The sequence below is a fragment of the Heptranchias perlo genome, chromosome 6 (genome assembly GCF_035084215.1).
Source record: "Heptranchias perlo isolate sHepPer1 chromosome 6, sHepPer1.hap1, whole genome shotgun sequence".
Lineage (NCBI taxonomy): Eukaryota > Metazoa > Chordata > Chondrichthyes > Hexanchiformes > Hexanchidae > Heptranchias > Heptranchias perlo.
In genome coordinates, this window is record NC_090330.1 from 102,210,517 (window position 1) to 102,282,605 (window position 72,089).

The following is a 72,089-nucleotide window of genomic DNA, read 5'->3' on the forward strand; positions in this document are numbered from 1 at the left end:
GAGAACCAGGTTAACTCGGGCTCCCGGCCCACTTCTGATTCACAAGACGTAAGGGTGGGGGGAGGTTTAAACCCCAAAGAATGGATGGGTTGGGAGGCGGGTGGCTAGTTAAAACATTTTGATTTTTGGAGCATGACCGCAACCCGGCTCCAATGCGCCAACTTTCGGGTTTAACCCAGGTGGGTTTGGATGCGTGCGAGTAACCTACTCGTCGGAGGCGGGACCTTAATTAGTTCAGGCGGGCGGGTAGTTATAGCATCAATTAATGTCCTTGTGAGATGTTAAGTAGGTATTTTTAAATTAAATTTGACTTGACTTTAAATTTAACACCACCAGTGCGTGTTTCCTGGGGCTCGTGAATCTCGCCAGTGAAAAGGCCCTGAGAGGGTCGGATTATGAGGTTGAGGGCCTTTATTGCACTGCTTGTGGGCCCAGAGGTTCAGGAGTGTCTCCTCTAGACCCAACAAGCTTACCTGCTGCGATCGGACTCCCACAATTGGCCGGTACCCCTCCCAATGTCCAACGACCCCCCAACCCCCACCTCCGATGTCCAATTCGTCTCCCGACCTGCGATGTCCAGCTCTTCTCCCGACCTGCGATATCCAACTCCCCCATCCCTGAATCTCCTCCTGGCTTCAGGACCCCACCCCCATCTCCACCTCCTGGCCCGCGATCTCCTCCCAACCTTCCCCCGATATCCTCCACTGCCTCCCCATCCCAATGTCCTTCATGAACCACAATCTTTCCCTCCCTCCTTCCCTCCTTTCTTCCCTCCCTCCCTCCTTTCCTCCCTCCCTCCCTCCCTCCTCTCCTCCCTCCCTCCCTCCTCTCCTCCCTCCCTCCCTCCTCTCCTTCCTCCCTCCCTCCTCTCTGATCCCGGGCTCTGGCCTGCTACCGCAGGCCTTCCCACCCGACAGACAGCCTCTCGATTTGGCTGGCTACCTGGCGCGGAACCTGAAAGTAACATTTTTACCCTTCAATTAAGTTGCGATCGCAGATTTCGACCCGCCAACATCACTACCGGGTTTCACGTCTGATAAATATCCCCCCCCACCGACCAGCTCCAAGTTAAAATCCAGGCCACGGAGTTTGAAAACCAGCTGCAGTCAGAATCGTGCCTCCAGCCTAACGCAATAGAAATGTTGAGGAAATTTATTGGTTTGAGGGAGAAACCAAGTCAGATTTGAACAAATATGTACTGTGTGATTTTCTCAGTTATCTGAATGACTGGCAGCTATTTTTGAATGTAATGGATAGCTATTCAAATCCAGAAAGCCCCAACAACTGTCTTCAGGGGTATTTAACAAGCTGAAGCGGTTCAACAATCTGAGTTGAGTTAGTTGGAACCCTTAAAGCAGTTAGAAAGATTACGTGAAGAAACGAGCACTGTCTGGCACAGGGGGCTTGGACGTACATGGCATAACCATTGAGTGGGCCAACACATGACTAAAAATCCAAGCCCAACACATCCAATAAACATAAAAGTACAAGCCCATATGGTACGAATTGAAGCCTGTCTATACTAAAAATCCATGCCCACCGTATCTTAAAAATCCATGGCCACCACACCCTAAAAACCCAAGCTTATACACTAAAACTCCTAGCTTCCTTACTCTAAAAATCCACGCGCACCTTATACTAATGGGGCAATGTTGACTATTGGAATGCATGAGCCAGCTGACCAATCTTTCCGGTGGGAGGTCCGGTCCATTTTGAGGGCCGGGCCTCATACAGAAGCCACTGGCATGCTGCACATTCCGTTCAGGCCTCCCGCTGCCACTCCAGGCTGGACCAATATCAGGTGGCCCAGAGATCGACCTGTGACATTCCCGTTCCTGCTCCTCCTGGCCCTACAAAATTAACTTCAGACTTACCTTTTTAGGGGCCACTTCCTCTTGACCGCCAGGTTTTGCTGAGCGAAGTGTCTGTGGCACACGCTCCATCCAGTAGGCCCTCAAAATTGTGCACTGTAAGTTCCTGATTTGCATAGACTAATGCAGCTTCTGGCTAATTCAGGTGGGCGCCTAGGCTGCCCAGCAGAAGGCCCGTGTTAAAATGGTAGCAGAGCGGGAATGGGTGGGAAGTTGACCACCTCGATTTTAATTCTGCTACTGCCCTGTTTCCGGTTGGAGGGAGTTAAAATGGTTCCGTAAAAATCCATGACCAGATTTCTCGTGCATCTCCAAGGACTCAGCTTCCTGAAGAACAGGGTCACATCCAAGAGGATCATGTGTTCACTGACTGACTGGAAGAGGTGCTTCTAATAAGCCACTGCCACAATTTCAAAAATCAGTTCAGGGATTGCAAAGTTACAGGTAATTGTTTTGGGACACCCAGAATTCTGTCAAAAACTTATTTTCCACCTTGATGCCCTGCAGCAATCACTCGTTTCTGCTTTGCACAAACGCGAGTTGAGTTGAAGGCAGTCCCAGCAAAAAGGACGGAATTTTTGATGAGCGATGTAATTGCATCAGTATCCCGAAATTTTCATAAAGTTGGGGGTTGGATATTTTTTACTTCCACTGGAAATTACTGTGGACACGAATAGGGGCAGGACTTCAATGGATCCAAGTCCTGCCCCATTCCCCCTTTTTTATTGCCATTCCCCCTTCACCCCTACTCCAAATTGCATGATTTCTCTACCATTTTACAGGTGGAATTTCTAAGGTCTATTCTTTAACATTATTCCAATGTACTGCTGAACAAGAACACTTTAAATAGTAAGATAAACTAAATAGCCATTAATAAAGTAGGGGGCACAGACATGACTTTACAACGACACAGTGGTAAAGGAAGCTACCAAAGTTGAAGAAGGATAAACCCAGTAAGATAATGTCTCGTTCCTAAGGAAGTTTGGAATGAAAGGACAGAGTGATGGTGCAGCATGTTGTCGTATCAGCGCACAAAGCCACAGAGTGAGGGGATGCAGGTTGAAAGTCCCACCACACTTTATCGCTGACAAAGAGGCATTTCAATACTGGAAGAGAAATTCAAAGTGAGAGCTGACCCTGACTTGGCTCCTCGCAATTCAACTTGACAGAGGCCTAGTAGTAGTTCATCCCTCTGTCCTCTTGATCATGATTGATGCATAGTCTGGGGGATTGAAGGAGAAAATGGGGAATAAAATAAAAGGCGTTTATACTGTAATTTTAAAAAAAACAAAGAGCCAATTGGGGCATCAATTTGTTCCTTCCAATAGGCCTTGTGCAATCGTGGACTCTTCCCAATTTATTTATTCTTCCAAGGGAAGTAAACAAATACCTTGGCAGAGAGGCTGCAATTAGGGCATGCTTCACCCCAAAATTCCAAGTTCAGTGGTGCAAGAAAGAAACCAGCAGCCAGAAGGGGTTTTAAAAAAAATTGAACAAAGTTTATTTACAACCACCTAGGCCACTTTTTCCCCTAATATCAGTCCAGGTATAGACAGGAATGCTGAACTCTACCTATCATAAGGTTTTATTGTACAGCAGGCCTGGCTATCAGGCTGCTTAATAAATTTGCTTCTGTGGAGCCTAGGGGAGGTTTAGATTGGTCTACCCTGCCCATGCCAGTAACCTATCCAATTATAAGAGAAAGGGTCAACATATCCTTCCTCACTGCCATTCTAAGCTAATGGAACAACAGGATTACCTTAAACCTAGGACCCATTCCTAGGGTTAAGGAACCAAGATGGGTAGATGGAGTTAAGATACAAATCAGTCACGATCTAATTGAATGGCGGAACAGGCTCAAGGGGCTGAACGGCCTACTTCTGTTCCTATGTTCCATCCCTTAGAGCCTGTCTTCCTTGGGGTCTTTTTAAAGCAGCACTTCCTTCCTATTGCTTCATTCCCAGTTTGCACTGCTCACAAACATTAGTCCAAAAATAACTATCAATAACAGAGAATAAACTATTCAACCCTCAGCACTACTTTTGTGTTATACTATTTAAAAATGTACACTCCTGAACCTTCCACAGAAACAGGGAGATAAACTATCCCACCATACAACAGGCAACAATTCCTTCCAAGGAGAAAAAAAATATAAAATTCATTAGACCTGATGGTAATCGAGCAAAGCAATGGCAGGATATCTATGTAACATTGTTCAGCCCTGACCAGTAGTATGATACTCTACTAGTCAGAATAAGGTTGGAACCGTATTGATCCATATAATTTTTAATCATCTATGCCTATATTTGTTTATCTTGGAATTCAAATTCATAATCTTAACCTCATGCTTTCAATACCAGATGTTTGCCCAGTTTTGATTTAAAAAAAAAATTAATTGACATAGAATTTACTGCTTTTGAAACAACCTTATAAGGCACACTGCCCTCCATGTCCAAATGTCTATTATTCTGTGGGGACATTCTTCTGAACTGATCTTGCATGAAGCTTGCCAATGTTTACTCAAGTCCTACAATCACAATGTATTAAATAACCTGCTTACGCCTACGCTTTTCATGCCTTTAAGAAGTATTTTTAACATCCAGATCATGTGCCAATTTAATCAACCTATCTTCATAATCTAACATTTTGAGTTTCCGATTTTGACCGTTTCCAACTCATCATTCTCATTTTCAAGATATGGTGACCAACACTGTACAGAATCAGATAGAAAGGAAGCATTGCACGATGGGAGTGTATTTCAGTAATTTGGGTGCAGAAGTCAGCACACCCCACAAGTTTCTCCGTCTACTAATTTCAATGAATGGAAAATAATACAGGGCCTGCTGGCCTCTGCCCCTGAATCTGAATGTGCACTCCCATTCTCCCATTGCACAAAGCTCTGTGCTGGGAGCACCAATTCATAAAATCTATGGAAATGTTCCAAATAGGTCCTTCTGAATAATTTATAAAACTTCAAATAATTTTTTTCGTCTTACAGTCACATGTCCTCCAGGTACATCTGAAGACTTCTTATGCGATAAATTCCATCATCCATTCCTTATTCAATTGGCTGTTAAATGCTATAGGTCATCCTGGGGTCATGAAAGGCGCTATATAAATGCAAGTCTTTCTTTCTTTGTTTAATTTTTCCAGATCCCTTTGAATAGTATTCACCTTCACTGCACTGGTCGTGTTACATAGAGTCTACAGCACAGAAACAGGCCATTCGGCCCAACTTGTCTATGCCGGTGTTTATGCTCCACACGATACTTCTCCCACCCTTTGCATCTAACCCTATCAGCAAATCCTTCTATTCCTTTCTCCCTTCAGTGTTTATCCAGCTCCCTCTTAAATGCATCTATGCTATTTGCCTGAACTACTCCATATGGTAGCGTGTTCCACATTCTTACCACTCTTTGGGTAAAGACGTTTCTCCTGAATTCCCTATTGGATTTATTAGTGACTATCTTATTATTGATGACCTCTAGTTTTGGACTCCCCACAAGTGGAAACATTTTCTCTGCCTATCCTATCAAACCCTTTCATTATGTTAAAGACCTCTATCAGGTCATCCCTCAGCCTTCCCTTTTCTAGAGAAAGTAGCCAAAGTCTGTTCAGCCTTTCCTGTCAAGAATATCCTCTCAGTTCTGGTATCATCCTTGTGAATCATTTTTGCACCTTCTCCAATACCTCTATATCCTTTTTAGAATATGGAGACCAGAACTGTGCACAATACTCCAAGTGTGGTCTAACCAAGGTTCTATACAAGTTTAACATAACTTCTCTGCTTTTCAATTCTATCCCTCTAGAAATTAACCCTAGTGCTTGATTTGCATTTTTTATGGCCTTATTAACTTTTGTCACTACTTTTAGTGGTTTGTGTATCTGTACCCTAACCCTAACCTCAACGTGGTCAAGTATCTTGTTATCAATGGATAATGTTGATGAAAGTGTCCTTCTCCGTATAATATACAAATAAAACAAACATAGCGAGATCCAAAGCACCCATCACTGAGGGCCAGAGAGATATTAGAATTCCATTGCCTAGCCAACTTCAAATCCAGCTTGCTACTTTGCTAATAATATCTTCCAACAAACCAGATGTGGAATATTTATAAACATCTGCTCAAAATCCAAATGGTATCAACTGGAAAGCTTACATTCACTAATTTTATTTATCTCCTCAAAAGAAATTCATTGGACTTATGCAACATGACCAATTGCTTCTAAAATCTGGCCTCCCCTTATGGTCTCCATAAATTTTAGATCAACATTGATGTGGTCCACAAAAATACTTGAGCACCTGCCCCCTTCACTAGTTAGATTAACTGGTTCATAGTTCCCTGATTCACATCTCACTCCTTTGTTTAACAATTAAAATTGTGTTAACTATCCTGTATATAAGTCTGTGCTGGATTCCCTCTCAAACCTGTTGCTGGAGAGATTACAACAACAAATCTTGCATCAGTGGGGGATTTAGCTGGCTGCTGAACTACCTTCGTACAATGACTGAAAGTGATAGCTAACTAAACACCATTAGACAAAAGTACATCGGGCTGAATTTATTTGGCCATTCCAACAGATTCCCACTGTAATACCAGTGGAACGGCCCTGAAATAGGCCAAGACCTGGATATGCTTGGTACTCATTATTCTGGGAGGTCCTGGTCAGCCTTGTAAGTGGTGAAACCTCTGATCGTCCCTTACAAACCTAGTGATGTAAAGGGGGAGGAACTGTGGTAGGGGGAGGGGCGGCAGGGACTCCCTATTCTGGGAATTCCCATTTCCCCAACCTCAGTGGGACCCGATGAAAGTTTGGACGCTGGTACGCCCAATGACACGAGGGGTACTGGTCTCCAGAAGGGTGCAGGTGGGAGGTGGTGGGTTCCAGCCAGGGAAACAGCCTGGACCCCTGAAGATGAAGGTAAGTTTTTTTTTCTTAAATTGTTAGTAATGGTCACCTTGGTAAGGGGGCTGAAGGGGTTGGGAAAAATGCTTCCCCGGAGGCACTAGAGTTTCTTGCAGCGGTGATGGCGGACACAAGATGTAGCACTACTGGTGGAGGTGCCTACTGGCCCCATGCAGAGTACGTGCCCTCTCACTGACTCCGCATACCTCAGGAGGGCCATTGCTGGAGGGCACCAGTGGGTGTGATCTCGGCATAACTGTTGGGACCATGGCCCAAGGACTTTCCGGCCCATCATTTTAATCAGAGTCGTAGAACAGCCACTGAATTGAAGGACCTCCTGAAAATATCAATCAGAATCTCATCTATTTTCTTGCTTATTTGCTTGAGATTTCTGGGGTATATCATAGCTGATCCAAGTGTCTTGAAGACACTTAATGCTTTGAGCTACTTCATAACACATGCTTTACTGACATCCACATATGTTATAGATTCCCAATGTAGTTTGACTGCTTCTTGATTTTGTCCAGTGTTCATTACTGAAGACTGATGTAAGGAATTAATTTAACACATCTGGCTTTTGCTTATCTTCTATAATATTTCTACATAACATCCGTAAAAGGATTAATTTGATTTTCAACAGTGTCCATTTCGCACAGTGCTAAAAAGAAACTTAACCCTTACCAGTTACTACTTTCTTCTCACTTTTTCTGTAATATTAGCAGCCACTTTAAGAGAATGAGACTTGACCTCCCTGTGAACTCAGGAAGTAGAAGTGTTTGTGTCATGGGGGTTGAAGCAGAATGTCTATGTGATCTACTGCAGGTACTGTAAACAGATCTTAGTATGTCTTTCTGGTTCATAATAAACCTCTCACTGAACATAAAAGCTCTCTAAGTGTTTATATGCTTTCACTTACTAATTTTAGTTATCCTCAATTAACTTGCAATATTCCTGACTGCTGTTTCATTTAAAAATAAATCTAAGGTTTTACATTACTTGTGATCTCCTTATTCAGTCACTGTGATTTGGGTCTTGCTAACTTTGCCATTTCTTTAATCTTTACTATAATGTGAAATGTTACCCTTAGATTGTTGAGAGTCCAAGTTCTCACTGGCTTCTTGGCTGGGATGGTTTTGTAACTTTTCAGCTCATGTATTGTGATCTTGAAATATTGCACTGTACTGAAGCTAGTCCAATATTAGCTGGTGGTCTGTCATTTGCCTTCACTCAGTTTAAGGTTATCAATTGGCCTTTTTGATGGACTGGCCTCATGTGCTTGATGTGCCACTCCAGTTATATGTTAACACTGGTGTGGCTGCTTGGTGTGTGTGCACTCCACCTGAAACACTGCTCTGAGCTGGTCATGCTGCTTGGATCTTTTCTTTTAAAAGATGTAAATATGTTTCTTTTTAACTTAAATTTTGTTACATTAACTTGTCTTTCAACCATTTCTTTTCTTCTTGAATTGCTTTTTCTCATAGCAAATATGTTGTGATAGTCAAAAAATGTCTAATCAAGATGTGACATAGAAATTGCAACATGGAAACAGGCCCTTTGGCCTAACCAGTTCATGTTATGTTTATCTTCCACATGAGCAGTAGTCCTAATCCCAGATGTCTGCCCTGTTCCCATATCCCTTTACCCCCCTTCCCTTCAACCACCTATCTCACCTATTCTTAAATGTTGACATAGTCTCTGCTTCAATCACTAACTGAAGTGCATTCCACAACTTCACAACCCTCTTGTGTACAAAAAAAGTTTCTCCTGCTATCTGACCCAATTCTCTTGCATTTAATCTTGAATCTCTGTTCCCTGATCATTCTGGATCCTCAATTGCTGGAAACAATGGTTTCTATACTGTCCCATCCCTTCATAATTTTAAACACCTCAACAAATCACCTTTTAATCTCATCTGTTACAAAACAGACCCAAATTTTTAAGCCTCCCTTGGTATTTGTATTTCCTCATACCAGGCAGCATCCTAGTGAATCTGTGCTGTACCCTCTAGCACCTCAACACATTCTTATAGTGCGGAGCCCAAAACTGCACACAGTGTTGCAATTGTGGTCTCACTAAGGTTTTATATACATTCACTATTACATCTCAACTTTCATATTCTATATGTCTTGCCATAAAACACAGTATTCCATTATTTATTTTTATGGCCTTATCCATTTGAGGTGTGACTTTTAGTGTCTTATGAACCTGAAACTCCAAATCCCTTCCATATCACCCAACCTTCACTGTGCAAAGTATAATTAATAATTTTTTAAACCAAAATATACCACCTCACGCTTATTAACATTGAATTCCATCTGCTACTTTTTTTGCCCAACCCACCATCTTATCAATATCGTTTGCAGCTTCCCTTTCTCCTCAGTTATTCACTATGCCTTCTATTGCAGTATTATCTTTAAATTTAGACACCGCTCCCTCGAGCCCTATATCAAAATCCATAATCCAAAATACATAGTGAGGAGAACCCTGTGGGACATTGCTGTCCACTTTCAACCACTCTAGGGAACTGCCTTTAAACCCTACTCTACCCTTCCCCTAATCCATACCCCTTAATCTTCTCCAGTGGCCTCCTGTGTGGTACTTTATCAAAGGCCTTCAGAAAGTCCATGCACAATACAGCCACTACATTTCCACCATATCTATCACCTCAAAGAACTCTTATCAGGTCTGTCAAGGAAGATCTTCCTTTCTGAAAACAGCGTTGGCTGATTGTAATTGTTTTCTTTTTGTCTAGATATTTAGTTCTAGCAGACACCTTTATTGCGGTGCACAGTACTTGTAATTTCTGTCGAGTCTTGTCCATACATTGAACCTTTTTCTCTGGGGTCTTCATGTACTCGCAACATATCTGCAGGTCGTGGCGCATATTATGTTTGAGAACCGATCAGTTAGAGTTGTGGTGTTGTCGCTAACTTCAAACTATTTAGAGGATTTGTCAAATTTAAGGCCATCAGATACAATAATATCCCCCCATTACAGAAAATTTAAATTGTATAAATATCATAACATCACCTTTGCCATTGCTTATTATTTAGATGAACAATCCTGCTCACCTAGATACAGCTCCTGCTATGAGAAATTTATCTTTTTACCATTCTAAAAAGAGTTCAAAATGCCGACAGTAGAAATGGAGATTGAAACTGCTAATTAACATTCAAGGTGTCTTATTTAGTTATTTCTTGACAATTTCAGGGATAACCACTACGATTTGTGTGCAGCCAGTTATTCTGCCCAAAGCTGATGTTCAGTTTTCTCACTGGTGGTAAATTTGTCCAAATATGAACACTGTAAATTAGTTTTAGTTTACTTCATTTCAACCGTGTACATTAATTAAGTTCCCTTAAACAGCTGGGTTCAACGAATGTCACCAAGACACACGGGGTCAATTTTGAACTTATGTCCAAAATGGGCGCCAAGTTGACGGTACATTCATGGCACCCGCCCAATGTATTGAGAGGGAGACTCGGACCGTTTTCTGCTTCAGGCCTCATTAGCATACAGTTGGCAAGCTGCCTAACACTGAAAGGTTCGTGCTGGCGCTCAAACAAATTGGGGCGGGGGGGAATGGGGGGTTGAAAATCTGGCGACTCTATGGTTGGGAGTGGTGGGGGGGGGTTGCCTACGCAGCAGGTGGCAGTATTTTTGTGGGGCCAGGAGGACCACTGGTTAGACTACTCACCACCTGATACAAATGGGTGGAGGGTGGAGGGTGGAGGGTGTACTGCAGTGTGGGAGCGCTGAGTGCCCATTTACAGGCCCGCCTGAAAATTGTAGCAAGATGGCCTTGGCCATCCAAGGGTTGGCCGCTGTTTCCTTGCCCTTTTCAACTGTCAAAGGGGCTCCCAGCAGTTTAAACTCACCCACCACCATCTCCTTTCTATGCAGAAGTTCAAATATAGAGTTAACCGTGACATGCTGAAGCAGGATTACTACACCATGCATTAGGCTATGGGAAGTTTCTGGTTTGGTCACTGGGATTGCAGCACAGGGTCCTTCAATGGTTTCAGCAGCCACTGGGGTGATTTTTGTGAAACATCTGTTCTTGTTAATGTTGACTCCAGTTGCACCAATGCTTTGCCTCTTAATGCACCAAAAGACAAAAATAAAAATTAACTCCCTTTTTAAGGGTTGTGTACCTTAATGGGATTTACATTTTGGAATTACTTTCCAGTTCTGTAGGTACTGCCTGGTTGTTCTTGATAGCATTACATCACCTTTGCCATTGCTTATTATTTAGATGAATGAATCCAAGAACAATTCTGCTCACCTATATACAGCTCCTGCTATGAGAAATTTGTCTGTTTTTATTACTTACTATTCTAAAAAGAGTTCAAAATACCTACAGTAGAAATGGAGATTGAAACTACTAACTGATTTTCAAGGTGTCTTACTTCCTTATTGATTTAGTTATTTCTTGACAATTTCAGGGATAACCATTAATGGCCACTACAATATGTGTACAGCCAGTTATTCTACTATTATTCGTGGTACATAGATTTTAGTAAAAGAGTTGTGTTCTGGCTCCAGTCAGTAACTGGAACACGGGCATTGACGCAAACCAACCTGTTCTCATCAAATTTAATGCGTACCTGGTTCATGAGGATGGAAAATGGTAGACCTATGCAGTAGAGTTATTCGAGTTACAAGGCTATGCTAATACATTGCAACAAAAGCAAAATACTGCAGATGCTGGAAATCTGAAATAAAAACTGAAAATGCTGGAAACACTCAGCAGGTAATGCAGCATCTGTGGAGAGAGAAATAGAGTTGTGCTAGTTCAGGGATCACAGAGTAGGGATGGCTGTCTCTTCAGACAACAGGGAGTTAGAAGCAGATAGGCATTGAGCTTCTCGGGTGTGGAATGTTCTCATCTTTGTCTTATTAAAACTAATTTGTTGTGCCATGTCTGAGTCACATCAAAAGAACCCATAGCACCATTAAAACAGGTTCATTCACCACACAATATTTCCAATTCTTTATAAGCAGGAGCCAAAACCACTCTCGCCCCTCTTTTGACTCCCCCTCTCTGAGGGAAACATTGTTAGTCGCAAATACTGTTCGAAGATTCCTCTTTCATATCCACAAAGAAAAGAACTTGTATTTATATGGAACCTTAACATATCCTCGCAACATCCCATGACTTGGTTCAACAAATTGTGATTAACTTTATATTGGAACTTTTGCATAGAAGGGAAACGCTGTACAACTAATGGATTACTTTTGAATTGTAGTCACAGTTATACAGGCAAATGCAGCAGCCAATTTGCACACCTCAAGATCCCATAAGCAGCCAATGAATGAATGATCAGTTAATCTGTTTTTCAGAAGATGCCATTTGCTTCTGTAAATAATTGGTTGCCATCAAGAAGAAACTTGTTGATTTGGGTAAAGAATTTTTTTCCCTGCATCATTTGTCCCTGCAGCTCTTGCTACTTTGTGTTAGCAGTAAATTTGACCACAAAAATAGTACCACCATCAGACGGATTCTGAACATTTTGTTCAGTAGAAACTTAACCTCTTTTTTCAAGAGGAGGCGACATCACATTTTGGAGTGTAATAAACTGATCTGGGAAGGTGACAATTCCCAGAAGTTTAAAGATAGGCCCCTATGAATATTTGGCGTTCAGTTCCTGGAACACATAAAGAACCTGAGCAGTTATTTAAAAGCAAATAATTTCAATAAGGCTAGATGCTTCTTTGTGTTCTTGTGTGGAATGAGGAGTTATTTCCAATTTTTACAACCTACTTTTGGTTGGAAAACGCACCCTGCATTTGAAGAGTATAAATGGGAATTGATACACAATTGGAGAATTTCCCAGGGTACTTTTGAGACAGCACAATCTGCCAGAGAGTAAAGCTGACTCTGAATCTACTGCAAGTAAACCACTGATATTCACTCCACACATTAATGATAAAATTGATGATTACATAAACCTTCTGAAATGTTCTATCGTTAGGTACTCACCCTTTGTTTGATTAATGTTAATCCTGTCCCACTTATGTCTAACAAAGCATACGAGTATTTTTTTCTTTCTTCATTTGTGTCTATTAGCCACCATTACTGAGCATGGGAATTGCATTTATCTCAACTTTAAGACTCAGTCTAATCTAAAGGTTACAGGTGTACAGGAAGAACAAAAACCGCTGATGGTCAATTATAGATTTTAATCTACTGTGCTGTATTACCCATTAATGAACACCTTTCAGCTGATTACATTTTATGAAACCAACCATATCGCTATATAATTTAAAGGATATTTGCACTAGACTCAATTAAAAATTTTAATCAGTTGTGTGATATAACCCATTAATGCACAGCTTTCAACGCACTACATTTTGTCAAATCAACCGTGATGTTACACAATTTATTTGTACAGTACTGTGTAACCATTTTAATCAGAGAGCAAAGTAATGTTATGATTCTAAAAAGTACAATAATTAATGCCAAGGTTACAGTTAGCTTACTAAACTGAACAGAATGACATTACACAGAGACTGAGGTATCTTAGCTCAGCAGTTTTGTGTCCACGTTATGGTTGAGTGTTTTTAACACTCCTGTCATACCGTGTAAGAGTCAGAAGGAAATAAACCTTGTTTATTCCCTTTGAATTGGTATACAAAGCACTTTGCTGCACACAAGACCCTCTTCCTCTTACTGCAGTGTCTATTAAGGGGATCAAGTGATTCCAAATATTGACTAAAGTGGGATGGAACATCTCATCACAATTCGCTGCGTCTTGCATTATATCCTGAATACACAATGTGCCAATGGCTCTCGGTCTTCCTGAGTCTTCAGCAGTGTACAAGTATAAAGGAGAAGAGAATTTATAACTGCAGAATATCAATGAGTGAAGTTAAAGGGATACTTTCTGTTTGACAATAATGTATATAACAGGTTGAATGGCGTATGCATTCGACCACTCACTGCTCTAATAATTAAATTACCTTTCCATCAATATGTTGTCACCTGCAATTTCATGTTAAAACTTGTGATGAAAAAGGAACAGCAAATACTCTACTATTGACATAGCTGAAGATGCATTAAAAATACATGATTCAACTTATTTTTTCAATGCTATATAAATTTTAAATTAATACCTTGCAGCCAGAACTAAAAACTGAGGTTTGCGTTGGATGCATCCAGTATTACATTTAAACAGATAAAGATTTTTGACTTAATAGCAAATTATTATTTGAGATAAAGACGTGAAACCAGAATGAGAATAAATAGTATAATTGACCATTTAGAATAGCAAGTGCATTAAAAAAAACCTAAATTGTTTTGTTTTCTTTAACATTTTTGAGCTAGTTGATAGTTTTTGCTATTAATTCCCTATCTGTTAATATAATTGTCAAATGTATCTCTTCTATTCAGATTCTGGGAATCATGCCTTTTGATTTCAGGATCTATTTCAAGACACTCAATAATTTACATTTATATAGCATCTGTTGCATCCAAAGAGACATCCCAGAACACTTTGCAGGGTGATGCAATGTGAGTGGGCAGTCCTAACCCCAGGACTGGTGGGGTTACTGGGTTAACAAAACGATAAAGGGAGAAAGTAGAGTTGAAGAGGAGGATGTTAAAGAGGTTTTTGAAAGCAGGGTGGGAGTTTGCAAGGCAGGGATACTGGAGGCAGGAGGTGGCAAGTAAAGGATGCCGAGGGAGGGAATTTCAGAGGGCAAGGAGGTCAAAGAAAGTGGTGAATTATTTAAATATCAGATTATTTCTAAAGTTCTGGTCAAGTATAGTCTGCAACGTGATGTACATTTATTTATGTACAAACTTAATAGTGCAGAAAGTCAAGTCCATATTGACCTTTCAAGGCTATGCAGTGGGATTATAAAACAAAATATTCTTTTAGAGAATTTTCTATTTACAGACTGGAATTTAAGGACAAATTAACATCCCAAACTGGACACTGAATTGAGGCATGTTCGGGAGAATTTACGGTTTCTTATTCTAAAGATTGGGGGAGAATCATTTTTTGCTCATCCACCAACTCAAAAAAAAAAATTGAAGAATCTGGGAATTTATGTTGGAATATGGTAAAAACTGACTTTAACGATCCTGTGAGTTCTTGTATAAAGTCACCACCTGTCCTCACCAGCAAATTCTGATATTTTCTGATTATTCTGTGGGTGTGACAATTTTACAGGGTTTTGTGTAAGATATTCTCTAGTTTAGCATCTCTGGTTGTTGCCGTAAGTGGACCTCATGTCCTGTGTGTTCTGAAGTGCACCTTTTTTTTCTGCCCATTATCTAGTTAGATGATAGTGTGATTCAGGGATCATAACAGAATCCTTGTTTTATTACTGTAATCTTGTTTGTTGCGCTACATGCTTTCTTCTGTTTTTGCGGAAGACAGACTGAAAAACACTTTAGTGAGATGAGTGCAAATCAACAAACTAGTTTATTTTAAATAAAATGCATGAATAAACAGAATAATCTTCACAGTGAAATTCATCAGATTCCTACCATTCTACACGCCCATGAAAACCAACAGAAATGCATCACTGCTTCCATTCTAGGTGAGCACTGACTTTCAGACTAGCTGTTCCTAAGCCAACTGGCTTCTTCTGTTACAGGCACAATGGGCCATAAATTCGGCCGCGTAGCGCCCATTTTGTAGGCGCTACGCAGCCTCCTAAGGTCTCAAAATGGCGTCCAGCATGCACGCGCGCACTTCTAGCGTGATGTGCGCCAGACGCCATCTTGGTCAAAGCGTTTGCACACGTGCAGCTAACCAACGCCGGTACCATGTAAAGTAAAGAGAATGTGCATTAGATCACTATGCAACACCGATTTAAAGGGAGAGATTCTATTTTGGCACTCAATGCTCCAGCCAATGCACTGTCTTAACCACGAATAGCTGAACATGTCGTAGACAGCCTGGAGGACCCCCCACCATCACTATTTAAAGGGACCATACAGGATTTACAGGTTAGTTGCTGGATTATTGCTTCTGGATGCTGATGCATTTGTATCTGTTTTTGGAGGTCTCCTATACTTGAACACTAGGACTAGGGGACATAGCATAAAATTTAGAGCCAGGACTTGCAGGAGTGAAATTAGGAAATGCTTCTACACGCAAAAGGTGGTAGAGGTTTGGAAAGCTCTTCTGCAAACGGCAGTTGATGCTAGCTCAATTGTTAATTTTAAATCTGAGATTGATAGATTTTTGTTAACCAAGGGCATTAAGGGATATGGGGTTAAGGCGGGTATATGGAGTTAGGTCACAGACCACCCATGATCTCACTGAATGGCGGAACAGCCACTGCCACTTGCTGCCTCCTGTTATGCACCACTTTCTCCTGCAAGAAAGCGAGACGTGTGTTGGTCAGTGTCCTGCAGGAAGTTTGCGTGATGTGCCGGTCATGGTTGAATAGCTGCCAGTGTGTGTGATCTGTGAGTTGTGGATGTGCAGCTTGCAACAGTGGTAATGTGTGAGGTTGAGAGGAAGCATCTGATTGGAAGAGTTTGTTGGTAGTGGGTGATGGGGGTGGAGTGCGTGGAGCAGTGGATGTGGCTAGTGGTGCAGTTGGTTGGAGTTGACAGTTGACCTCACTCACCTTGACCACTCAGTGTCAAAGCATTGAACTTTTTCCTGCACTGCATCCATGTTCGTGATGCTATGCGCCTGGCATTGACTTCGTCCCCTACTGCCTCCCACTGCCTCTTGAGCATATGTCTGGAGGGCCTCTTGCCCTCCTGCAGATATAGGATGCCCCTTCTTCTGTCCACCTCTTGCACCAAGGTCTCGAATACATCAGCAGAGAACCTTGGTGCACGCTCTATCGCAGGCCTGGTACAAACTCAGATCGGCAGATTTGCGAGGTCTGGTGTGCAGATTGGAGGATGTGGGATTTAATAGTATTTACAAAGGACGAGGGCTGGATAATAGAGGGTGCCCAGGAGAGCACTGGAGCAGTAAGATTCTCAAAATTCACAGATCCCCCAAAACTCGGAGAAAAACCCTAAAGAAATTCACCTTTTCCCTGGGTATGGAAAACTTTGGCCATTGACCAAAATCTTAAGATGGAAGGATAGATGAGAGGTCACCAGACAAAATCAACAACACACACACAGTGGAATGTGGGAGAATTACTGCTTCAGACATGTCTCTGTTTTAATGCAAAACCTACAGCAGGTGGTCAACACTCACTGCCATTGAAAGAGGCAATTGCCCCAGACATGGTGGGGCCATGTCTTTGTTTAAAAGCAAAACCGATTAACACCTAGGACGTTGGATACAAAAGGAAGCCTTGTGATACAAGCTCTAAAAATCGGAATTAACAATGACCCATCGGGAGAAGCAATTGCAACATGATGAGGGACCATCAAAAAGCCATCAAAGATTCTTAAGGACTTTGTAAGAACTGTTTAAACAGACATGAAGTGTTTTTTTTTAAAGTGACGAAGACCATTGTCAGAGAGGGATATAGAAGTGGAAACTCGAAACCTCTCCCTCTCTCTCTCTCTGGCTCTTGCTTGCGCTGATGTTCTGCTTGTCTTGTTCTGCCTGTCTCTGGAAGGAAGAGCAGCTTTCAGCAAACAACAAGGCGAGGGGGCAACAGGAAAGCCGTTCGACAGGGAAGGTCAGCAGCTCTAGAAGCAGGCCGACACAAGAAGAAACCAGAGCAACAGCCCCAGTGACCATCAGACACCTCGCGGCAACAAGGGCCTTACGAAACAACCAACCGAATATTGCCACCAACCAACCGGGTAATATTGGGCCACCGCGACCAAAGAAAACCAACACGGGAGAAAAACGAAGATCCGCAAAGTTTCCACTCTACAATCTATTTCTGACTTACCTCTGGGTGAATTACTGTCAAGGATTTGTTTGGTGAGCATTATCTCTGGCCCTTTAAAATCCAACTTAGCTAGTACAGTGGGATTGGGAGGGGTGAGGTATCTTTCTATCGTAATTTCCTTTGTGTGGACCGAAGTGTTCCCCATTTTATTAGTGTTAAGATTGTTGTGTTGTATTTTCTCTCTTGAATAAAGATCAACGTTTCTTGCACCAAAACCAGTTGTCTGCTACACTTTGTCACAACCCCCAAATAAGTCCAAGGTCTAGAACCCAGGGAGTGGGAGCAATTCGAACCGCTCAGAAGTCAGAGGTGAAGCTGACACACACCACCACCCCCTACAGATACATATCAATTCGCATGAATGAAACATTCAATTGAACCAGAAGGGTGAAATTTTTAAAATTTTGAAATTGAGACACTGGGAGATTGGAAGCCATTTTAGTGAGAACAAGAGTGATGAGTGAGTGGGACTTGATGCAGCATAGGATAGAGGCAGAAGAGTTTTGGATGGAGCTGAAGTTTACAAAGGACGAGGGCTGGATAATAGAGGGCGACCAGGAGAGCACTGGAGCAATCAAGTCTGGCAGTGACAAAGACATGAATTAAGGGTTAAGCAGCAAGTGGGCTGAGATAGCAGCAGACAGAAATACTTCCTTTTGATGCTGGAGCTCGCATCACCGGTGTGTCTGTTTAGCTAAGTCCCCTGATGGGTGCATTGAATACAAACCATTCTATAACAATGGTGAAAAATGCTTAGAATTATACATAACAATTCCCATTATCTCAAAACTACAATAGCATAGGATTATTGGAATAGGTGTGGGCAATTCAGCCCCTTGAGCCTGTTCCACCATTCAATCAGATCATGGCTGATCTGTACCTTAACTTCATTTACCCGCCTATGATCGACATTGCTTGATATCCTTACCTAACAGGACTCTATCGATCTCAGTCTTGAAAATTTCAATAGACCTGGCATCCAAAGATTATTGGGGGAGCGAGTTCCAGATTTCCACTACTGTTTGTGTGAAACAGTGCCTCCTGATTTCACACCTAAATGGCCTAGCTCTAATTTTAAGATTGTGCCCTGGATTCTGGGTTCTGGATTCTCCCACCAGAGGAAGTGGCTTCATTGCATACACCCTATCAAATCCTTCTGTTATTTTAAACACCCTGATTACATCACTGTTCAATCTTCAGTCTTCCATAAGGGATTACAACATAAGTTTATGCGACCTGTCTTCATAATTTAACCCTTTAGGCCCAGGTACCATTCTGGTGAATCTGCGCTGTACCCCTCCAAGGTCAATATATCCTTCCTGAGGTGCAGTTCCCAGAACCAAACACAGCACTCCAGATAGGGTCTGACCAAGGCTCTACGCAACTGAAGCTTAGCTTCCTCCCCTTTTGTATTCCAGCCTCCTTGAGATAAAGGCCAAAATTCATTACCTTTTGTGCCTGTCTACTAGCTTTAAGTGATTTTTGTTCATGGACACCCAAATCTCTTTGCTAAGTTAAAAATGGGAAGACAGAATCCATTATCTTTGACCACTGTACAAATTATGTACCCTCACCATTGACACCATCCACTTCCCTAGCCACTGTCTCAAGCTGAATCAGATTGTTGGCGACCTTGCCATGCTGTTCGACTCTGAACTAAGTGCCCAACCCGATACAAAGGCCACCATCATAAGCACCTCCTACTTCCACCTCCATAACATCACCCCTGTATGCTTCTATCTCAACCCACTTGCTGCTTAAACCTTAATTATTGTCTTTGTCACTGGCAGACTTGATTACTCCAGTGCTCTCCTAGTCGGCCTTCATTATCCAGCCCTCGTCCTTTGTAAACTTCAGCTCCATCCAAAACTCTGCTGCCTATATCCTATGCCGCATCAAGTCCCAATCACTCATCACTCTTGTTCTCAGTGTCTCAATTTCAAAATTTAAAAAATTTCACCCTTCTGGTTAAATTGAATGTTTCATTCATGCGAATTGATATGTATCTGAGAGAGTACATGAAAGCAACCACAGCAGAGAAAAGGCTAACTTAAAGGAGGGAAATCCTGGAGGGACTATACTACTATTCAAGTAAAGAGAGGAGATCTGTATAAAAAGTCTTGCTCTTTGACATGGTACATAAACAGGAGCTCTTTCGTACCAATGCCCTGTTGCACAAATGCTGGCAAAGGAGAAAAGCTGTCAGATAAATATTTTCTTTTTGGAGTATTCTTTTTTAGTAGAAAAAACAGTTCTCTATCAGTTTGTTCATTATCTCTAAAAGTCATCAGATGTTATTAATTTTGTTCAGAACATTGTATTTTGTACTTCTAAATGTTGGAAGCAGGGAAATGATTTTAAGTCAGGTTATTTAATCTGTGACTTATGGTTTGAGGAGAAAATATCTATTTTCAATGATTCCTGCAAAATAAAAATAGTTTTTAACCACCCTCGGTAACTTCTGTGACCAGTTCTGTGAGCGATAGGAAGTAATGAGTGCCAACGTAATGCAGAATGTCCAGTTATAACTGACCAGATAAGTTTGGTTCCATGTGTTCCATCTGGTTCGGTAACTTTGTGAACACAGTGTTCTCCATTGGGAAAGATGTACAAAAGTTGGGCCGCTGAATTTTTGAAATGTCTTAATGTTAGGTAGGCGAGTTTGGCAACAGCCCATAAAGTGGGATTGGCAATTTTGTCCTGTGACAACCTCCTCTAGCCCTTGAGGTGACTTGGTGCAACTACAAAAGCAGCTGAGGCAAAGGATCAAATTGAGGAAAGAAGGCAGTCAGAATGATTCATGTTGGTGGATCTCCCTTGGCATTGCTCATGGTGAGTCAGAGGATGTGGCAAAAGTTTGGGGCGGGTTTGGTGAGCCTGAAGTAAATGGATAGGAGTGAAATTTTTTTTTGGAATTTGGAGCCAATCGACATAAATGGATCACGGTGAAATGTTTTTTGACTGGCTTAATTTTCCCAGGAATCAATCAGAAAATCATGACATTTTGGTGCTACAGATACATTTGAAGTGCGATGTATGCTGTGCAAATAGCTTCTAATGTATTAAAAAAGATTGATTACTTGTCCTTTTAGTGTAGCACTGGGGAGCAGACTGGAAACCAACTCCTATCTTGAACATGCATCAGTTATTTTTCCAAATATCTGAAGACATTTTTCTTTTCAAAATGTGTCTATTCTAAAAACCAGTTTACAGGACACTTTGCTGTAATAGGTTTTCAGTTTGCAGTAAGATTCCTAGATCTGCGGGGATATTTTGTCCAGATATGCTTTAGATTTGTAAAGCATGTTTTCTATGACCATGGGCATAATTTTAGTCCCGGAGCCGGGAAGGAGGGGAGGGGATCGAATTGCGGACGGGAAACCCGGAAGTACGAGTTTCTTGGGTGTCCTATGATTTTGACGTAAGGGCGTCTTTTATTGTTTTTGACAGTTTCCCACCTGACAGGCCAGCTTGATTGACAGGCTGTTGGATGGGAGAAGAGCAAGGAAGAGGTAAATGTTCAGGTAAGTCTTAGATTGGATGGATGGGGTGAGGAGCATGGGGACATCGGTGGACATGGGAGTTACCGGGGGGGAATGTTAATCATGGGGGGGAGGGGAATGTTAGTCGTGGGGTGGGGGGAGGGGAATGTTAGTCGTGGGGTGGGGGGAGGGGAATATTAGTCGTGGGGTGGGGGAGGGGAATGTTAGTCGTGGGGGGGGGAGGGGAATGTTAGTCGTGGGGGGTGGAGGGGAATGTTAGTCGTGGGGGGGGGGAGGGGAATGTTAGTCGTGGGGGGGGAGGGGAATGTTAGTCGTGGGGGGGGGGAGGGGAATGTTAGTCGTGGGGGGGGGGAGGGGAATGTTAGTCGTGGGGGGGGAGGGGAATGTTAGTCGTGGGGGGGAGGGGAATGTTAGTCGTGGGGGGGTGTTTGGGAGTCATTGGGGGTAATCGGGAGGGTGATTGGGGGTCAGTCATGCACTCCTGCTCCTCCGGGCCCACATGCTGTGCGATAATGACACTTACCTGCCGTTTCGTGCCTTCTTGCCTCCTCTCTCACAGCGTGAAGGAGAAGGCCCGGGAATCCCGGCCCCCGAGGCTAAAATCTCCAAACCTGAAAAAATGGGGGCCCGCAGCCTCCTTGAAAGGTTTTAGTGACCAACCCGCCTCCTGAGAGCGGGTTGGTTGCCCGCCCCTGTGAAAACCGGAAATGGACGGGTTGCGGTGGGGGGGGGGGCAGGTTTGAAATTATTGCAATTTTTAATCCCCCGACCCACCCATTTTTCCAGGCTAAATTTATGCCCCGTATCTTTTTGTGGATATTGCTCACTTTCTAGTTATCAGCAGGACACTTCTCATTCACATCTTCAGAATTCTGTGGCCATCCTATCAATCCTATTGAGCCTCTTTCTTAAATGAGAACACGTCATCTCCATATCTGTTCATATAACCTACTTGTTAAGCTGTCGGACCCTAGAGCCATATAATTAGTCAAACTGCTGACAAAGACATTGTTTCTGTTTGGAATTACTGAATTGAGAAATACAGTAGATAACCTCTTCCCCAGACAGAGGCCCCATTTACATTGTAGGCACTAATTTGCATTTGTTTTGCAAACTTGCAGCCAATGCATCTTATAATATTCATGTATTATGAAAACAATTTTAGTTTGGAATTAAAAAGATCCTCCTCTGGCTATTGGATTTGTATCCCAGTGCCCGTCAGCAGGTTTACATTAAACTGGTGCAGCTGATGTAGATCTGCCATATTTTTCGGAGAAGGAAAATTAAGCACACTTATTAGGCTGACTGTTTGTTTGTTTAAATTTTACAAATCAGTGCTCCTCGCCCAGGCCTTCACATGGAGTGAAGGCAGACAGGAAGGCCAGCATGCCCGATTCATGGCCCTCCTAATTTTTCAGTCATTAAAATTAATAACCAAAAAATGGGGTGAAGAACTAATCACGCACACTTAACTCCATGCCCAGTTGTCTGGCCTGCCGTCCCATCAAGGGGACATTTACTCCTCAGTACCACCTGGCACATTATTTGAGGTAACACTTCGGAACATAGGGATGTACAGGGACGTAGGGATGCACTGGAGCGGAAGAGAACATCATGGTCCATAATAATAACATACCCTACACTCTCATACCCCTAAGGACAGAGAACAGGAGCGTTGTGAGGCTGTGGAATTCATTACCACAGTTAGTGATTGAAGCAGAGACCAAGTCAGTATTTAAGAATAGGGTGCGTAGGTGGTTGAAGGAAAGGGGAATAAAGAGACATGGGAACAGAGCAGGTACACGGGATTAGGACTACAGCCCGTGTGGAGGATAAACACCAACGCGGACTGGTTGGGCCGAACAGCCTGTTTCCTTGTTGTAATTTCTCTACATTTCTATGTAACCTTCTCTGCCAAAAATCCCTCTAGTTCCCTGTCACATTTCCTGGGACTGTCAGCCTGCACTGTGTCTCCATAAAATCTGTGCTATATACTTACCATTGTTCATGTTTTATATATCTGTAAAATAGTTAATTTAAACTGTTTTCCAATTCTGAGCTTGAGTCAGTTAACAGTTAAGTGCAACCACATGGAAGTCACATTCAATTAAGGACAGCTTTACATCAACATAGTACAGTCAGGGCACACGTACAATATTACGATTATTAATAGCACTCTTTAATGTTGGAGAGCTGGCAGTAGTGGTAAACCATATTTTGTGGGTCTCATGAGCTATGGTTGGGGTCTCTAGTTAAGAACTTGAGCGTAGCTTATTAGCAATTGGAATCGCAGGCTCGCTAGATTTGAAATAGCATCGGGAAGAAAAGTAAGTAGGGAAGAGCAATGCACATAGGTTGTAGGTCTCCACTCGAGTACCCCTGGACTATTAGAAGTCGTGAGCAGAGCACTTGCTTCCTGTAGGTGTGATACTTATTTTCTCTCAACATTTCGTGTAAGTGCCACAATTCCCTGAATATTTCCCCCCATCACACCCCTATTAGAAAACAGCGAACCATCTGATTCACTATAAGAAATATCACAGGAAATCTGTTCGTAATATAATGGACCAGAATTTGCTGTCAAAATAACGGTGAAGCGAATGGCACTTGCCGTTATTTATGCACAAATGGTACAGCAACTTCAGGCGAGGGGCAGATGTGTGGATAAACTCAAATATCCAAAAGTTGTTGTCTGAGATACGCCGCTGCGGTCTTAGCTTCGTGAAAACAGCATCTCGCTGTCTGCCTCACCACTGAAATACATTGAATGGCGTGAAGTTCTTGTATTTGCGCGATAGATATGAACTAAACTCGCCACAGAAAGTTAGGACTTGACCATTTCAGCCTAAGTATCCTTTAAACAATGTGATAAGTGTCAATTACTGCCAGTCAACACCTCTGGCACTGAAAATTAACTATTACAAGTGTGAAGCGTCATTCCTTTAGGTTTTAATTGTTGTTGGAGATTTTAAAATGCAAACTTCAAAAATCTTTAATTTTTTTTGCTTTTCCTTTCTGTCTCATTTCTCTCTCTCTTAATCCAATCTTTCTTTCCCTCTCTTTATTTCTCTTTCTGTACCTGATTTGACATTGAATTCACTCACTCTAATTTACACTTCCTTCTCCGTTCTTGCGCTGTTCATTTCCCAATCCTTCAATCTGATTGGTCAAGGAGATACTCAGATCCCAGATGTCCTGTTTTCCTCACTGCGATGTTATCAGCTCGCACTTTCAGCAACTTGCTGTGCAAAAAATTAAAAAACCTAAACATGCAAGGGCAAGTCTAGCTAACGGCAGATGCCGTTAGATGCCCTGTTACAGCAAAATTATGGCCTGTAAGTGTCACACTTATTTCCTTTAACATTTCAATGATAATCCCTTGGGATTTTTTGAGAATTTTCTCCACAAAAGGTTTTGGATCTGATTAATGTTAAAGTGCTTATTTAAAATAAAAGGGTGTTGATAAAAATTTGAACCCCTCCACAGCCACATGCTGGAGCTCCGGGACCAAGAGAGGACTGACTCGTTAGTAAACCAGAGATTAAAATTTACTCATGACGATCTGGGACAATTGAGTTGTTGTTATTTCATCTCAGACACTCCCATAAACATTCGCACCTTCGGGGATTGGAATGTCCTTTCCTATTGAACTTGGCGTGAAGCTAGATTCAAAAGGAGAGCATGGCAGCAGTCTTAATTGGCAGCTGTTCTGGTCAACCTCCAGAAAAGGAGACAGATAAGGAAACAACCCCCCCAACTTCCTGTGGGACAGGAAACAAGAGAACTTAGACCCACATTTTAGTCAGTTACGTCTGGGAAGGGAGCCTGGCCTAGCAGGGAAACCTCACTTATCTTATTGTAAACAATTTTACAACACCAAGTTATAGTCCAGCAATTTTATTTTAAATTCACAAGCTTTCGGAGGCTTCCTCCTTCTTCAGGTGAACGATGTGAAAATCACCTGAGGAAGGAGGAAGCCTCCGAAAGCTTGTGAATTTAAAATAAAATTGCTGGACTATAACTTGGTGTTGTAAAATTGTTTACAATTGTCAACCCCAGTCCATCACCGGCATCTCCACATCATCACTTATCTTAAGTTTAGGATCCATCAGAAGATGTTTCAACATAACTAGGTGCTATATATGAATGCAAGTATTAATTATCTTAATTTAATTCCCTATGTTTCAGGAAAATGTATCAAGCGTTGATTTTAATGTAATATTAAATATACCTCCATTAATTGCCAGGACAGTAAAGTTTGCATTAAAAACATTTTTTAAGGCACTTGTGAGGGGGAGCAAAACTTCATGCAGGATAAGATGTGAGCAGCAGAGTTTTCGACAAGTTGCACTCCTAACTGTCCCATCACAGCCAGCACAGCGCCTGCAATGGCATTTCATCCTATCCACACAGGTCACCTTGGGGGTGGCCCAAGAGTCTTAGATCTTGTGGTCCCTCCTTATCCATGTCTGGACACCGCCCCTTGGCAATAATACCTGCAGACATGATGTCAGCTTCCATATGTATGTTGATAACACCTAGCTGTACCTCTCCACCACTCTAGCCCCCAAATCCACCATTCCAGCCCCCAACTCCACCTCTCCACCACTCTAGCCCCCAACTCCACCTCTCCAGCCCTCAATTCTGTGACCCTGCTCAGCTGCTCATTTTTAGGCTGAACTCAACAGTGTGCAATGTTGGGATTCCATTTTCGCTCTGAGCTGGCCTCATAAACTACCCAACACAAAGGCTGCCTGTTTCTATCTCCATTACAGCTGCCACCTCTGCCCTTACCTCACCCTCACTGCCACTGAAACCTTGATTCACATCCTTGTATATTCATCCAAGGCCTCGCCCCTCACTACATTTGCAACCTCCTCTAGCCCTACATGCCAGTACATGCTCTCCATTTGATTGACTTTAGCCTCTGCCTCTGCCCCTGCCTCAGCTTATCTGCTGCTGAAACGCTCATCCATGCCTTTGATTCGACTCTTCCAATGCTCTCCTGGCAGGCCTCCCATCTTCTACCAGGTCCCGTTCTCCCATCACCTGGGCGCTCACTGATCTACGTTGGCTCCCGGTCTGGGAACGCTTCGAATTTAAAATTCTCATCCTTGTTTTCAAATCCCTCCATGGCCTCTCTCCTCCCTACCTCTGTGATCTTTTCCATCCCTACAACCCTCCGAGATCTCTGCGCTCCTCCAATTCTGGCCTCTTGCGCAACCCCGATTTTAATCGCCCCACTGTTGGCGGCCGTGCCTTCAGCTGCCTAGGCCCTAAGCTCTGGAATTCCCTCCGTAAACCCCTCCGCCTCTCTCTTCTCCTTATAGATATTCCTTAAAACTTATCTCTTTGACCAAGCTTTTGGTCACCTGTCCTTATGTGGCTTGGTGTCAAATTTTGTTTGAAAACCCTCCTGTGAAGTGCCTTGGGATGTTTTGTTACATTAAAGGCGCTATATAAATGCAAGTTGTTGTTGTTATTCTTTGCATCCCCTCCCCTCCATTCCAGTTGTCTAGGGCCTACATTCTGGGACTCTTTCCCAAACCCCTATGCCTTGCTACTTCTCTCCCCGTGTTCAGATTTCTCCCCAAACCCCTCCGCTTTGCTACCTCTCTCCTCAAGTTCAAAAGCCTCCCCAAAACCTAACTCTCCATACGTGCCTTTGGTCCCTAACTCTCCTCATCCTAATGCTCTACATCTATCTCACCATGGGACATTGATCGTTAAATGTATTGTGTGCATATTCAAGTTGTTTTAGGTAAGTTACCCAAGGCCTGCACCTAGGCATCCATTCGTTCTCCGTTTACTCATTTCCTAAAAAGGTTTTTCCTTCCTTTCAGGACTCAACATTAACATTTTTATGAACCTCTGGACAAGAGCTGAAGTTTTATATGGCAGCATGCCTGTCTTCCCTGCTTGAATCAATAATAAGTAGGTAAGAGGACTTGTTGATGCAGTGGACTTAATATTGCTTTTTCATCTCTAGAACCTGGATTTGTCTTCAGTCCAGGTGGATGGATCAAAGCCTCCTCCGTCTGGTGGTTATGAGATTCTCAGGTGAAATAGGTTTTGGGACGATCTCAACCTCAGCGCTAAATGGGTACGAATCCACAGCATAATATTGCCTGCAAATCATCTTAAGTTGACACTAAATTGGCAATCTTACTCAGCGAGGCCATAGGATAACTGGAATGAGAAATAAAGATCTTAAATTGGTGTATTATGTGATACTATGCTGAAGCTGGGGTAAAGGCACATTGGTGGGGAAGTACTGAGAGTGTTTTAAATAAAATCTAGACAGTGCTTTGGTGATGTTTCTAAAAACTGGGTTTTAAATGAAATGGGGTAGAGTTTCCGCTAGATTGCGCTGGTTTTATCAGCGCAGTTCGCCCGAATCAGCGCAGACAAACGCGGAAAATCAAGCGCAAGTTACGTCAAGCGTAAATCGAGTTTCCGCGATCTTCTGAGCTGGTTTAAAAATCATTGCGCCCGAAAACGGCCCCGCCCACTAAACTGGCCAGGCCCCCAAATCGAAATAACGAGGACGTCGAGTTTCCGCAGATTGCGGCCGTTCGAGGCGGGGGTCTTCAAACTATGCTCATTTTCTTGGGCGCACAGGCACTAGTAGGCACGTTTTAAACATTTTTACATATCAAAAAATATTTAATTTACGAAAAAACTGACTAGTGCACACCAATAAAACTATTAAATGGTTCAGTATAGTTATATTAAGTCATTTTCAGTGATTTTAAATCAGGTTACTCACAGTTGGAGGACTGGACACCCTTCTTAAAAATGCTTATTTTTTGAGATAAACCCATTTTCAGCTGTATAAATGAAACTGCACCAGGTTACCGCTCTTAAATGCACCAAGGAATACTTTTTAATGCTAAGAAAAAAAAAATGATTACGTTCTATTAAGCTGCCCAATTGCGCTGGTTCATGGAAGATTTTACGTTTGCAATTATGCAAATACATTTTAGCGGAAATTTGAATGTAACCTAAACCAGTGCAATTTCAAGGACAATTTGTGTCCAATTTGCCGATTGCACCCAAAGCGGAAACTCTACCCCAATATCTTTGAGAAATGTGAATACTGTAACCTGAACACAGGGCAAATGTTTGAGAATGAAGTGTTTAAATGTATTTTATCTTTAATAATTATATCAGCTAAGGCAGCAAGGAGACTTCTACTGTGCTTATAAATGTTGGTGCAGGAAATTTAAAGATAAATGGAAGAATTCTGGCTAAGGCAGTTAATGGTGCAAGTCCTGTTGTTCTCAGGCTGGTTTGCTTTACAGTTCCTGGGAAGGACCTCTACGGTTACGTTAATGATAGAACAGTGAAAAATTAAGAGGCGAGCCATTGGGATGAGCTGCCCAGAATGACGTAGAATTGCATAGAATGTACAGCACAGAAACAGGCCATTCGGCCCAAATGGTTGATGCCGGTGTTTGTGCTCCACACAAGCCTCCTCCCACTCCTCTTCATCTCACCCTATCAGCATAACATTCTATTTCTTTTTCCCTCGTGTGTATCCAGCTTCCCCTTAAATGTGAGCCAACTGGACAGTGAATGGTTACCGTTTCCTGGCAATGCCTATTGAAGAAACAGATATATTTGAGAATTCCAAAATGATAACCTGCTTTCCTGCTCTGGTTTCTCGGTAAATTGCTTTTCTTTATCCAACTTTGCTCTATTTCAACAAAAGTTACATTACAACTGATCTAGAATATTTGATAATGAAACTGGATGATAAAAGTAGAAACATGCAGCTTTCCTCACTTACCTTGATGATCACAAATATCATCAAATAATAGATAAAAAATCTTAGTGTAATTAGAGAAATATACAGAGCCAAACATGTAATTACATAGAATTACATAGAGTCTACACCACAGAAACAGGCCATTCGGCCCAACTGGTCTATGCCAGCATTTATGCTCCACACAAGCCTTTTCCCACCCCTCTGCATCTAACCCTATCAGCATATCCTTCTATTCCTTTCTCCCTCATGTGCTTATCTAGTTTCCCCTTAAATGCATGCAAGACGCAGGTCGGAGCCAGCTTCACACAAAGTTTGTCAGTTCAATGTGTAAAAGCATACAGCAGCAGTGAGATGTGGATTTGAGAAAATGAACAGAATTTATTTACAACGTGGGGAATTCCCCTCGATCATCAACCAAACTGTTGCACGCACGCACTCATGGGAGGAAGTGTGAGGTTTAATCCTATTTCACAAGGTTCCCTGTGTCAAGAGCCTAGTTTCCCACTGATAAATTTACAGGGAGGGGCTTTTATACCTTCTGCCCCACCTGTGCTAGGGTTCTTTTCAATCACAGGAGCTGGATCAACATATCTCTCCTCCACTGCCCGTCCGAGTTAATGAAACGACTTCTGGACCTGAGACCCGTTCCCTGGAACCAGCCTCCACTGGAGCCTGCTTAAAGCAACATTTCCTTCCTCGTAGGGGGGGGGGGGGAGGGAAACCATTCTGCTGCTGCCTTCCCACTGTTCATAAGCATTGATTCAAATATGAATGACAGAACACAAACTCTTCCAGCCCTCACTGTAACATTATGTTGCACTATTACAATGTACAGAACAAACTATCCCAGATTATCTACATTTTTTAATGTAGATTTTTATATTATATTTTGATGTAATTTTGTGCTCATCAAGATGAAGGATATCAGTGCTTAGAAATGGAACAATTTATTTTTGCAATGATGTACTTAACCCTAACCTCTACTACACAGTGCGAATACTATAATTTAATCTTTACTAGAAAAATAGTCATGTTTTAAAATAATTTTTCTGCAGAAATGCTGCTGTGGTACTCAAAAGGTTAAAATGCATAGAGATTTTATTTAACTTAAATTTTGTGCTATTTTTCACCCTCAGGGCTTCATCTATAAATGTACTCCATTTATCATGGAGAAAATAGGCCATTTCTTCATGGAACATCCAACCTTAGCTAATATAGTATACTTCCACATTTCTGTCAAAGTCACTGACGATAAATCAAATAAATCTACCTTTTACCTTCAACTTCATTCATGATATTTTTACTGTAAGCTTAACTGAGATGAGATGTAAGGCCACTGCAAATGAACTACTCTGATTTATGTTTCAGTGCTAACCTTTCTTTCTTTCCCTGTATGTCTACATGAACATATGTACAGTTAGTACATTTAAATTACTTATTATTAAAGATGGTCTGAAGACATAATTAGGTTATTTAATCTTTTTGAAGAGCTCTGGATGCATTAGTGTGTGTGTATGTTGATTCAAGTTCACATGTTGGCGCATAAATATTTAAAGGTTCACGAGTTCTCATTTCAGAGAAGACAGTGGCATTTTTAAATCCTGGTTAAGGCAAGTTACAAATTACCGTGACTTTCTCATATGCATTCATAGATATGTTATGAACAAATGACTTTCACTGACAGTATAGAATAAAATATTATCTGGGTTAGGAAGTAGAGGAAAAACTGCAACTGTTGGAAATAAAAACAATCTGAAACATTCATTTGTCTATCACATTCAAGATATTGACTAACCCATTGTGTATTCTCAGCATTTTTCTGTTTTAATAAGTTGGGTTGGAAAGAGATACAAGGCTGAAATACATTTCAGGAGTTCAGATAATGTCATAAATCACAAAGTTCAATTGCATATATATTAGCAAGGCAAATGTACAGGTTGCGGTGTGTTACGAAGCAGAAATGCACCAGGGATTAAGATGATACAAACGGCGGTCACAAGATTCCACAAGCCCGTTTACGGTGGTTTTGCGGCCGTGATTCGGGACTTACGTTGACCAATCCTCTGCAGCGCTGACCCTCCTGTAATTTGCAGGGTCAACTCATATAATATCCATTGGCGGTTGAATAATGCAAATCCCATGCACAACTGGAGCAGTGCACTGGGGAGGCTTGGAAATTAGAAGTACCGCCTTTATAAAGCCAAGAATGGCTGAATGTTGCAGCCGTGTGATGAGGGAGCAGCACGTAAGTAAGATTATATATTAAATAGAATTTTCCAGCACGAAAACAGGCCATTTGGCCCAACAGGTCTATGCCAGTGTTTATCCTGCACATGAATCTCCTCCCACCTTACTTCATCTCACCCTACCAACATATCCTTCTATTCCTTTCCCTCTCATGTACTTATCTAGCTCCTCCTTAAATGCACCTATGCTGTTCGCCTCAACTACTCCATGTGGTAAAAAGTTCCACATTCTAACCACTCTCTGGGTAAATAAGTTTCTCCTGAATTCCTTATTGGATTTATTAATAACTAACTTACATTTATGGTCCCCTGGTTTTGGACTCCCCCACAAGTGGAAACATCATCTCCACTTCTACCCTATCAAACCCCTTTGTAATTTTAAAAGCCTCTATCAGGTCAGCTCCCAGCCTTCTCTTCTCTTTTCTTTTTTTCTCTCTTCTAGAGAAAAGAGCTGCATTTCTTTTTCAACAACAGATTGTTGAGAAATAATCCCCATCCCCACATTAACGTTTAACTCCCACCCTTTTTGAGTCAGGCGCTTCGAACATTGACGTTCTTTGTCCATAGGAACTTGTGCCTGATGCAAAGTGCATGGAGATTTGGTGGGACAGAAACTGGGCAGATCTGATCGGAAATTGCAAGCTCATATCCAGTACTCCAGCCAGTTTGGGAAACAACATAATTTCACAGTGATAACCGGTTATTGGTAAAGTGCTTATTGAGTAGATCCATATTACTTATCTAGAAGTTGAAGGTGATACACAGTCCTGATAAATGAAAACTGGTGTATCCATATGAAGTGTACCTGAAGTCAGTAACCGACGATCTGTTGCCTGGAATATATGGCTGTCATCATTTGAACATTTCTAAGCTAAGTAAAAGCAAGGAATCTTACAACACCAGGTTATAGTCCAACAAATTTATTTTAAAATCACAAGCTTTCGGAGATTATCCCCTTCATCACCTGACGAAGGGGATAATCTCCGAAAGCTTGTGATTTTAAAATAAATTTGTTGGACTATAACCTGGTGTTGTAAGATTCCTTACATTTGTCCACCCCAGTCCATCACCGGCATCTCCACATCATAAGTAAAAGTAGAGGACTTATGTTGTGGCTTGTACCCCAATTACAAAGGCTTTTATAAACCATTGTCCCTTCAGATTTACATCTATTCTAACTCATGTTTCAGTTGAAATGATCTTAGGGCTGGGCAGCTTTGCCCTGAATTAAGATTGTCTTCACTCTGGGATAATTATGTAATTAGTAGCCTAAGTTGTAACATGCACATATATTCCTCACTCCATTTATAACTGACGACATGATGCCTTTACATTGATGTTGTGATGCCATTTATTCATGATTTCTGCTCTTTGTATTGTAGAAGAAGGTAGCATGGTTTATGTAATGCACAAGCTGATTATTTGGAAAGTTCTGATTTTAGTGTTGCTTTCCATTAATCTTATTTGGAAAAATAACAAAAGCAAGAATAGAATGCGGCGGATCTGATTGAACGCACAGATAAGACCCGAGATCTTTAAATTGTGATTTGAGGTAAAGAAGAAAGTTAGTTGTTTTGGATGAGCAGCATGGTAATTCACACACTTTAACGTATATTTGCTCTCTCTTGACTGCCAGATGCATTAAAACACTGAAAAAAACAGTATGTGGCTATTAAAAGAAATGTGAAATGGCTGTAGAGGAAATACTTATGTTAATGAATACAATACAAAAGTACTGAGTAATCTCCTGGACGAGTTTTGATCACCTAAGGAGGTTGGAGAGGAATTTCCCAGATTTTTTTGCAAATTGGCTTGGGTTTTTTAAATCTGTTTTTGTTACCGCTACTAGGAGATCACATGGTTTTGGGTGGGGTAGGGAGTATACTTATTGTGATGCACAATATCACAAATTGTGTGGGACAGGCTGGATGGATCAGAGGGTCTTTTCCTGTCTGTCATTGTTCGTATATTCATAATTTACCTACAACGGAGCCCCAGCACTCCAATTAACTGTTCAGCTTAGATGATGAATATGGAGAGGAAGATGGGAGATCTGTCAAGCAAATAATGGACCTTGTATAAAAGCAATAAGCACACTGTGGCTTTTACGCCCTCTGTTTTAGTAAGTAAAGAATGTCATGTACACAGTGCTATTAAGAGTCCTCCTGGTCTCCTTTGATTGGGTACACCTCCAGTAGGGTGCCCACCATGTAGATGCATCTGGATGATCATCTACTGTTGGGGTCACTAACATTTTTGAGACGGGCTCCTTTGCCTCTGTTAGGGAGCCGCACTGAAATGGGGACTGATGCTAGTTACCTCTGAGCTACCGGTAAAATGGAGACAAATTGTTAAACTTTCTGCAAGGCAGTACTCTTGTGAGTGATTGCAAAGACCATGGTGTTCAGAATCACTCCTTTGCCCCTCCACTGACCTCTGAACATTGGACGTCTGGGCATAACAGTGTCCTTTGTGTCCAACGTTCAAATGTCACAGGTTACAAGAAATACCTTGGAGGACATATTTCCCAAATGTGCATACATGTGAGATACGGCTGTCCATATATGTGTTGGTATAAATTCTGCTGCTGGGCCTGGTCACTGTGAAATTGGAGGAAGACACACAATGCTGGGTTAATGGTATAGTGCATCTCTGAGCAATTTTCCACTCTCCGCTTACTCCAGATTGGACAAAAAAATTAGTCGGTGGGGACTGGAAATCTAGGCACTTATTTGAGAGAAGGACATTTTGATCTCCTAGCTGTTGTGTGCACCCTTTGAATGGACATGCCCTACATTGCAAGTGGTACAAAACCCCATAATAAGAAAAAACAGGCATTTAATAGCTCTATTATATTTTACTAAATAGTTTCAGTAATTCAGTTATATGTTACTACAGATTTTTAGATGGTTGAAAAGGAGGAGGAGCCATCCAATGTATATCTTTGGGGGACTCTGGGATGACAATATGGGGAAGGGAAGAAAAACTATTTCTGGAGATGCATTGGCTAGGTAGTAATGAAACCATGCAAGGGCAGTCATGTTGACCTGGATTATGGAGGAGAGGTGTTAAATGGGAATGGTGCGGTCAAATATTGCAGAAAGGTTGCAGAGGACAAGAATGGATAATGCACTACAATCACAGAAAATTTAATTTGCGAGTTTAACTAAGGCTATTTTGGTGCTGCGAGCAGGGCAGGTGCCAGATTGGAGGAGTTTGAATGGAGATGGGTGCAGAACTGGGAGGTGATAAAATGTCCAAGGATCTTGGAGAGGAAACGAAGGGTGGTGATTGGAAAGGACAGGTGGGATGTGGGTGTTTTTTTTTTTGAGCAGGGATGATGGCAGTTTTCAAGGGGAGAGGGATGTTGGCTGAAGAAAGGGAACTATTGACAATGTCAGCTAGCATGGGGACCATGAAAGGAATTTGAGTTGTTAGGAGTTGAGTGGGGAGGGAATAGAGGGAGCAGGAGATGATCTCATGGACAATGAGCTTGAAAAGGGCAGGAGAGAGATAAGGGAAAAGCTGCAAAAAGACAAGGATTCAAAGCTAGAATGGGTAGGAGACTGGAGGGGATGTTGGGGGTAGTAGGGGCGGTGGGGGGGGGGGGGGAAAGAGAACTGGAGTGAGAGGAAGGTGAGGAAACAGCAGAGGTATCTACATAAGTGGTCTCAATTTAGAGACAAAGAAATCCATGGTTTGAGGTGAGGGTGTAGGGGTGGAAAAGGAAATTCATTGCGGAACTCACTCAGTAACGCATTATCTTTGCTGCAATCTCTTCTGACTCTTTGCACTTCATTTTTCCATATACTTTTATTATCCCTGTGCTTTTGCACTTCATCTGTCTTTGCTCCCTTGTGTTTCTTCATATTTCATTCCAAAGAGACCCCCAGGCAAAACAGTGCATCTCTGCTTTCTCATAGAAATTATGGGAATGAAACAAAAAGAGATCAAATTATAACTCACATATAGACAATTGTACAGAAAAAAGTTCAAAATAATGTAACCTTAACATTAACTCCTATATATATTTTTAGATGATTTTGTTCCAAGGATGACGATGACAAATTACAAGTCCTGAATATCCTGCTTACTCGAATCCTCTTCCCAAATTAAGTAACAAGTAGGTCTCAATTGCTTCACACTCCCTTCTAGTAAAACAGATGCTATGTTATGTATTCAGAATGAAAAAAGGCAATCCGTTCCCTATGACTTATCTCCATGTTGCCACCCTTTCTTCCCACCACCTACTTCTTGGGCAAGGTAAAAAACAGAGATCCCATAGTCATTTCAGGAAATCTCTTGTCAAAAATTCCTGTCTGACCCCTCAAAGGTGATCAAGAGGCCCCAGCCAATTGGTTATTACCCAGAATCTTATCTACCATCCTCTGTGATCATGTCATTTTCCAAAATTGCATTTAGCACTTTCTTGGAGGAATGCGAGTCAGTTCTCCTTACCACTATTGCTGTTCCACAGGTTGATCATCCTTTGAGAAAAATACAACTTATGTAAATCCAACCTCCCTCCCTGCTTTCTCAATTTAAATGGATGGCCCCTAGTTCTACCTAATCCCATCACCCTCAAACAATCTATCCTCTTCTATGTCATTGATGCCCCTAAGACCTGAATCAGATCCCTCTGTTTATTTCTCTTGAGCAGATCCAAACCCAAGGCACATATATATCTCCATAGCTGAATGCTCTTAGGAACATGGGAACAGGAGAAGGCCATTCAGCCCCTCGTGCCTGCTCCGCCATTCGATAAGATCATGGCTGATCTGTGATCTAACTCCATATACCCGCCTTTGGCCCATATCCCTTAATACCTTTGGTTGCCAAAAAGCTATCTATCTCAGATTTAAATTTAGCAATTGAGCTAGTATCAATTGCTGTTTGCGGAAGAGAGTTCCAAACTTCTACCACCCTTTGTGTGTAGAAATGTTTTCTAATCTCGCTCCTGAAAGGTCTGGCTCTAATTTTTAGACTGTGCCCCCTACTCCTGGAATCCCCAACCAGCAGAAATAGTTTCTCTCTATCCACCCAATCCGTTCCCCTTAATATCTTATAAACTTCGATCAGATCACCCCTTAACCTTCGAAACTCTAAAGAATACAACCCCAATTTTTGTAGTCTCTCCTCATAACTTAACCCTTGAAATCCGGGTATCTTAGGCTGGAGATTATCTTCTCTATATGTTTGCTCGAGCCAAAATGTCCCCCTCGAGGTGGGGGGACCCAAAAGGTACACCACATTCCAAATGTGGTCTCCACAAAGCCTTATATAACCCTAGTATCATGGTTCTAGTTTTATACTGAACAGGCCATGCAAAATAGCCCAGGACCACGTTCACTTTGGCTGCAACCACCTGATACTGAGCTTCAACTTTTAAGGGATCGGTTAATGACTGCTCCCAAGCCTCTGTCCCTTCCTGTCACCCTTAACCCACACCCACTTAAGTTATACTCCATATCTGAATTCTTTGACCATAAATGCATGCTTATCTACATTGAAGGATATTTCCCCAATCTATCTAAATCCAGTTGTAATTTATTCCCACAGCAAATCCGATCAAGTCGGCCCAGTGTGACTTTGGTAAGTGCAAAGCTTGTTGAGTTCGCACTGTTATATACATGTGATGCCATATTCAGGTATTCTCTGCAGGATTTTTTCTGATCCTATTCCTTGAAATAGTAAGGAGCATGCAAGCAAAATGCACGGTAGCATTTGCTTATGGATGATATGATGTTCTTGATTACTCTTCTCGACAATATTTTTGAATTGATTCACAGTTAGAGAGGGTGGCAGAGGAGATTTACTAGAATGGTACCAGGGATGCGGGACTTCAGTTACGTGGAGAGACGAGAGAAGCTGGGATTGTTCTCCTTAGAGCAGAGAGGGTTGAGGGGAGATTTAATAGAGGTGTTCAAAATCATGAAGGATTTTGATAGAGTAAATAAGGAGAAACTGTTTTCAGTGGCAGAAGGGTCGGTAACCAGAGCACACGGATTTAAGGTAATTGGCAAAAGAACCAGAGGCCAGATGAGGAGAATTTTTTTTGCGCAGCGAGTAGTTATGATCTGGAATGCGCTGCCTGAAAGGGTGGTGGAAGCAGATTCAATAATAACTTTCAAAAGGGAACTGGATAAATACTTTAAGGTGAAAAATTTGCAGGTCTATGGGAAAGGGCAGGGGTATGGGACTAATTGGATAGCTCTTTCAAAGAGCTGGCACAGGCACGATGGGCCGAACGGCCTCCTTCTATGCTGTATCATTCCTTTGATTCTATGAATTTCTTTTCTTTGGCCTTGGTAGATTTTTGCTGAGAACCAGTGTTCGTTAACTTTCTTTTCAATCTTGATGCTCATCAGATATGTCTGCTTGCATTGAGCAACATTGTCTACAATCAATGAAATATACTCTCAATCACCAACTATTATTAATTGAGAATCACCCTATTCACAAAAAGTTGAAGTTTTGACTGAGAAGATTTATTTTAGAGGTATTACAGTCTGAATTCATAGGAAGACATTGGGTTAGTGTTTTCTAAGGATAGGATCAAATGGGCTGAAGGGCCTTCTTCCTAAAAAAAAAACCTATTTTGTAATTTTGTGAATAGCTTTAGGTACATTTTATGAGGCCAGTAAATCTGAGATCTTGGCGTACCTCAACAGCTGAGTTTATGGTTTACGTAAAGCATAAGATTGGATCTCAAATTTGTGAAATTAATTAATTTGTGCTTCTAATTGATTTGTGTTTCAAATAATCTCATCCTAGGGTTTCACCTTTTTTTGGTGCGATTTTACACTGCTCCATTAATTGGTTTTGTGAATCACTTAATGCTAACAAAATTATTTGCTGGGATTATTAAGTCATGGTATATGGAAGTGGAAACCATTGCATTTGGCTGCCTTTCTGATGCAATGCTGTGAAACCATACTGATTGTAGGGATGTAGCCTTACCACAACTGTTATTATAGTATTTGGTATTTCTCCAAACAGTTACATTGACCATATTTGCGTAGGTCAGGAGCCATACAATGCCACTTCCATGATCTAATGTCAGCTATTATCTTTACAACTCCCCTACTGAAATGCAAACATTTTATCAGCAATTGATGACCATAGGGAAAATAAATATTTTATTTGATTGGTGGAACTGGTTTTCAATGTTTTGTGACCTACTTTTAATTCCCACATACTTGCCTCATAATTATATGCACTAGGTTGACATTTGCGAGTGTAATAGTGAAGATTGTGAGTACCATCCATTGAATAATGTCTGTCTGTTATCACTTCATGGGAAAACTATTGTAATAAAGCATGTGTTGCCTATTGGGAAATAAGCTATAACAAATTACTCAGCTGTAACATGTGGTAAGTATAATAATAATAATACATATTTTCTTTTAAACAGTGGTAGGCACCAATACCTGTCAAGCATACTTACTGCTATTACGTGCTTCATTATGCACAAAGGCACAGGATGGGGGAAATTAGGGACAACGCAGCAGTAAGTATTTGAGTTACAATAAAGCTACAGATAGTGTTTTATCCAGGTTGAGCAAGTTGAACAGAAGGCATACATCAAGCTAGGGCAGCAGTACAAGGAATGTGACAAGGAGCATGAATGATGAACAGTTTCACTTTTACCCCAGTTGATGGCAGAAGCATTGACAGAGCTATCAGCAGGAATGCTATTAGGGCCACACTGACCTCAAGCCTATGTTTTGCAAACCGCAAAAGCAACAATAATACTCCAACAACCCAATGAGTTTCAGTGAACAATGTTACTACTTAGCCATTTCTGTTAGACATGTACAGTGCACCTCTTGTGGGTATGAAAGAGGAGACTACGAGACCATTTACATTATGCAATATATTTTTTTGAAGTGAAGTGGATTTTCATGTATGCTATTATTTTTCTCAGTGCAATATTAAATATTCAGTGCAATCCTTTGTTGCTACTAAACTAGTACCTTGTAATCTGAATGACGTCTTTGATGTTTAATTAAAAACTGGACCTTTTTCTTTTTTATCTTTCCTTACTTTAATTCTTCAGTTGCCATGATTAATAATTTATAATGCGTTTGTAACACATTCAATGTCTGTTTCTACATTACCAAACAATCTATACATATACATTTTCTACTAATTGAAGCGTATAAATCTTTGCCATGTACAAGTACAGGGGTGGTTTGTTGGAGAGTATTATGGGGCTGCTTCATATATACTGATAACAAATAACCCCATAACCAGTAAAAGAAAACTTTCATTAAGCTTCTACCTGTCATATGCCCTTTAGAATCCTTCAGTACTTTGAATACAAAATTTTGTGGTACTGCTTACTACCTGTGTTGATGCTCAGACCGAAAGCCTGAGTTTGGATCAAAGCATTCAAATAAGCCACCTGCAGAACAAATTCAAGAGGGGAAAAGATAAGACTATCTTAAACCCTAAATTAATTAGATTGTTGTTACTGTCTCCTGGGTTCAATTTTAAACTAAGTTGGAGTGACTGTCATTGGGAAATACCTAATATTACCGGGATGTATTAATTGCTTTCTTTTAAAGGGGCAACATCGCTAAAAGCTTATGGAAGGGTCGCCCTCTCAAACTAGTTTTAAACAAACCAAACTTATAAAAGTAATTGAATAACAAAATTAAATGAAAGCAGTTAAAAACAAGGCAAATAAATGTGCAGTGTCCACCTGCTGAAGCATGGTCACTTACTGGACAAAAATAGCAGCCATTTTACCCACAGCAAAATACCACAAAATGCAAAAAGATGAATGATCAGCTAATCTACTTTTTGCGCTGTTTGAGTGAGGAATGTTGGTAGGTCACTGGGAGAATGCTCTGCTCGTCTTCAAAATAGTACCATGGCATCTTTAATATTCACCTGAGCAGGCAGGCTGGGCTTTGGTTTAACAACTCATCTGGAGGTTGTCATCACCGACATTGCAGCACTCCATCAATACGACACTGCACTGTATAGATTATGTGCTCAAGACCTGGAGCAGGACTTCAATGTACAACCTTCTGAGACAGAGGTGAGAATGCTATCAGTAGAGTCAAGCAAACATTTAATTGCAATATATGCAGAATATGTTATTGCCCAGTAACATGCAGTGAAATAAACTCAATAATTTAAGCCATGTGTCACAATATCAGTGGTTCATGTCATAATATTGCCACCAAAAAAAAAATTATAGGACAATAAACTTCAACTGTGTGTGTACATTGAGGGGGTAATTTTGGGACAGTTTTACAATGTTAAAGGCACTATGTTGTAGTTTGCATTCCTGGTGAGAAGCCTTGACCATTGGGAATGCATTTGGAAAGCCGTTACGCCATTGCCCACAGTTTTCTGAATGTAAATATTAGTCTGAAAATCATGGGCAGCACTCGCCCGAATTCCTGATGTCTGGGGCCCAATGTTAGCAGGGCTGCGGGTTCTCGGCGGGGGGGCTATCGGGCGCGTGGGTAATGCGCCCGGTGAAATTAGTCAGCTTGTTTCATCCAATCCACTAATTGGATCCACTTACCTGCTCCTCCGGGTTCCCCACTGCTGATCTGCGCGTCGGGCGGGCTGCGCATGCGCAGTACAATCTGTCAGCTGGAGGAGCTCTATTTAAAGGGGCAGTCCTCCACTGACTGATGCTGCAACAAACAGAAAAAATCACAGCATGGAGCAGCCCAGGGGGAAGGCTGCTCCCAGTTTAATGATGCCTCACTCCAGGTATCAATACATGGGGTGAGGAGGAGGGGGAGGGCAGAGATCTTCTCCCCGGCGGGCGGGAGGAAGCGGCCTGCCTCTGCCACCAGGAAGGCCTGGCTCGAGGTGGCAGAGGAGGTCACCAGCGCAACCAACATATCGCCCACCTGCATACAGTGCAGGATGCGCTCCAATGACCTCAGTAGGTCAGCCAAAGTGAGTACACGTAGTCTTTCCCCTACACTCCGTCTGCCACATCACTGCCGCCACCCCACATCTCCTTCAGCACTGCCAACACAACTCTGTCACATCACCCCTCATACCCACTCAAACCTCATCCTCATCTTACCTGCACTTACTCACCTCGCCAGTACTCATCCCGCCACTACCACTCAACCCAATCCTCATACAATCTCATGGCTCTATCTCATACTCACCCTCTCATGCATCTCTTTCACAGTCAGCCTCACTCAACCTGCCACTACCTGTGCTGCAGCCACAGGGCATGCATCACATGTGTGCAGTGGGCAGCATAAGGCAAACGTGTCGTGAGCATGAAGGGGATGCACAAGGGTGTTTGAGGGTTTGTCATGGGTGTTACTTATATTGAATTTCTGACCAACTCACATTACATATTATATTGGCACCACTACTGTCACGTCTTCGCGAATCCTGTCTGGTTTGTGCAATAATGCCCTCTCCTGAGGATCACTATGAGGACCCATGACTGATGACACCCATTGTGTCACTGCAGAGTGGGTGTAGGTGTATTTTCAGGGATCTTTTGTGCAGACTACTGAGAGACATCGACGATGTCCCCGGTTGCACCCTGGAAGGATGTGGAGGAGAAGTTGTTGAGGGCAGTGGTGACTTTGACAGCGACAGGTAAGAAGATGGTGCTCGGGCCAGCCAGGAGCAGCTCGGCATGAAAGAGGCTGCAGATGTCCACGACTACATGTCGGGTGACTCTGAGCCTCCGTGTGCACTGCTGCTCAGAGAGTTCCAGGAGGCTGAGCCTTGGTCTGTGGACCATGTGGCGAGGGTAGTGCCCTCTGCGACGCATCTCTTTCTGCGGTAGCCCTCCCTCCTGCTGTACAGGTAGATGTGTCACAGCACTCTGTTGTGGAGCTCCATGTGTCAGAGGTGGATGGCGAGGCTGGTGAGGCTGGTGATGCTGTTCGCCCTCCGAGGAGGTCATGACTGCAGCTACGGCGGCCCCCATCTGGAAGATGTACATCTGAGGGGGTCCGTAAGGTAGGTACATGTCTCCGGACCCCGGGGTAAATGTGCAGGTTGGTGACTTTGACTGTCAGGAGGAGGGTGGTGGAGGCCAAACTTTGTCCCAAGTGACAGAGTGGCCTCCTGCAATGAGTGAGGGTCTCCCCCCCCCGCAACCTGTCAAATGGATCTTTGCAGCTGCCACAGGCTGACAGCTGCAACACGTCCATTTGACCTGGGAGTGTTTCCCCCAGTGTGGGAAACAGTCCCAGTTTGCTCTAAAATCCCACTTCTCCTCACATAATCCCTTAATCAGGTCAGTTAATGACCTGAAATACCTAAATAAATACTTTCAAGTGGAACCCCGCTGGCTTTAATTGCCTGCGGGATTTCCACCAGCGGGGGCTGCGCGCGCACGCCGGCACGTCAGCGGGGAACCCGGAAGTGCGCGGGTTCGGGGCGGGCTCCGGTCCAGCTCCGGGATTCTCCGATTTTCGGAGCCCCCCCGCCAGGAACGCACCCGATAGCGGCTGCTAAAATGACGCCCCTGGTGTCAGTGGGTGAGACTCTCTACCTGCAGCGCAGACTTGTAAAATTACTCCTTATAATCGGGAACAGATTGACCTGTGTTTTCAGGTTGTAGCTCATGTTTAGATGTTGCTGATAAACCATATGAGCTTTGCTTTGGAGGTTTATGTCATCATCTGAACCCATCAACATGTTACCGTCTCGTAACACGACAATTTTATTGTATACTTATAGACTATGGTATTGTCTGCCTCTTATACACCCTGATTTTCATCGCTCCACCTTTGGCAGCTGTACCTTCAGCTGCCTGGGCCCTAAGGTCTGAAATCCCCTCTCTAAACCTCTTTGCCTCTCTACCTCTCTCTCATCCTTTAAGATGCTCCTTAAAACCTCTCTCTTTGACCAAGCTTTTGGTCATCTGTCTTTATATCTCCTTAAGTGGCTTGGTGTCAAATTTTGTTTGATAACGCTCCTGTGAAACGCCTTGGGACGTTTTACTATGTTAAAGGCGCTATATAGATGCAAGTTGTTTTATATGTTGTCACCCTGCACACAAACAACAATTTCCCTCCTTCAAATCAACTTGAGGGGTTTATATTTTGAGAGAAATAATAACATTTCTTACAAAAAGCATGAGTAATTTAAGCCCACCCCAGCTAACAGCGTTATTGCAGTCTAAATGCAATATTTATGATTGACTATGGTGTGTTATTTTAGGAGGATCTCTGAACTTGGTCCACAGTGAATTTTAGAGCTGTAGTCCTTGGAAGAGAAAAATTAGATGTCTGGAAAAAAACACTGTGCAGAAAGGGATTTAAAATGAATTTCATCCAACTTTGCATATAATTGACTTTCCTGCCAAGGTATCACATGCACAGTAATTCTATAGATGTTGTATTTAATAACCATAACCCATTTATTTTACATTGTGTTTTATAAAATACTCTATCAACTACATATGTCACTTGTATTTGAAATTAAAAGTGATGGGGTGCTTACATTCAAAGAGAAACGGGAAGATGAGATTTAAGTCATTGAAAGTAATCAAGGACAGTCAGCATGGATTTGTTAAAGGAAGGACCAACTTGATTGAATTTTTTGAGGCGGTAACAAGGAGGGTCGATGAGGGTAGTGCATTTGATGTAGTCTACATGGATTTTAGCAAGGCTTTTGACAAGGTCCCGCATGGCAGACTGGTCAAAAAAGTACAAGCCCATGGGATCCAAGGGAGAGTGGCAGATTGGATCCAAAATTCGCTCAGTGGCAGGAAGCAAAGGGTAATGGTCGACGGGTGTTAAGTGACTGGAAGGCTGTTTCCAGTGGGGTTCCGCAGGGCTCAGTACTAGGTCCCGTGCTTTTTGTGATATAAATGATTTGGACTTAAATGTCGGGGGCATGATTAAGAAGTTTGCAGATGATAGAAACATCTATAGTGAGGAGGAAAGCTATAGACTGCAGGAAGTTTTCAATGAACTGGTTAGGTGGGCAGAAAAGTGGCAAATGGAATTCAATCTAGAGAAGTGTGAGGTAATGCATTTGGGGAGGGCAAACAAGGCAAGGGAGTACACAATAAATGGGAGGATACTGAAAGCTGTAGAGGAAGTGAGGGACCTTGGAGTGCATGTCCACAGATCCTTGAAGATAGCAGGACAGGTAGATAAGGTGGTTAAGAAGGCATGTGGAATACTTTCCTTTATTAGCCGAGGCATAGAATATAAGAGCAGGGAGGTTATGTGTATAAAACACTGGTTAGGCCACAGCTTGAGTAGTGTGTACAGTTCTGGTCACTACATAGAATCATAGAATAGAATCATGGAAAATTTACCGCACAGAAGGAGGCCATTCGGCCCATTGTGTCTGTGCTGGCCGAAAATGAGCCACCCAGCCTAATCTCACTTTCCAGCACTTGGTCCATAGCCTTGTCCATAGGTCACTGCACTTCAGGTGCACATCCAGGTACTTTTTAAATGAGTTGAGGGTTTCTACCTCTACCACCCTTTCAGGTAGTGAGTTTCAGACCCCCATCATCCTCTGGGTGTAACTTTTTTTTCCTCAGCTCCCCTCTAATCCTTCTACCAATCACTTTAACTTTCTGCCCTCTGGTTATTGTCCTCTCTGCAAAGGGAAATAGGTCCTTCCTATCCACTCTATCCAGGCCCCTCATAATTTTGTACACCTCAATTAAATCACCCCTCAGCCTCCTCTGTTCCAAAGTGAACAACCCAGCCTATCCAATCTTTCCTCATAGCTAAAATTCTCCAGTCCTGGCAACATCTTCGTAAATCTCCTCTGTACCCTCTCTAGTGCAATTACATCCATCCTGTAATGTGGTGTCCAGAACTGTACACAGTACTCTAGCTGTGGCCTAACCATTGTTTTATACAGTTCCAGCATAACCTCTCTGCTCTTATATTCTATGCCTCGGTTAATAAAGGATGTTGCCGGATCATGGGAGAGCAATGTGTGATTGGAGCAACAGGGACTAAGCCATTAACTAATAGCCAGTAAACACAGAGCCTTGAATGGGGGAGCTGAACCTTGATACCTCAGGTACTTACACTCAGCTATCAATTTTTAAATATAAAAGTATTCTTTCATACAATGTGTGAAAAATGGGTTTCCTGCAAATTTCTAATGCCGAATATTACTTATTAAATTTCAAAACTATACGATAATTTCTTTATACTGTTTGCTGAATAAAGCTAACAATCCTGAATGTTTCATTTGAGAGTGGACAGAGAATTCTGTCACAATCTTTAAAGTGGTTAATGCATGAACAAAATAAATCCATGCACCGCACACAAAATAATTAGTGAAGAAAAACATTATTTGCGGTAGAGTAGTAAGCCTTACTAATCTGTCTCCTCGTATTGCAGTATCAGTTACACTTCAGTAATTAGCTTTCAACAAACATCAAAAGAGCACATTACACAAGCGACACATAAATGCAACTGAAGCGTATGTGTATACGTTTTGCTATTAGGAATGTGGAGACAAGTCACTCTGAGGTAGCTCTGGATCTTCTGCTTTGCCCTTCCTTTGTTGAACTCAAACACTGCAGTATTTTTCCTTTTCTTTCTGACAGTGCAGGCACTCCATTTTTCAGCTTCTTTATGCTACACATCTCTCTGAATTCAGGCCATGCTTGGAGCACTAACATATCATTGTACTTCAGCCAACAGTTCTAAAAATTAACTACATTTTTTTAACCACAATTCTACAAAGGATATATATTTTTTTAAAAATCTCTATTATACCATGCTAATCTACAGTAGATGAAGAAAGGTGGAATCTCCCAGAAAATATAATCACAGAATTTTCAGCACAGAAGTGGCCATTTGGCCCATCGTGCTTATGTTGGTGCTTTTACGGAGCATCCACATCTCCAATTGTGGAAATAGCAACAATTATACATACAGTTTTGTGGGATGGGGGGGAGGAGAGAGGAGATAGAGTGTTAGTAAATACTTGGTCCATTTAGCACTATTTCAACAACAAAAAAATAAATACAATATATTGGGTGATCTATTTCCCATAAGCTCAGCGTACATTGCATATTAATTGAAACGTTTATGACCTGTGAACAGAAAGGTGTAATTTATGCAGCGTCTTTCAACTGGGAGGCCAGAGCAAAAGTTACAAGTGTGTTACTCAAACTCTAGATTTACACCAACTTATATTTCGTGAATGCTCCTGACTCAAAGAAAATGTCTGCATTCTCCATAATTGGGCAATTTAACAAAAGTATGATATTTACATTTCATACACTTGCTGCACTGTTGCATTCTGTGTTATACCTTTGTATCCATGAACACTGATCCATACTGTGTTTCCCCCAACACTTCCTTGACTTTCCCAATGGGTTAAGCTGGTCCTTTTCAACCACAGCTGTATTCTGCAGGCATTGAAACCACTCTGCTACTGTGTGTAAGATTACAGTATATCAGTTGCATTACTGCTAATGATCAGGAACCATAAAAAGCTATAAAGTCACAAGCTATTAGAAACAAGATAAATGGAGATTTTTTTTCCAGTGAACTAATTATACAAATGTGTAGCTTATTACTGTTGATTTAAATAAATATTAGTTGCATACCTATGATCTATTACCACATTCATTATTCTCTGTTTAGTTCCACAGGCTGCCTCGGAACAGGAAACTAAAGTAATTATTTATCTTAAATCGCCATATGAGAATATTAAGCCCTTTTTATTATTTTTCCAGCAATGCAATTATTTTTGGTTCTGAATAGCAATATAAATGCACTAATCATTTAGTTCTTAAAACCCTTTGAAGTCTATTAAAAAAATGTCTTTGGTTTAAAACATTTCAAACAAACCACAGGTTCTATCAAATCAATCTAACCAGCAGAAGAATATTATCTAAATATTAAATGGCTTGTGATCAGATGTTAAGAATCTAATAAGAAGCAGCTGTGGTTTGTAACTTGGCTCTGAAGTTGTTGAAGTCCAAACAAAGAGGCACCTTTACAATTAAAGTCATCAGCCTTCTTTGAAAAGCAAGCTGCCAATCAATGCAGTATTTAAGGGCAATTTTATTTCTTCATGTTATGTGTTCTAAGGTTGAGCTTCGAGGAATTAATTGAGTTTCATTTGCTAGCTTCTCCTTAACAAAGGCTCCTCTTAAAAAAATTTTTTTTAAAAACAGCAAGAATAGTTTGTAATGGAAACATCTTGTTTGTTAACCCAGTGTCACAGACTTTCAATAAGTGACTTTTAAGATAACCGTTCTTCCCAAACTCCCCCCATCCCTCCTGTCAGACCTTTCAATTAATTTATACAGTACTTATTGGAAATTTCTTTTAATGTCACAGTTCACTTACAAAGTTAGCACTGGGATCAGCAAATAATAAAGGTCAGTTAAGTCGAAACTTGAGCATTGAAGCCACTCTCCTTGGCAGCTGTAAACTTCAGTAGAGGGTGCTGTCTTCTAGCTTTCCTTGAAGTGAAACCACAAGGTCATTCTCTCTATTGATAAATCACGCTACTGTGATACGTAACTGACAGCTCAAACTAACATCAAACTAGATGGTGGAGAACAAAAGACTATCAACCAGCCATTTTCTTGACACTTTTATTCAATCATCAGAAGATTGCTTACGACAGGGATAGCAGCTGTTTTGTCTTCATCTTTCCACATTTGATAAAATGTGTCAACTCAAATTTTTGTAAATACTTCACTTACCACCACTGCACACACCAGTAATGCTCAGCATATGTATTCCACATGGGCAGATTATGATGGCAAGTCAAGACTTACTGTTACCTCCTAAAGGTCATCATCGTTCCGGAAACAACATTAAGAAAGCTGATAAACTCTGAACATCAAAGATAAAAGGTCACTTAACACAAATGAATCGGATACAAACGTTTACCTAGTTTTGTACACAAGATATAAAATAAAATTTTGTAGCAATTAAACTGCATGCATATCTATTTTTTTCCTCATGTTGTAGACCTAGCTGGATAGCATTGCTAGGTTAGGATTTAATAAAATTAGAATTAATTTTTTAGCAGTGAAGAAGCTATAGCCTATTCGTGAAAATAATTTTAAATTAAAAGCAAAAAGAAAGGCAGTGTCCTGGAGATTAATCGTTAATTCCAGGAGAGGCCAGACCAGTCCTGGAGGATTGGTAACCCTAGGTCAACCCAGGCAGCAGTGTATATTTTACTTTTTATAAAATGTGTGGGCTATAAATAAAACAACAACTTAGAAGTGCAGTGTGGTACTGGAAGCATTTTGTGCTCCTGACGTTATCTTTGTGAGCTATGTTTTCCCATCAGTAGTATGTTATTTTCCCATATCCATCTGCCCTTCTGCGCAGCATCCTCTTTGCTATTGTCTTTCTGTGTAACAATTGCAAATCATAGTAATCATAAATAGGTCAACAACAAAAGGCAATTCTATGAGGAGAAACGAGGAGCATTGCTTGTTCAAAGGAGAATACATTTTCCAGACAAAGGAAAAGATTAGGAAGTACACTGCAATCATCACTATAGTGAGGGACCTTTCGCAGTCATTATTGGTCTATTTTAAAAAAATCAAATGGTGATAATTCTAGCGAGATATATTTTGCTAAATATTATGGCATTAGCTGGTCATACAAGTTCATAGTGATCATTCTGTTTTTTTTAAGTATTTAAGATACAGTTCCACATTTCTTGCCTTTGGTAAAACCTTTAAAAAAAGGTTTAATCATGGAATGAAAATATTATTATTCACCAGTTTGTTATAATCAAAGAATTACTAACGTATTAGACCAGCAAAGCTAAGGTGATTAACTTTGTATTTGCATTGCAGGGAAGGTCTAGATTTGCTACTTGTCTGCCACCTGTTTAATCTGACAGGTTGACAAAGTTGTAACATGCGTAGCCGTTTTTATCTCCCGTCTGAAAGCTATAGCGAAAAGAGAAAAATAAGAACCAGCATTAGCAAGTTTAACATCTTGTTGCAATTGTTATGCTGCACATGTTTACTGAAAGTATATATAGTGTTGCAGCTAACTAGGTAGCCAGTCCTGCAAGGATGCCTGCATATACACACAATTCTGCAGCACGCGTATAAATGTGACTACAAGTAACCATAAAAATAGTTTCACTATTATAATGTAACCAACTCCTCTCAAAGGGACATTACAAAGGATCTTATGCATTATAACTTCTGCTGACAGTTGTCAATTGCTGAGCTGAGTCTGCACTGTACCAGAATCTTTATTCACCATGAAGTATGCTTTTTTGTTTTTTTTTGTTTACATCAAAAAAATTCATATCGACGTTAGCCACATGATGATATCACTTCAGAAGTTGCATTATCCCACATGGTGAAGTGCCAGATGACTCTGCCCCTTTAAGAGTAAGCAGGATTGCCCAAAATAAGTCTTGCTTCTCAAAGACCTGCTCCTGGGAGGAATCCTCAAATTACAAATATAAGGACCGATTTACAACAAGAACACGGTGATGGAGCACCGGAAGTGCAAGGGCATGTTTCGTATCAGGAGCACATGGAGGGTTTGCGAGATGTGCCTATTTAAGTAATTATTCAGTGTTCCCAGCATGGCACGGGTCACATGCTGGGTGCGGGTAGGCTGTGAGAGTAGGATATTTGGTACAGAAGCAGATTTGAAGAGCTGCTGTGCTGCCTTAAAGATGCAAATACAATTTCAACATGCGGTGAGGTGATTTTCTTCTCCGGCGTTATTTGAGCAGGGCATTGCTCTTCACCCAAAAGAATTGGCGTGGGAGGATAAGGATTCCTGTGAGCACACCTTGTTCTATTCGGTCTCTCTCCAGCTGCAGCTCCACTTGCTCCTTCCTGTTCCTCCTCCTGCCAGTCAGCAGCGACCTACAACATTCAACAGGTCACTGATGACAGAAGGACCCCAATGAAGAAAAAAGAGGGCAATGCCAGAGGCTCCTTAAGAGCTCTGCATGTTCTACAGCAACCACAATCACTTTGAAATCATCTACATAGCAAAAAAACCACTAACCACGCAAGCAAAAAGTCTCCCGAAACTTTCCACAGTTTTAATTTGAGGGCAGACGAGGTCTTTGAAAGGCCGTTTCCCGACTTGTGCTGGCCATGTCTGTGGGCCGGAGCAGGAACTGTCGGTGGCAGTGCGGGCAGAGACGAAAATGGTGTGAGGGGTCATAACGATGTCATCTGACTCCAATTAACATACATTATCGAGACTTCCTCCTGTTTCTGCTGGGAGCAGATCGAGGGCTGCTTGAAAATACCAACGAGTGGAAACCAAGCAGCAATTGAAGCTTCAACCATACGCACTACTACCGGGCTTTGAAGTACAAATGGGGTGGTAGCAACACAAACATCATCCCCAGGAAGTTTTCAGCAATAAACGTTGTATGGAGTGCATTGAAACAGGTGGCTGAGGGTATTTCAAAAGCCCAGGGAGGAAGGACTGGCCCTTTTACAGAGAGAACCATGGAGGTGAAGCTAAGGGAGGTGCAGCAAAGGATGATTGCTATCATTGGGTAGTCTGCTCGCTGGCAAGAGGTGACAGAGCAGGTGAAAGCCACAAACAAGGAAAAAAGTTTAAAATGTTGAGGAACTGATTACCTCACTGTACGCAGCAGCACACATCTTCATCTGTTGTGAGCACCACCAGAGGAATAGCCACTCGGCGGAGGGGGGAATTCAGATTTAAGATTGAAGGAAGGAGCACTAGGTGAATCACACAACAAGAGTTAAGAGGAGAAAGTGTAGGTGGCAGCAGAGAAGCAGGAATATTCTGGCCAGAGGGCCAGCTCAAGGTCACCTCAGCTGCTAAATTCCAGCATTGGTGCCATCCAGGGCCTGTATTCAAAAGTATATGGCTTTCTGTGCACTGTTAATTCGTGGAGTTTCAATTGAGAGTGTGCAAAGCACTTTTCAAGGTTTAATGGTGTTTGACTGCTTCACAGAACTTAGTCCACTCTAGGTACATGGCACCTCCAGGGCTATCTTAAGTGGACCCCCCCCCCCCTCCCCACCCCTTTAACAGAGGTACTAAGCATAGATGTCAGTTCTCTCAGGAATGTTCTAACTGATGCTATAGAGACCTTGGGTGACTACAATGACCATGGGTTAGTCCTGCCTAGATTCACCTTGTTGGGCAATTGACTAGACAATACCCTGGCTTCAACAACTTAATTGCAGCTCTGTGGTCCGCTCGTATGCATATCACAGGACGTGTTGAGCGAAAGCCCAGCAGCAGGGGCGCACAGTAAGAGTAGGGATTAATGAGAGGTGTCTCATAGGGAGCTCAACATCCATGCCACCTAGTTATCCAACTCAGTGCCTGTGCTGATCCAGAAAGCACCAGTGGTGTAGGGCCCAGTAGAAAGAGGTAAAGAGAACTACCTCCCATCTGAGGTGAAACTCCGTTAAATCCAGGAGTAACTCAGACATCCATCAGCCAGCTACCTTCTCCGATTATGGGTTGCATATAGAAAGAGAGCCTTTCACGACCTCAGGACGTCCCAAAGTGCTTTACAGCCAATGAAGTATGTTTGAAGTATAGTCACTGGTGTAATGTAGGAAGCACTAGTTTAGATAGTAGGATATATTTACCATATAAAGTCACAAAGGGGAAGTACTGTGGGGGGGATAAAAAACAATAATTTACAACACACCAAATATTGTTCGGGCAATAAATTATTTGACATTTCCAATTTGTGCAGAGAATTCATTTGTACTGGGACAGATTTCTGTAGCAGGGGATAAATACATGAGTGTATGTAGTGACTGAGTTCAAGTAGACAGTGCTGGTGGGCTAGTTCATTGGAAACATGTAATCAGCAATCTTTGCGCTGGGTGACTTTGATTTTTAGTTTAAATTGTTGTCAGTAAACATTGCTGGATTTAACTTCCTTGCTGCAGCTCTAGTGCAGCTGGAAACTCTTCAGTCTGAGGTCTGCCTGACGCTCTTCTTTTCCACCTGCTGCATGATTTCTCTTCTGAGAACAACTTGCATCTATATCGCCTTTAACATAGTAAAACCTCCGAAGGCGCTTCACAGGAGTGATTATCAAATAAAATTTGACACCAAGCCAGATAAGGAGATATTAGGACAGGTAACCAAAAGCTTAGCCAAAGAGATAGGTTTTAAGAAACGTCTTATAGGAGGAGAGAGAGGCGGAGAGGTTTAGGGAGGGAATTGCAGATCTTGGGGCCTAGGCAGCTGAAGGCACAGCTGCTAATGGTGCAGCAAAGAAAATAGGGGATGCGCAAGAGGCCAGAATTGGAGGAGCGCAGAGATCTCGGAAGGTTGTAGGGCTGGAGGAAGTTAGAGAGATAGGGAGGGGCGAGGCCATGGAGGGATTTGAAAACCAGGATGAAAATTTTAAAATTGAGGCGTGGGTGGACCGGGAGCCAATGTCGGTCAGCGAGCACAGGGGGTGATGGGTGAATGGGACTTGGTGCGAGTTAGGATTCGGGTACTAGTGTTTTTGAAGGGTGCAAAATGGGAGGCCAGCCTGGAGAGCATTGGAATAGTCAAGTCTGGAGGTAACAAAGACATGGGTGAAAGTTTCAGTAGCAGATGGGCTGAAGCAGGGATGGAGAAGGGTGTTGTTACGGAGGTGGAAGTAGGCGGTCTTGGTGATGGAAAGGATATGGAGTCGGAAGCTTATCTCAGGGTCAGATAGGACGCGGGGGTTGCGAACAGTCTGGTTCAGCCTCAGACAGTGGCCAGGGATAGGGATGGAGTCGGTGGCTGGCAAACGGAGTTTATGGCAGGGACCGAAGACAGTGGCTTCGGTTTTACCAATATTCAATTGAAGGAAATTTCTGCTCATCCATTACTGCATGTCGGACAAGCAGCTTGAGAAATCAGAGGCTGTCGAGAGAGAGGTGATGGTGAGGTAGAGCTGGGAGTCGTCAGTGTACATATGGAACCTGACTTGTTTTCGGATGATGCCGCCGAGGGACAACGTATAGATGAGAAAAGAGAGCGGGTCAGGAATAGATCCTTGGGGGACTCCAAAGGTAACGGTGTGGGAGCGGGAAGAGAAGCCATTGCAGGTGATTCTCTGGCTACGATTGGATAGATAAGAATGGAACCAGACGAGGGCAGTCCCACCCAGCTGGACAACGGAGGAGAGGCAGTGGAGGAGGATGGTGTAGTCAACCCCATGTCAAAGGCTGCAGAGAGTTTGAGAAGGATGAGGAGGGATAGTTTACCACAGTCATAGTCACATAGGATGTCATTTGTGACTTTGATAGGGGCTGTTTCAGCTCTGTGGCGCGGGGGAAACCTGATTGGAGGGGTTCAAACATGGGGTTGCGGGTAAGATGGGCATGGATTTGGGAGGCGACAACACGTTCAAGGATAGATTATGCATCATGCAATGCACTGCTATCATTTTGGATACCATTTTTGTAACCTTATTATAGGACACCCCAGAACTGTCCAAGCAGCAGAATCTTTCCTTCAGCTTGATTGTGGTGTGTCCCCTTTGTATCCCTGTGGAGGTATATTTTCTTTCAGCTGTGGTTCATGAATTTTGGATTGGTTTCATAAGCCAAGGTTCAACAGAGTATCCCTAGTCCCCCAGGATCCATTTGTCTAGTCTGGATATTGCATTAAATAATGTTGCCACTGTAAACTGTTGTAGGATAAATGTGTAGTGGTGGCTTCCAATCTTTCTGGCACCCAACTGCATGATGTGATGTTGACGGGCACATACAACCTGTATGTTCATTGAATGAAACCCTTCCGCTTTCATGACAGTAATAGCATTTTTGAAAGGAGCCTGTATGGCCCTATTGATTTCATTGAACAGGACTAATATTCTTGGGAACATAGCCACCCTGTAAAAGTGCAGAACTCTCTCCTCCTGCTGGTAAAATCAGGTGGGGTGTAGAACTAATGTTCCAACCGATCTCGTCAGTTTCCCAACGAGTGGGTCAGGTTAAAATAACCCCCTATGTTGTTCTAATAAAATACTGGTCTCATAACAGTACCTGCAGTATAATGGCATCTTTTACAACAGCCCGTTGTTACATGAAACATATGGTAGGCACAGAGAATCTTTATCTAATATAATATTACCTCAGTGCAAGTAAGTTATAAACTTAACTAGTGTTCAACAGACCTGTGCGATGTACTTGAATGGTTAATACAATGTCATCTTGTTGTGTAGGAACAGCACAAAATCAATTGTATAACTTTCCTAATGCAGTCAACTTAAAGAGCAATTTTTTTTTTTTTAAGAACAAAGATTTGCGCTGATTGCAATTGACTTTCCAGATGTTAAATAAAACATTGCAAGTGAGGCATGACTGGAGCACAATGAGCAGTGACTGAGACTGAAAAGCAGTATTCACTGTGAGACTGCTCATGTTCTAACTATAGCTCCAAGTGCCCGGCAATTTAACATTCCTTTGAAAAGCTGCTGGTAAATGCACACTAAACATCACTGACGTTGCTGATTTCCCCCAAACACAGCATTATATGAAATTATCAACAATTTACATTGTCATCTTCCAACATGCCGTCATCTGCGTCATGTGTAAGTGAGGATATTGGTTGTGGTTAGTTTTTTGTGGTTGGGTCGATGTTGGGAGATGAAAAACATCAGGCAATCGTCTAGTCCTGTGACACGAATTATATGTTGTAATAATGTCATGCAGCTATGCGCTTTGTAATTCACTTGTTTGACGCTGTTCTGAAATTTTGATCAGCAAATGTGGAACCTGGCTTTTGATTCTAAATGTACCATCTAGCTGCTTATGTCAGCTTGGCTCAGCTGGTAACTCTTTTGTCTCTGAGTCAGAAGGCTTTAAGTTCTTCGCCCATTGGTACCAGGCATTGAGCAGCCTAACCAAAAGTCCTTAAAGGGACCACTGTAAGCCGCTAAGTAAAAGGTATGTTTCTGTTTTTAAAAGATTTTTTGGGGCCAGGAGGAATAAGAATACTCCTCTTGGTCCCACAACAATCTTCTGGCCTGTTGCCAGCCCTTCCGTGCTCTCCCCCGTGATAGCCATCCTCCTCCCCCCGCCCCCCGGAGGAACAAATTTCTGGCTCGGCTTTGTGAAGGAGCCGCTGCTAATCCTGCTCCCCGTGTAGGGTTGCCAATAATCCAGGATTGTCATGGAGTCTCCAGGAATTGAAGATTAATCTCCAGGGCACTATTGCAAGCAACCAGGGAGAAAAGTCATGGGAGCTTTAAAAAAAAATTGTGCGTTGAAACACTTTTGTTTATCAGTTATAAGACGAGGGAGAAAAACTGTATGGGCGACAGTCAAGAATCATCCAGTCAGGTAATGAAGAGTCTGTTCGCTTTCCAAATGGTGTGAGAAGGCAGTGCGCTGGGAGGATGGACGTGTTGGGCAATCAGTGGCGGGAGCATGGAGGCGGGAGGTCATATGATGAAACCTCAAGGAATACGTCCAATACGTCGACCCTATCCCCATGACAGCGATCGCAGCTCACCGAGGTTTTGAAAATGAGGCCTGGCCATCAAAAGGTCTTGGGTGTCTCCGTAGGGACTTCCGCCGAGCGTTCCTCTCCATGCTCGCCCGAAGTCTGGCTGTAGTTTAAATCTACCTCGTCGTCGTTAAATAAACTGGAGTATTTGTAGGTGTATAAAGCGCCAGGGGAAGGATAGAAGGAAGAGTGGATTTTCACAAGTCTTGTGAAAATGATTCGATGTAGTTATAAAGCCCAGAGTAACTGCAAAGCAGCTAATGGGATTCTAATCGTTGAAAAAATTGTTAACTGGACATAGATAATGAAGGAGGGAAGCAGAAAAAACTGCAAATGCTGGAAATACACAGCAGGTTAGTCAGTATTTGTAAATGGCAGGATAAATTAACATTAAGAGTAGTTTTCAGTTCTGATGAAAGATAAACACCTGAAATGTTAACTTGTCTTTTTGCTTTACAGATGTTGATTGGCCAGCTATGCATTTTCCATTAATAATGGGGAAATGTATGATCTGATTACCAAAAAGCAATTTGAGAGCATCTAGTGAGAGTAGAGACAATAAATCTAGACCAAAGTGAATTTATGAAAGGTAGGTCATTACTAACAATTAACATGGCGGTTACTACATATCTTACTTTCAGAAAGTATTTAATAAGGTGCCTCATAGGAGATTTATGACTTAAAGAACAAGCTTGTGGAATCATAGAAAAAGTTATAAATTTATTAGCTAGATAATAGAAACAGAGGGTACTTATTAATGTTAATAGGCCTAATTAGACATCTGTGAACATTGATAAATTTCAAAAATCATGCCTGGGACCTTCCCTTTTAATAAATTGTTATTAATAATCAATATATTATTGATATTGTGAATAGAAATAGTCCAGTGCTGCATTTATAGTGCATAACATCAGACACCTGCTCATTTATATTAGGGAGCCGTTTCTATTATGGATTTCCTTATCCTTACACTCCATAGCATGACTAACAATTCCCTCTGCAAGTAACCTCTGGAATACCCAAGGTTTGAATGGGGTACATTGCCCTGTCTGTCATTAGGTGATCTTATTTATTTACGGAATTTATGGGAAGGTTTTCAAATGCACTGCCCAGATCACAACTGCAATACTGCTTTCAGTTATGGTCACAGTGTCACAGAGAAGATATATTACATTAGAAAGGGTAGAGAAAAGAGCGACAAAACTGTATGCAAGTTTAAAGCAGAGAAATTAGGAAGAAACATTACAGAAGTTTAGCTTTACAGTCTTAAAAAGAAAAGAGTTGAGAGGGAAAATATATAGAATATTAAATGGTAAACTTCAAACAATACTCTGTTACTTCAAAGTAAGCCAAGAGGATGTAAATGGACATTGGTTAAAGGCAATTTTAAAACAAGTTCAAGTTAATGGGACAGAAACATTGGAGTCAATCAAAATTAGATGTCCTGATGGGAATGTTAATGTACTAACTTTAATGGGTCCAATAGCTCTTTCTCATCACTGACTTCATTCTATTTAATTTCCAATTAATATAAATTACAAAGAATGTTTAGGTTATGGAGCTCAAATACTTTTTACTACTTTTACTTTTTGCTGACTTTTGTGTGAATTTTAAGTTCATCAAGGTGAAGGATGTTAGTGCTACGGAACAAAACACTTCTCATTCTGGGCACCCAGGTCAGGTACTGTTAGATACACATAGCATCCCCTTCCTGTACCAGTGATTGGAATATCTGTTACATTTCCTCTCCCTGCCTCTTTTTTTCTGATTCTATTGCTATGCTTGTTTGCTGTTCGTTTTTTCAGTTCTGAAGAAGAGTTCTACCCAAAATATCGATCTGTCTTTTCTCTCTCTCCAGATGCTGACTGACCAGCTGTGTATTTCCAACATTTTCTATTTTTCTTTCAGATTTCCAATCTTTGCAGTTTTATTTTGCTTTAGATGTAATCAGCAAAATCCTGCATTTACGTCATAACCTTACATATGGGTCAAAAATGCATAACATTAGCAAGTATGTTAAGCTGTGGCATTTAAAAAGTGATGACGTTCTGTCTGGAAGCTTTGGCTGTGTTTTTCTGGTTTAGCTAAAAAGACTTATTATTTGATTACAAATGTACAACTGTAATTTTCAAAGGCGTTTATTTTGCTCTTTAGACATGTGACACTTTATCTAATCATAAATCAACTCTTGTCACATTTGATGCCTTTAATAAGGTCATGTGCATTTACCACTAAATAGCTCTTTGAATATTTCCACTGTGTAATCTAATTTAAAAGTATGCTCTCTTCACAAATAGCTCTTTTTAATATTGTGATTATAATGTAATTATGACAACATGAAGTTATCACGAGATAACTATATAAACTGGCCATGTTTAATAAACCATACTACATTACAACACTGAACATTATAAAAGAACAAGTTGGTCATCCTGAGTAATGCTGTATATAAGCTGATATCTGTACTCCTTTGATGCATGTAACTGAAATGTAATCGCTCTTTAAATGTGTGTAATGTATTTTAAGTGAGAAAATGTCATCTGATTCCTGTAGCATTAGATCACAGGGAAACTAATTGATCACACAACATTTTTAGGGCAGTTTCATATAGACTGTATCTCTCAAAATCTGCATAAGTTTAATTTTCAAAAGAGATTTTCAAACATTTGCAAAGCTAAGAAATCACCAACCATTTGCTGGTTCAGACATTGAGATGATCCTAATCAGCACAATATACATTGTACTTTTTAAGAACATAAGAACATAAGAAATAAGAGCAGGAGTAAGCCATAAGGCCTGTCAAGCCTGTTCCGCCATTCAATAAGATCATGGCTGATCTTCGATCTCAACTCCACTTTCTCGCCCGATCCCCATATCCTTTGATTCCCTTAGTGTCCAAAGATCCATCGATCTCCGCCTTGAATATACTCGACGACTCAGCAAATCCTGCATTTACGTCATAACTTTACATATGGGTCAAAAATGCATAACATTAGCAAGTATGTTAAGCTGCGGCATTTAAAAAGTGATGACGTTCTGTCTGGAAGCTTTGGCTGTGTTTTTCTGGTTTAGCTAAAAAGACTTATTATTTGATTACAAATGTACAACTGTAATTTTCAAAGACGTTTATTTTGCTCTTTAGACATGTGACACTTTATCTAATCATAAATCAACTCTTGTCACATTTGATGCCTTTAATAAGGTCATGTGCATTTACCACTAAATAGCTCTTTGAATATTTCCACTGTGTAATCTAATTTAAAAGTATGCTCTCTTCACAAATAGCTCTTTTTAATATTGTGATTATAATGTAATTATGACAACATGAAGTTATCACGAGATAACTATATAAACTGGCCATGTTTAATAAACCATACTACATTACAACACTGAACATTATAAAAGAACAAGTTGGTCATCCTGAGTAATGCTGAATATAAGCTGATATCTATACTCCTTTGATGCATGTAACTCTGGGGTAGAGAATTCCAAAGATTCACAACCCTCAGAGTGAAGACATTTTTCCTTATCTCGGTCCTAAATGGCCGACCCCTTATTTTGAGACTAAGATGCGTAATTCTAGACTCTCCAGCCAGGGGAAACAGCCTCTCAGCATCTACCCTGTCAAGCCCTCTAAGAATTTTATACATTTCAAAGAGATCACCTCTCATTCTTCTAAATTCCAGAGAATATAGGCCCATTCTACACAATCTCTCCTCATAGGACAACCCTCTCATCCTAGGAATCAATCTAGTGAACCTTCGTTGCACCCCCTCTAAGGTAAGTATATCCTTCCTTAGGTAAGGAGACCAAAATTGTACACAGTACTCCAGGTGTGGTCTCACTAGAGCCCTATATAATTGCAGCAAGACTTCCTTACTTGCTGCAAACCCTTGTAATAAAGGCTAACATAACATTTGCCTTCCTAATTGCTTGCTGTACCTGCATGTTAACTTTCTGTGATTCATGTACAAGGACACCCAAATCCCTCTGACTATCAACATTTCTTAGTCTCGCACCTTTTAAAAAATATTCTGCTTTTCTATTCTTCCTACCAAAGTGTATAATTTCACATTTCCCCACATTATACTCCATCTACCACCTTCTCGCCCATTCACTTAACCTGTCCATATCCCTTTGCAGCCTCTTTGTGTCCTCCTCACAGCTTACTTTCCCACCTAGCTTTGTATAGTCAGCAAACTTGGATACATTACACTCGGTCCCCTCATCTAAGTCATTGATATGTATTGTAAACAGTTGAGTCTTAAGCACTGATCCTTGTGGCACTCCACTAGTTACAACCTGCCAACCCAAAAATGACCCGTTTATTCCTGCTTTCTGTTTTCTCTCCGTTAACCAATCCTCAATCCATGCTAATATGTTACCCCCAAAACCATGAGCCCTAATCTTATGTAACAACCTCTTGTGTGGCTTTGAATTTATTAATGCAGTGATATGGTTGATTTTCCCATATAGAACACATTGTACTTTTGGAATATAACTGGCCAGTTACAAAAGTGGCTTTCCACTACAATCTGTGCTATAAATATTGAACTAAAAAGTGAGGAGATAGAAGTTGTTCGTTATTACAAAAGGCATCATACATTTTGATGAAATGGTGCAGGAAGAGGTGATCCCTTGTTTCAACCTTACACATATATCTTTTTTTTTATAGCATGAGGGAACGACGCATCATTCTGTCCTTGATTGATGGACAGAAGTTATCTGATACATAACATCAAGTTATCTGATACATGGCTGAAATTTGGACAAGTTTCTCAAAACCAAGTGGAAATCAAATAAGTTATCAATAGAAAGTTTATAAAAAATAAACTACCTTAATTGTTGAGCTGAAAAGTCATTTGCTGCAATTCTTTAGTTTATGCATGGTTGTGCAATTTTTGAATATAATGTTGACACTGACATCTTTCCTAGATATTTAAGAGGGGTATTTAAGAAGGGTAAGAGAGATAAACTAGGAGATTGGTCAGTTGTGGGGAAGTTACTAGAATCTCTCATTAGGGACAGCGTGACTGAGCATTTGGACAAATATGAGCTGATCAGAGAGATCCAGCATGGATTTGTAAAAGGTAAGTCATGTCTAATGAACCTAGTTGAATTTTTTGAGGAGGTAACTAATGTGATGGATAAGGAACTGTCTGTGGATGTTATTTATATGGATTTCCGGAAGGCACTTGACAAGGTTCTACACGAGGGACTTAACAAAAACGAGAGCGCATGGAATTGGATGCAACCTATTGGCTTGGATAGGGAATTGATTAGGAGGTAGGTTACAGAGAGTAGGGATAATGGGCATGTACTCAAATAGGCAGTCTGTGACCAGTGGTGTCCCCTCAGGGATCTGTACTGGGGCCACAGCTTTTCACTAAATGACTTGGATGAAGGACTAGGGAGCCGTATATCTAAGTTTGCTGACGACACTAAGTTAGGTGGCATGTAAATAGTGTAGATGGGAGCAAAAAATTGCAAAGGGACATTGATAGATTAAGTGAGTGAGAAAAACTGTGGCAGATGGAGTTCAATGTGGGAAAGTGTGAGGTCATCCACTTTGGACCTAAGAAAGATAGATCAGAGTATTTTCTAAATGGCGAGAAGCTAGGAATTGTGGATGAGTAGAGAGATTTAGGGGTCCAAGTACAAAAATCACTAATAGCTAGTGGACGGGTACAAAAAAATAATTAAAAAGGCTAATGGAATGTTGGCTTTTATCTCAAGAAAGCTGGAACACAAAGGGGTGGAAGTTATATTACAGGTGTACAGAGATCTGGTTAGACCCCATTTAGAGTATTGCATTCAGTTCTGGGCACCGCACCTCAGGAAGGATATATTGGCCTTGGAGGGGGTGCAACGCAGATTCACCAGAACGATACCGGGGCTAAAAGGGTTAAGTTATGAGGACAGGTTGCGTAGACTAGGCCTGTATTCCCTTGAATATAGAAGATTCAGGGGTGATCTAATTCAAGTGTTTAAGATGATTAAAGGATTTGATAGGGTAGATGGGGAGAAACTATTTCCTCTGGTGGGAAAGTCCAGAACAAGGGGGCATAACCTTAAAAATAGAGTTATGCTATTCAGGGGTGATGTCAGGAAGCACTTCTTCACACAAAGGGTAGTGGAAATCTGGAACTCTTCCCCTAAAAAAGCTGTTGAGGCTGGGGGTCAATTGAAAATTTCAAAACTGAGATTGATAGATTTTTGTTAGGCAAGGGTATTAAGGGTTACGGAACCAAGGCAGGTAGATCGAGTTAACATACAGGTCAGCCATGATCTAATTGAATGGCAGAACAAGCCCGAAGTGCTGAATGGCCTACTCCTGTTCCGAAAGAGTGATTTAGGACCAAATCCCTCTGAACATCTCTTTGGCAATGAGATTACGTTGTTTAGTGCGCCCCATTGGCTCAGTCGATAAAGACAGTAAGGTCATTTTATCTGTTTATTGCTTCTCATGCTGGGCTATGCCTTTTGACTTCACCCTCCTCCACTCCTTCTGTGCTCTCAACATCAATATGAAGTCAAGGGCTTTGAAGATGTGAGGTCCCCCTTCCATGTGGGACAGCTTTCTCCTATTATGAGCCATCTTGTCCAGCAAAAACGTAGTCTTGAGATGTTTCAAGAACAAATACAGTGGCATCCAAATGACCATCCTACACTGTGTGCATGAATCCATGAAGATGCATCATGTTGCTGGGTTTTGTTTGAAGTTTTTTGGTGTGAAGCCGCTTTTAAGTTGGCGACATAGCAGCTTGATACAAATACAGCTTGAATGTACGCCCTTGTAGTATGGCCTTGTGCCCATGCTGTAGCATGGCCTTGCATGGTAAACATTCAAAGAACTGTAAGGTTGTCTGAGTGCTTTGCATGGGGTGGGGTAGCAGTGAAAGAGTAAACACTTTGTGGCATGCATACTTGGGACATCTGTCTATGTGACAGGTGAAACCTTGCAGACTCGATGGGCCAAATGGTCTCCTTCCATGCTGTAACCTTTCTATGATTCTATTTGAAACTCTATATTGCATGTTTATTTTGTAATGTATTCTGAGTGATTGGGATATTTGAATCTCTCATTCATATGTATTGATGTACACTTGAGGGAGAAGACAAAGGCAAGAACAGCAGAGATAGAGTTAACTTAAAGGAGCAAACTCCTGGAAGGACTGTACTATCATACAAGTAAGCAGGGATGGAATATAGACAAAATCTCCCATTTGGACATGGTACGTAAACTGGAGCTTTTTAATACCAAAGTGGGCTGTTGCAGAAATGTTGGTAAAGAAGAAAAGCTACAGTTAGTTTGAGTATTTTCTTGGTATAAAATCCACCATCTAGTCTGATCGATCAGTCCTTTTGTTAGGTTTACATAGGTAAAACCCATTTTGTTTACTGTCTTTGGAATGTATTATAATTTGTGTTAATTTTGTTCAGACCATTATATTTTGTGTCTCTAAATATGTAGAAATCATGGAAATAATTTTCAGACAATATTTACTATCTGTGAATTTTGGTTTGATGGGAAAATGCTTGTTATCCATTAGTCTTTGTGGATGGTTTTCATAGTGTGATCAACTGGATACAATTATTTCAGTGGCAAATAAAAGTTGTTTTTAAGTCAGACTCATCTGAATATGTGTTAGCCTGGCCAGATTCGTACTAGAAAGTCAAGTGCCTAATCTCCCCATGACACAGTAAAAGAAACCGTCAGCCAGCTTTATCGAGGGAGCTTTCCCCAGATCTGCCACCTTCTTTCTCATTACAATTCATGTACTCTGGGCGTTGGACACAGCATTTGACCTCTTGTTGACCTTCCACCAAGCATTTTGAATATGTCTCCTCTGGGGAGGATTCCCCTTATTGCGAACAGGACAGCCCTCTTTTTTGATTAACTCAATATAGTAGTACTTCAACTGCTGCATCCATGAACCTAGGAAGTGCATCCTCTTCAGTGCTACATTTGTAACCACTCTGTGCCTTCACTTTACACTGCCTAGCTGTGGCTCAGTGGTAGCACTCTCATCTCTGAAGCCGAAGGTTGTGGGTTCAAGTCCCACTCCAGAGACTTGAGCAATCTAGGCTGACACTGCAGTGCAGTACTGAGGGAGTGCTGCACTGTCGGAGGTGCCGTCTTCTGGATGAAAGATTAAACCGAGGCTCCGTCTGCCCTCTCAGGTGGACATAAAAGATCCCAAAGCACTATTTTGATGAAGAGCAGGGGAGTTCTCCCTGGTGTCCAGGCCTCAACCAACATCACTTCAAAAAAAAGACTATCTGGTCGTTATCACATTGCTGTTTACCTACATACAGACAGGAGCGGGCACTGTAGGTAGCTAGAAGTGTGCTAGCTCCTGAAGCTATGTAGGTAGGTGATGGAAGCTCTCTGTGTACATATAATTAGTTGCAGTTCAGATGGGAATAGCTTTACAATGCACGGTCTCCTCCAGCAAGAAGTTTTACCCTAAAATGTCAAAAGTATTCCAATGAAAATTAATTCTTTTCCAGTTTGTTCAATCCATTTTTAATTAGTTTCCAGAAGAAATATTTGGTTCACAAATGTAACTTTTCATTTTAAATGACCTATTTAAAAATGATACATCATGCTGGTGTGGGGAGCACAGACAAGTGAAGTTTTAAGTTGTACCTAACTTGTGTTATACTTATCCTGAAGAGGGTTTTTTTTATTCGTTCATGGGATAGATGTGGGCACCGCTGGCAAGGCCAGCATTTATTGCCCATCCCTAATTGCCCTTGAGAAGGTGGTGAGCCTCCTTCTTGAACCGCTGCAGTCCGTGTGGTGAAGGTTCTCCCACAGTGCTGTTAGGTAGGGAGTTCCAGGATTGTGACCCAGCGACGATGAAGGAACAGCGATATATTTCCAAGTCGGGATGGTGTGTGACTTGGAGGGCAATGTGCAGGTGGTGTTGTTCCCATGTGGCTGCTGCCCTTGTCCTTCTAGGTGGTAGAGGTCGCGGGTTTGGGAGGTGCTGTCGAAGAAGCCTTGGCGAGTTGCTGCAGTGCATCCTGTGGATGGTACACACTGCAGCCATGGTGCGCCGGTGGTGAAGGGAGTGAATGTTTAGGGTGGTGGATGGGGTGCCATTCAAGTGGGCTGCTTTGTCCTGGATGGTGTCGAGCTTCTTGAGTGTTGTTGGAGCTGCACTCATCCAGGCAAGTGGAGAGTATTCCATCACACTCCTGACCTGTGCCTTGTAGATGGTGGAAAGGCTTTGGGGAGTCAGGAGGTGAGTCACTCGCCGCAGAATACCCAGCCTCTGACTTGCTCTTGTAGCCACATTATTTATGTGGCTGATCCAGTTAGGTTTCTGGTCAATGGCGACCCCCAGGATGTTGATGGTGGGGGATTCGGCGATAGTAATGCCGTTGAATGTCAAGGAGAGGTGGTTAGACTCTCTCTTGTTGGAGATGGTCATTGCCTGGCACTTGTCTGGCGCGAATGTTACTTGTCACTTATCAGCCCAAGCCTGGATGTTGTCCAGGTCTTGCTGCATGCGGGCACAGACTGCTTCATTATCTGAGGGGCATACAAGGGTAATACAAAGGGAAAGTTGTTCCATTACCCATCACTGATATCACAGCCTGGTTATTCTGATCCACATTATTTTAATGTCATGTAGAGCCATAGCAGTTTATGGAGCAGAAGAAGGCCATTTGGCCCATCGTGTCCATTCTGGCTCTTTGCTAATGAAATTAAATCTTATTTTAAATAAGAACAGAAAATGCTGGAAATACTCAGCAAGTCAGGCAGCATCTGTGGAGAAAAAAAACAGTTAACGTTTAGGTTGATGACCCTTCGTCAGAACTGGAAGAAATTGAAGATTGAACAGTTTTTAAGCAAGTATAAAGCCAGGAAAAGGTGGGGGGAGGAAAGAACAAAAGGAAAGATCTCTGATAGGGTGGAGGGCAGGAGTGATGATGGTGCAAGGCAAGGAGGGTGGTAATGGGACAAGTAAAGAAACAAAAGATGGGTCGAGAGAAGCTGTAAATAGCAACATCAGAACCATTACCAGCACTTGCTGTCCAGAAAAAATGGGAACAGTGGTTATGATCTGAAGTTATTAATATCAATTTTGAGTCCAGATGGTTGTAACGTGCCTAATCGAAAGATGAGGTGCTGTTCCTTAAGCTTCCGTTGAGCTTCATTGGAACAATATAAGAGCCCGAGGGTAGAAAGGTCAGAGTGGGAGTGGGATGGGGAATTAAAATGGCAAGGTCAGGGTCACGCTTGCAGACTGAGTGGAGGTGTTCGGCAAAGTGGTCACCCAATCTGCGTTTGGTCTCCCCAATGTAGAGGAGACCGCATTGTGAGCAGCGAGTACAGTATACTAAATTGAAAGAAGTACAAGTAAATCGCTGTTTCACCTGGAAGGAGTGTTTGGGGCCCTGGATAGTAGGAAGGGAGGAGGTGAAAAGGCAGGTGTTGCGTTTCCTGCGCTCGCACGGGAAGGTGCCATGGGGAGAAGAGCGGGTGTTGACCTGAAACGTTAACTCTATTTCTTTCCTCGCTGCCTGACTTGCTGAGTATTTCCAGCATTTTCTGTTTTTATTTCAGATTTCCAGCATCTGCAGTATTTTGCTTTTAAATCTTATTTTAAATGGGTTATTGCTGGCATTAAAATAATGCTGATTAGAAAATCTGGCTCACAAAATTTACCTAAAAAAAAAAGCATCTTTTGATCTCTGTACAAATATTTGACTCTGCCATCATTAATATCACTTCTTTATCGGGTAACACATTTTGAGGGCTGGTGCTTTCCTTTTGCTCTTTATACAAGTGCACAGACATCAATAAGTTATTATACTACATCCTCCAATTTGCACATTAGTATAATTCTTCCATGATTTGCTGATATTCACAAAATTGAGGATGTATGATTCGCCCAAAGCTACAGTGAAAAACTACATGGAGTGAGGGAAGATATTGGGAATGGTAGTTAAATTGGTGAGTGGAGAGCTATTTACAGCCGTGAGAGTTAACTTGAAAGCACAACCTTAAATTGAAGTTAAATTGAAAATACATTATAACTGGCACAAACAGCATTTTCTTCACTGTACCATGGTTGGCCATTATTGGTTTTACAGGAAAAGGCAAAGATTGACAGGGTTAGCTGCAGTACAAATAGCCTAAATTATTAAGAGATGGTTGATAAACATGAGTTGAGGAACAGCAGAAACAACTCTCCTTTTTACACAATGTGTTTTTTAAAATATTCTAATGTTTCTTGTGAACTGTTGCAGAATACTGCTTGATTAACCCAATCCACTCAAATGCCCAGTACTAGTAGGCAATAAAGCATCACAAGATAACAATTTCAAATAGTGTGAAGTCTGTACATCGTGACACAGATTAGAGCTCTGCAGGCTTTACTTGTAATGGATGTTTGCAGATCCATTTGTGAATACAGGATGGAACAGGCATTTTAAACATTTATTGTGCAGATATATCTTGTTGCTTTGCCTTGACATATTGAGGGTTAGTGTACTTTTGAGTGGTTTTGTTCACTTTGGGACCAACATTTTTGCCATTGCTAATTTTAGTGAAGAAATAGACATAGAAAAAAATGATGCAATATAGTTAGAAAGCTATGTTGTGAGTCCGGCTTTTTGTGCATTTACCCCCACCTTCGTCCCATGACTGGTGGCTGTGCATTCAACAGGCTAGGCCCCACACTCTGGAATTCCCACCCTAAACCCACTATAACCTCTCCAGTTGCCTTTGTTCCTTTAAGACCCCCTCCTTAAAACCCACCTCTCTGACAACACTTTTGGTCACCCTTCCTCTTATCTCCTCCTTCGGCTTGGCATCTCGTTATACCTGATTACACCTCCGTGAAGCACCCTGGGACATGCGCCGATGTTAAAGGTAAAGTTATTGTCGATTGCAATTTGGCCAATGACAAAAAAGCAAGCAGCCAATCACAGCACATCTGCAATAAGGATCCTTTGATGTTAACAGAAGTCCTTTTTTTAAAGATATTGTAAAATCAGGCGTTTACGAGTGATTATACAGAGGTATTTCCTGTGTGCAAATGGTGACCCTGTATTCTACTGAATTAAAAAATAATTTAATGCACACATACTCTTAATTTCCATGTAATTTTAGCATGCTGTAAATAGTTTGACAATATGATGGGTGAGAAAGGGCAACAGATAATCCCTTCAAAGCCAATAATAACTACTTTCAGGTGAAAGGAAAACATTCACTTTGAAACTTGTTTTCACTGTGTAGATGAAATGACAGAAATTAATTAATGCCAGTATTCAGATATTGGAGGATTTCCTGTGTTAAACGCAAGTTTGGAGGATGATGCTTTCTTTTAAGAATCATGAGAGGGAGCTGCTGTTTTCAGTGTTTTAGATGCATTCCACTATTACGATAAGGTGTAGTTGCAGTTCATAGAATCATACAGCACAAAAGGAGACCATTTAGCCCATCGTGCCTATGCTGGCTCTTTGACAGAGCTATCCAATTAGTCCCATTCCCCTACTCTTTTCCCGTAGTTCTCCAAATTTTTCCTTTTTTAGTATATATCCACTTCCCTTTTGAAAGATACTATTGAATCTGCTTCCACCACCCTTTCAGGCAGTGTATTCCAGATCGTAACAACTCGCCATTACAACAAATAATTCTTTGATTGTGAACCTTGGTTCCTGGCTCGTGCATGTTAGAATTGCAAGACTTTTGTTGTAGGATGCACTTTGCATAATGGTCAAAATGCTTATGAGTTGAAATCACGCTGTGCAATATTAATAAGAAACATGTTAATGCGATTGTATGAATTCCTTTTTAACAAAAGTGCTAATCTGTTTAAAATGGATTTGTAATTTTATTAAAATATCATGCAAAAGTTCAATCAGTTTGTTAGTAATAATTCATAGCCCAGTTGGTTCTTGAGGACTGTTATGATGTAGGAGGACTATATATGAATAATACATCTTCTTAGAAAGTGCCTGTTGTGTCATATTCTAATTAGGCAGATAATGTATATACTCAGACTTATCTGGTGTTGTTTGGTGTTGGTGTAGATATTTTCAATATCGTCACTGTCTTTATCATTAGTGCTGCTGAGACATTTACTACTTCAATTGAGTTTTGTGTTTTAGCTGGCGAAGTTTTGTAATGATTTGCTTGTGAATATCACTTGTCTGCAAGTGTGTTTATTAATTCCTGCCCTACTAAAGAGCTTACAGACATTCCGCAGTGGTACAGAGACTCCAGGTGTTCTGTTTTGAAGGCAAATGAAGGAACACTCATAATCCCCTATCGATAGTCCGATGCTCCAGTTATTCCACAGTACATTTGCAAGTTTAAAACATTTTTTTTGCTCCAACTATGAGTCCTACACTCAGTTGATACTCTCTGACTGTAATGCTTAAAGCTATAGGCCCTGAAATTCCTGGATTGGGAGAGGGCGTAAGCCAAGATTTGCACCTTTTGTGGGGCCAGGAATTTCCAACAGGGTCAATTTACTCAAGGGTTCTGCTAGGGAAGTACCCCGGAAGAAATTCCGTTCAGTTTCATGATGAGCTGCAGAATCATCTACCTTCACAGTGGCAGCCACATGAAAATGCCACTGTTTAAAGGCACGGTTTGCCAGAACCCAATTAATTACCCATTTACCTGATCGAGTTCTTGATTAAGAAAGGTTTTGATAGGGTAGACGAAGAGAAGACGTTTCCACTTGTGGGGGAGACCAAAACTAGGTGGCATAAATACAAGATAGTCACTAATAAATCCAATAGGGAATTCAGGGGAAACTTCTTTACCAGAGAATGGTTAGAATGTGGAACTCGCTACCACAAGGAGTGGTTGAGGGGAATAGCATAGATGCATTTAAGGGGAAGCTGGATAAACACATGAGGGAGAAAGGAATAGAGGGATATGCTGATATGGTTAGATGAAGAGGGGTGGGAGGAGGTTTGTGTGGAGCATAAACACTGGCAGGGACCAGTTGGGCCGAATGGCCTGTTTCTGTGTTGTACTTCACGAAAGGGACACTGCTGAATGAGGTAGCTTGTGGGAGAATTTTGGTTACATATTGGGACTCACAGGAGGTATTGCAAAAAATATTATACTCAGGAAGCAGTCTCTTATTTTCTGCATTACTCTAGGAAAACATTCTATTTTAAGAGAATCACTGATCTTAGGGCTTCTCAATGGGTTTCTCAGTGGGAATCCCATTTTACATGATTTACAGCAGGAGGCTGTAAGGGAAGCCAGATTAATCAGGCAGCACTGGAGGAAATCCAGACCATCTCAGCACTACTCATCCAACCGGACCTCGAGGCCCAGGTGCACTTTCTGAGATCTCTCTCAAAAACTTGGTCTCGGGAGCCTGCGCTTCAGTTGTGAAGTTTCAGAGGCGCTCTGTTCCCTATTGTAGCCAGATCTGTAACCAAGGTCCACAACACTGACGGCTCTTTCTGTGGCACTGAAAGTGATCACTGTTCTCAATTTTTATGACACCAGTTCATTCCAGGGCGCCACAGAGGATTTTTGTCCGATCGGCCAATTTTGTGGAGCACCCCTCTTTAGATAAAAGGGTCCCTTTAGTGAAGTACAGCACAGAAACAGGCCATTGAGCCCAACTGGTCCCTGCCGGTGTTTACGCTCAGCACGAACCTCCTCCCACCCCTCTTCATCTAACCCTATCAGCATAACCTTCTCCCTCAACTGAAATGCAATTCCTCCCTCCCTCTCTACCTCTCTCCCTTTGTAACACTGCTCTAGCTCAGACCAGCTAACTCACCATAAATATGGAACTATTCATCAGGATAATCTTCTGCGCTTGTGACATCCACCCACCATGCAATGCACATTGGATGGCTGCCCATGATTTTCCAATATGCACTACCAGTAGACAAGGTTTCCCACTGGCAGTGAGAATTTGGAAATTTAGTCTCGTTAACTTCTCGGGGTAAGTCAATACATACATTTTTTTGACTAATGTTAATGCATCATTTTCTACTACCTCAGTAAATATATAATAGTATTTTTGCTGTTTTCAGTGCTGATGCACCTTTTAATCCCAAGTAGTGTTAGAAAAATACAATTATTTTTCAACATTTACATATTTTTTTGTATTAACTTAGAAAATTCTGTTTTGCTTCAGAAGCAAATATGTAAAAGAAGCCCGATGTTTATTAGCAAATGAGTCATACATCTCTGATATTTTGTTATCATCTTGTTTGAAACACGTGACTTTTAATATACTTTATATAGATTATACCCAATAATTTACTGTTTGTGATGTTAGTAGATGAATGCTGAATCCTTTGTCTTATATCGTACCAGAGGCATTAAGCCACTTAAAATAAACAGGCCTGACAAAAATTGAAGGCCTTTTTATTTTTCAGATCTATGATGCAGGTATATAGGTGCAGTTCTCCATAGTTTGTACTGTGTGGATTAGCAGTGTTATGTACTAGTGATTTCACTTTTTCTTCCTCATTGGGTTGAGAGCTGAAATTGATTCAGATCCGAATCTGAATTGATTGATTGAGTCACACTAATGTTTTCAAGTTTTCCCCAATTTGGACCTATTCAGTCAATTGAGTCCCTACAATCTCTCATCTGGGCACATGGCGGGGGTGATCAATTGAATCATTGAGATTAGAAGTTTCTGAACTTCTCTTTATGAAGCATTATTAAATTATGCAGTTATCTTATCCTTGTCACTTGACCTTTACGTTTACAAAGATAAAACTTTCTCATAACGATCATTCAGACAATAAAAATCAAAATGCTCAACAAAATAACCTCGGCCTTTGTGCCAATCAATGAGGCTTTTTCAACACTGCAGTTTTGCCATGGGCTACACCAGAAATGATTAGTCTGATATTTTTATAAGTATTTTTGTTTCAGAAACACAAGGAATGCACAGTCTACCATCAAAAACCTTTGAGCTTTCCCCCTTTATTGGAAACTTTATTTAGATAAATATATTGGGTCATGGGAAGTACATTAACATTCCTTTGGGTTAGATATCATTAAATGAAAAGAAAGCACGCAGCTAGTGGTTCCATATCTGTGGGGAATTCCTGATTTTCATGGACTTCTTGGCAGAAGAATGAAAGTAATCAAGGAATAAGCAGAATAGTAGGAGAGGAATAAAACAAACAGAACAGCAGGAAGGAAACAGAAAAATGAGAGAGAAAACAAGAAACAGCAGAGGGAAAAATAAACTGCAAGAGAAAGAGAGTCAGGCAAGAGAAATGACAGCAAAGAGGACAGAGACTGACAAGAGAAGCAGTTGAAAAGTATACAGGAAATTAGATTTAACCTTTGATTTTAGAAAAATATATAAGACAAATCGACAAATATGGGAAAATTGTAGGGAAAAGGCATGATTTACAGGAAACATCTAATCATGATATAGGATTTTTAAAAAAAGTACTTAGAGTACAGTGTACAATTCTGGTCTCCATATTACAAAAAGGATGTAGAGGCACTGGATAAGGTGCAAAAAAGATTTACAAGGATGATACCAGAACTGAGAGGTTATTACTATCAG

The 72,089-nt window shown here is 41.5% G+C and overlaps 2 long non-coding RNA genes across 2 annotated transcripts; both read left to right on the top strand.

Annotated features, from left to right (window-relative positions):
• The first annotated feature begins 7,558 nt into the window (after positions 1-7,558).
• Positions 7,559-28,781, top strand: LOC137322593 (uncharacterized). Its single transcript, XR_010963196.1, has 3 exons — positions 7,559-7,601; positions 26,962-27,056; positions 28,664-28,781. It is a non-coding gene; the product is annotated as an uncharacterized lncRNA (long non-coding RNA).
• A 2,278-nt stretch (positions 28,782-31,059) lies between these two features.
• On the top strand, positions 31,060-60,402 carry LOC137322594 (uncharacterized). The gene is made up of 2 exons (XR_010963197.1): positions 31,060-31,134; positions 60,221-60,402. It is a non-coding gene; the product is annotated as an uncharacterized lncRNA (long non-coding RNA).
• Positions 60,403-72,089: the final 11,687 nt, after the last annotated feature.